Source organism: Phaseolus vulgaris, chromosome 9 (genome assembly GCF_051622355.1).
Source record: "Phaseolus vulgaris cultivar YP4 chromosome 9, ASM5162235v1, whole genome shotgun sequence".
Taxonomy (NCBI): Eukaryota; Viridiplantae; Streptophyta; class Magnoliopsida; order Fabales; family Fabaceae; genus Phaseolus; species Phaseolus vulgaris.
This window is the reverse complement of record NC_143506.1, coordinates 28915757-28987845: the sequence shown is the minus strand read 5'-3', so window position 1 is coordinate 28987845 and position 72089 is coordinate 28915757. Positions and strand designations below refer to the sequence as shown.

General features: G+C 29.1%; 3 protein-coding genes and 1 pseudogene across 5 annotated transcripts; 3 read left to right on the top strand and 1 right to left on the bottom strand.

Annotated features, from left to right (window-relative positions):
* Positions 1 to 14258: 14258 nt before the first annotated feature.
* Positions 14259 to 16773, bottom strand: LOC137821628 (polygalacturonase 1 beta-like protein 2). The gene is made up of 2 exons (XM_068626309.2): positions 16485 to 16773; positions 14259 to 16327 (listed from the first exon to the last, which is right to left on the bottom strand). Exons 1-2 carry the CDS (start codon positions 16533 to 16535, stop codon positions 14495 to 14497), a joined length of 1884 nt encoding a protein of 627 aa, XP_068482410.2. The 5' UTR covers positions 16536 to 16773; the 3' UTR covers positions 14259 to 14494.
* LOC137821629 (E3 ubiquitin-protein ligase SIS3-like) lies at positions 16642 to 27750 on the top strand (annotated as a pseudogene). The gene is made up of 11 exons (XR_016515736.1): positions 16642 to 16704; positions 22374 to 22421; positions 22510 to 22548; positions 22725 to 22791; positions 22897 to 22970; positions 24041 to 24179; positions 24268 to 24360; positions 24548 to 24613; positions 25892 to 26008; positions 26314 to 26427; positions 27412 to 27750. The product of XR_016515736.1 is annotated as an E3 ubiquitin-protein ligase SIS3-like (transcript).
* A 7076-nt stretch (positions 27751 to 34826) lies between these two features.
* On the top strand, positions 34827 to 43498 carry EX2 (UvrB/UvrC domain protein (DUF3506)). Its single transcript, XM_068627674.2, has 11 exons — positions 34827 to 35305; positions 35973 to 36089; positions 36196 to 36261; positions 37045 to 37151; positions 37229 to 37310; positions 37672 to 38379; positions 40728 to 40854; positions 40948 to 41117; positions 41212 to 41286; positions 42763 to 42855; positions 42966 to 43498. The coding sequence occupies exons 1-11, from the start codon at positions 35015 to 35017 to the stop codon at positions 43065 to 43067; spliced, it is 1938 nt and encodes a 645-aa protein (XP_068483775.2). The 5' UTR covers positions 34827 to 35014; the 3' UTR covers positions 43068 to 43498.
* A 1927-nt stretch (positions 43499 to 45425) lies between these two features.
* On the top strand, positions 45426 to 47471 carry LOC137822723 (CASP-like protein 4A3). 2 transcript variants are annotated; one of them, XM_068627676.1, is made up of 3 exons: positions 45426 to 46190; positions 46406 to 46541; positions 47001 to 47471. In XM_068627676.1, the coding sequence occupies exons 1-3, from the start codon at positions 45697 to 45699 to the stop codon at positions 47106 to 47108; spliced, it is 738 nt and encodes a 245-aa protein (XP_068483777.1). In that variant the 5' UTR covers positions 45426 to 45696; the 3' UTR covers positions 47109 to 47471. The 2 variants fall into 2 exon arrangements, with proteins under 2 accessions (XP_068483777.1, XP_068483776.1); XM_068627675.1 differs by having other exon boundaries at positions 46961 to 47471.
* Positions 47472 to 72089: the final 24618 nt, after the last annotated feature.

Here is a 72089-nt window from a genome sequence, read left to right as displayed (position 1 = left end):
CATATTTTGTGATTATAAGATGAATAAGAAGGATTTATTCCAAAATTTGTGTTAATTTCAAGATTTTAGGGTATAATGGAGATGAAAGGGCCAAAGGAGAATGGACAAGATGAAAAGGGAAAGTTGGAACATTGAAAACTCGTCCAAACCCGCCCAAGCAAGATCACTCTAGGGGAACTCACCCAAACAAGTTCATTCCAGTGAAGTTGGACTTTTTCTCGTCAAACTCGCTCAAGCGAGTAATAACTCGGTTAGGCAAGATGTCACTTATCCCAAGCCTAACTAGGTTAAATAGGAAGTGTGAGGCATAACTAGACATCTTTGGGAGAATACAAAGAGATAGATAGTCGTAGAGGAGGCAGCTGTCAAGGAGAAACATCTTGGATCTTCTTTTCTTGCTTTTCATGTTTGTCATGCTTGTAATGGCCAACATGAATGGCTAATTCTTTCCTTCGGGATTGAGAGTAATATGTTCAAACTCTTATGTATTGAGATGATATTTATCTATAATATTCAGTTCTTGATTGATGATTGGTATATTATCATTTTATTCCCAAAGTTTGAATTATTCATGATTTTGATCCTTAGATTTGACTTGACTGAAAAGTACTTCTAACGATTTAACCTAAATGATAATGCTTAACATATTTGAATGCTAGGAATATATTTGAAATGTTAATTGCTACATGCGAGGAATCGATATTTAGGAGACTCTCTTAATAATTTTGTATGCGAGGAATCGATATGAATGATTTTTATATGTGCATCTAGAACAATTGCAATAAAATAGTTATCAAGTTTTTGACGCCGTTGTCGGGGAACCGTGTTAATTTTAGAGTATGAATTCTTAAATATTGTGAATATTTTAATTGTTTATTATTATTTTATTTTTTATTGTATTTTCATATTTGTTTTAAATTTTATAATTTTATTTTTATTGCTTGTTACTCCTTGTGTTAATCCTTGAGTGAGTTGTCTTATATGATATTAAGAGGACAAGTTTACAAAGACCAATTACAGTTTGAATCAGAGATTGAAAAGGCAGCTTGAAAGAACAAGATTAAGAAGAGAAAAGGAAAAAAAGGAGAAATGAAAGAAGAATCTTTAACTACTTCTCCCGTTCCCATTGAAATTTTTCAGGAAGAAAGCATTATAGCTTAAGAGCAACCACCACCGCCTAGAATAACACTTGGAGATTATGCTATGCAGTAAGGACCAAGGCATTTTTCTAGTATTGCAATACTTGCTATCACTAAGACCTTGGAGATGAAACCTGCATTCTTCAGGTTGATCAGTACCCATCAATTTACAACAATGGACCATAAGGATCCATATACACATTTGTCTACATTCTATGAATTGGTTGGGAACAATAGGTTTTCAATTAGGTGATATTGAAATTGTTATTTGCATTTGTTTCCTTTCTCAGTGACAGTTTGGAATAAAAAATATTATGCTACCAAAAACATTGGTGTCTCTTCTTGTTCTTGAATTCTCTCTATAGTAATCTTCTGGTTACACTCTTCTAGACTTCTTCGTAAGTATTGACCTAACCCACTAAGAATTCAAACACCAAATTTCATCTATCAACCACTACCAATACTTCATTTCTCCATATTTTTCATTGTATCTCCTACTCCATTCAAGATAAACCAATTCAAAACAACTTGAAGAAACTAGAGCCATGCAATGAAGCTAGAATTGCATCAAGTCAAACCTTTAATTGATTCGAATAAACAATTAGACTAGCTCACAACACATTTTGTCATCATCTTCCGTCAAACTTTACATGTCTTCTTCATCAAATACACCATTGCACATATACTTGCATTTACAATTTTTCGTGCACAAACACAACTAATACAATAGATGATAACCAAAAACCATTAATATCGGCAATTTACTGTATATGGACATAACAAACGTGTGTTTACCGGCTTTTTGTAAGTGCACTCTATTAGTTTCTTTTTACACCTTCCATTTGGTTTCCCTCCAAACCCAACTGATACACTTACCCAAATCCTGAAATTTGAAATTTCAATGTTGTGTTCTAGATAAATCTAACATTATTAATGTTTATCGTGTAATTCAGAATTTATTTATAAATTATAGAATGTAATATATATATTTGCATAGTTCAAACCATTATATATTGTGGATTTATAATTATATAATGCATTTTGTCATCCGTAAGTTTAAATTATTTTAGATTTTACATTTGTAGCTTTAAATTATCTTATACATTTTATCATTCCTTTACAATGTGTTGTTTCTTACAGATTATGCATTCCCAAATTTAACTAATATGGTTACAAATTGTACATACCAGTACTAACCTTTTGAATTGTACAAATGTAACTACATTTAATATATTTTTTTATTTAATAATGTGTTTCCACTTTGCCCAAATAATAATGTATTTTCATAAGTATGTTGTGAATTTATAATTATGTTACGTTTTTTACTTTCCATAAGTTTAATTATAATTTCATATTTAAACTCATAAGCTTAAACTATCTTACGGATAATATCATTTTTCTAGTCAGATATTTCTTTCGGATTATGAAATTTTTTATTTGACTAGTATAGGTATAGATTAAACAACCCAGATTTTAACTATCAACCTTATGAATTATATAATCCAAAACTATTATTAATATATTTTTTATTCTAAAAAATATTTTCAAAATCATAGTTATTATAAATTGAAAGGGACAAAGTAATAATTTTAAATAAATAGGAGTGCAGATAATAAATCATGGCAATCCAAGAAAAATAATACCTTTTATATTTTTGTAACAACAACTTCAATAAAAAAAAACACTTTGTGATGTAAATTAACAATATTCTTCATACACCATCAAATTTTATTGTAACATGTATTTTCTTCAAGCACAACACACGTATTTCATTAAAAAATTCCAATTTTTATGAAAAAAATTGTTATGCAAATAAATTTCCTATTAAAATAGAATAATAAATTAAAATAATTTTTCAAATAAAATTTAACGAACAAAAAAAGAGGCTGGTGCTTACCAACGGTCTTATACTAGTTTCTAATAAATATCATGACGTTGTTAGTTATGGTAGATGAACATTCCTCCAACTCGTCCCGCATCTAATGAATTTGAAATTTTAGAATTGTTGTTTATTTTTAAATTAGAAATATGAAATTAAAAAATACATTTAAAAGAAGGAAATTTAAAATAAATTTTGTACGTTTTATAAATGAAATTTTGGAATAAAATTAAAATTTTATTCCAAAAAATAAATCTCAAATCCAAATAATATATTATGAGAAAAAATATTCTAAAAAATAACATTCCAAAAAACTGTTCTAAAAAACTAATTCAAAGCTATTTCAGAATCTACATCCAAAGGGTATTTCAGAATATTAAATCTAACATACATTTTGACCTACAATCTTACATTTATTTAAAAAATTTTAAAAAATTACCATTTCCTATGAGTTTCTAATTTAGGTTGATTCTCACTGTACCTCAAATTTGTAACTAACGCATTATTGTGAAATGTCTTTTCTTAATGATTTAAAAAAAATTATTTTCTGAATATTCATATTCGTAAATCAAATTACAAAGTTTTAGATATACAAATTCAAAACGAATATGTCACTTATGGATTTGATCATCTGAAAATTTATCTGGGCAACATAAATAACTTTTTAGATTTTGAGATTTGTAAACAAACATAAACAAGTTTTTGGATCCCAATCTTCAACATCATTTACGGTAAACTATTCCGACATAGAAATTCATAACTCATAACTCATTTTTGGATATTGTCATCTAGAAACTTAAATGAGAAAATGACCTTTCAAATGTCTAAATTCAGAATATATAGCAATCACTTCTTAATTTCTACTTCTGTAAACAAACATGAAATGAAGGATAATATTGAATTTTAAGTTTTATGTTGGGTAGTGTATGGTGTAGGAAGAAATTACCTGGAATTTATTGTGTGCTCCCACAACTCATATTTTATGCAATGCAGCTTCCAGGCCCACTGGATGGACACACAATAAATGGCTATTTCCCCTGTAATATCAAAAAGTACGCTGATACGACGATACGTTGACACTTCTAAATATTTTCACTTCCATTCTATAATTCATTTTTTTATTTTCATATTTAATAACTTCTTTTATAATTTATTTAAATAAATTAATTTAATATATTATTATTATTATTATTTACAGTTGTTAAAAGAATGTCAAATCAAAAGAGTAGTTTCAAACATCTTTTTTCTATAAAAAATAACCTTGGTACTTTTCTTATAAAATAACTACTCCTCTTATTACACTTTATAATCAATTCAAATTTATATTCTGAAATTCATATTTAAGAATATCTATTTTTTTCAATATATTTTAAATTAAATAATTCAGAATAATTATATTTTAAATTATAAATTTAGAACTATATTCTAAATTGTGTGAAAATTGTGTAATTTATAATATTATTTCAAATTAAATAATCTAAAATCATATTTTAATTGTATAATTATATTTTATACTGTATAATTATATTTCAAATTATACAATATTAATTTAAACTACATAATTCAAAAACATATTTAACATTATATAATTATGTTTAAAATTATATAATTTAAATTATTTTAAATTATGTAATCTAAAATATAATTTACATATATTATGATAACAACACATTGATATTTTTATATAAGTTAAAAGAAGAAAATTGTTAGGTTGAAGGAGAAATAGTTCATAATCATCCAATGAAGTGGGTCCAAAGAAAAAAGAAACAGGAGGGACCAGAAGAAAACGTATTGAAGTTTGTATTTCAAATGCATCTTCTAATGTTGTTTTATTGTATGTTAGATCTCAATCTCACTCCTTGCTTATCATCTCTAAACATAAAACTATAAGATTCTCAAGTTAATTAAGGAAACTCAAAACTAAAATTATTTTAAAATGTACTTTTCTGTAAAATAAAATTCGATTTTATATAAAAAAAATCGTCTCAAATATAACTAAAATCAATTTCAATTTATTAATGTGGATATTTCAATTTATTAATGTGGATATTTCAATTTATTAATGTGGATATCAGAGGGATTTAAGTTACTTATTATTATTTTTAATCTAATGAATAACTCATTTTTAATACAGTTATTTTATGTTCTATGTTTATATTTTATTCTTTTTAATCTAACAATAAAAAACTAATTACTTATTAATATAAATAGATTAAAAATAAAGAATAAGGATGGATTAAAAAAATGTAGAACAAAATAATCTTTAATTGTGGGTTTTAAGACCATATTCATAATAAAAAAAGGATACTCTCCCTTCCCTTCGTAAATTAATATATCATATTATTAATGCAGACCTTATATATATATATATATATATATATATATTATTTATCAATTAGTTTAACGAAATAATTTCATAAGAAAATTCTAGTTTAATAATTAGGTCAGTAAGTTTTAGTTAAAACCTATTTTTGGATTTTTAGTTTTTTTTCAACCTTTTAACAAAACACGTAAGCTAATTTTACTGAGCATATCTTCATATCAGTTCTTGAGATAAAATAATAGAAGAAAAAAAAAACAGTCAAAACATGAAAAAGACAAACACAAAACAAAACAGCAAAAGCTAAGGAGAAAAAGAACCCGCATTGAACTAAAGTGAAGAGAAACAAAAACTGATGATAGTTAAAATTGATATTGATTTAAAGTAATCTATATTTTTATTATTATTAAAAAATAGTATTAAAAAAGTACATTTTTAACGTAATTTACTTTTAAATATAAAAAATTTAAATTTTATTTTCGCTAAATTTTCACTAACTAATATAATTTGTAAGTATTTGAGAGAAGTGAAGAGACATTTTTATCTTATTGTAAATATTTTGTCGGTTTATGCGATAAATTACGGTGAGTAATGTTTTGAAAGTTTTTATTTTTTTTATAAAACTTCATGTTAAGTTTCATTATAAAATTTATATTAGGTATCATTTAAATTTTGAACAAAGAAATATTAGATTTTATACTAGCTTAATCGAACAACTATATTTCAAGAATAATAAAAAATAATACACAAGAAAATATTGAATTAGCTATTAACAAATTGTGCAGTAGGGTTAATAGCAAGGATCAATAAGTCTTGGATAAATGAAAGAGAGAGAAAAGCTAAAATAGCATAGTTTAATTAAGATAAAGTTTACATTAAGTTTTTTAAAAAAACAAACAAATAAAAATAAAAAAATTAGTGTAAGTTTAATAAATATAAAGTACATCCTAGATATTTTGAAAAAATAATGTATTGCATTCATTATTCATTAAACAAGTAAGCATAAAAAATAAAAATAATAAAATATTAAGACTGTCAAAATTTACTTCATGCTAACATTTAAAAAGAAAATACTAAAAAAAGTGTAGGTGTAATAAACGGAAAGTCCACACTAAATTTTAAAAAATAAAATTAATAAATGTCTATATTAAATATAAAAAATAATAATAATAATAATAATAATAATAAAATATTAAAATTATGAAAGTTTAGCTCATGTTAAATATATTTTTATATTAAATTTAAATTCATAATAAGTATATAAAGATTTTGTTGACTAAATTATTTAGTTTGTCGCGTTTAACCTTCACGTGTTTATTATTGGAAAAATATATAAAATTGGGTGGAGGATAAAAAATATAAAAAAATTAAATTTTGTATTAGTGGGATATTTTATGAGATTAGTGTGTTTTTGAAAAAATAATAGCTTCTAAATTTTAATTAAATTTTATTCCAACTTTGAAGAGGCAGATGACTACGTCCCACGGTCACCTACTCCTCATATTCAATCAAGTGACACTCCTTCTAACACTCCCTCAAACACTCATTTTATGCCTTCTACAGGCACATCCTCATATCGAGGATATAAAAGAAAAGGGTCCACCATGGACAGAATTGATAAACATTTTGCTTTGTTGAATACAAATCTTTAGCAATGTGTTCCGTCAATGAAGGATTGAAATCAGAATGCCTTTGAGTTGGTTGACATTGCTCGTGCACAAGCAACCGCAACACAAGATATAGCCGCGGAAATTAGACAAAGAAATGACTTATATGTTGAGCATGTACACCATCATCATCACCATGCATCATACCACTACTCTGAGTCTGATATTTGGGCAATATTGGAGGAGCTTAACATTTAGGAAGAGCAGGTCATGGATCAATGCTACGAGTTTTTATGTGAACATCTAGGAAGAGTTAAGCAACTATTTGGGATGTCATACGAGCATTGCATGACAAAGTTGTTTGCATTTATGACTAGGCGTTGATTTCATATCTCTGCTTCCGCATTACCTTCATGTCTTTCAATTACATGTTGTCCTTTTATTTCATTTGACTTCTTGTATAATTTGTCTGTGTATGTTTCTTATTGGACAATTATGATAAGAACTTTTAGTATTCTAGTTGAGGACTGTTAGTATTGTGTTTTCATTGGACATGTAATATTTTCTTTATGAAGTTGTACTATTGTGTTTGATAACACCTTCTATTCTGTTTATGATATTATGTTAACTTTCATTTACTTATAATTCAGTTTGATATTTGATGTCGTGAACATTTTTTTTATATATTGTAGTCATTGCATTATACATGGCATCACCATCCCAGAAACACCACAAAACCCATAAGGGTAAAACTCGAGCAAAAGATCTTGTCGTTCCTCCTCCCCTAGCAACGGGGATTGAAGAAGTTCTTGATTACTCAAGATACTTTAGTACAAAAAATCAAATGTTGGTGTTTAAAAAAATGTTTCACGGAAGACCAATCTTATCACCAAAAAGCTATGCATTCTCCATTTTTTGCTGCTCCAGCATTTGAATTCCAAAACCTTCTGAATTTCCAAGGTTTATAACCTTTCCTTAGAATGAAACTTCCGTATTATGAGGAGTTGGTAAGAGTATTTTATATAAATGTAAAGATCACACCTATTGGTCACCTCGCCATTGAGATTTGCGGAAGGCGGATACACATTAATCAATCGGATTGGATGAACATTGCCAATCTCAGGGATGACGATGTTAAGTTAACCCCTGGGACGATCCCTGAGGAAGTGAATTTTGATCGAGCATTAGCATTATCGTCCATGATTCGTGAAGATGTTCAAGGTTAAAATGTAAGAAATGTTAGTAGTCTGGAAATGAATGACCAACTATTACATTACACATGGGTGCATATCTTGTGCCCTCGTAGAAGCAACTTCGCACAACTATTGAATGAAGATATTTTCATGTTGTGGTTAATAAAAAATAATGTAATGATTAATTGACCTCATTACATCATGCAACACATGATCAAATATCGGGATAACAATATGCTTCTGCCATATGAAATTTCGATAACACGGATCTTACAGGTGTATGGCTTCGACTTGTCAAATGAGCAAGCAATAATGTTAGGATGGAATCATTACTTTGGAAAAAAAAAGTATGACGAAATTAAATATATTCCAGGTTAATGGTGTATGGCAACTTGGTAGGCCTCACCAGGCAGGCAAAGAAGATGATGAAGAGGATCAATTGGCACAAGAAGATGTTCAAGATGGTCAACCCGAGCCCACAATCCCTAATCAAACCGAATTGTTAACCCAAATTTTGACCAAGATAGAAAACATGAATATTTGGTTTGACAGGATGGACCAAATTGAGGATACTCTGAGACATTCGATGTCATCAAGGATATTGATTGTCTTATCATTATGTTATTGTCATTATTATTTTTATTTCTATTTTTCATGTTGAACATTAATAAATTTTTATTGTTACTGTTATTTTTGTCGTTGAACATTGACAAATTGTTATTTAATAGTAAGGTTTTATGGTATTTTTCATGGTACTTATTTAGATAATGATATTGTTTTCAATGCAACTTTTATAACATTTTATTTCTATTATGCATAAATCAAATTTGGGCTCCATAACCTAATACGGAAGTTCAAGAGCATTGGTTAAGTGACCTTCAATGTCTGCGTATCACAACACATCGTCGTCTAGTTGTACCGGGTGTGGTGTGCAAAAACGTGGTACTTTTACCCATGCTACTGGGAGCACAAGTGCCCTTGTTGCTCCTATTTGTGATTGTGGAGAGTTTGTTGTTTTGAGAACAACAACAACAGAAGAACGATTTTAGGATTGCCCCAAGTACAAGGTAAAATTTATTGAATTAACAGATTACAGTGACATGGTCCTATCCTGTAATTTTTTCAAATGGTGCATTGAAGACGTTATCGATGAAAAATATGCAATTATTGTCAGACAACTGAGGATTAAAATGTTATTAATGGGGATGTGTCTTCCTTTTCTAATTAACATTATTATGTTCTTCATTTTTACATAATTTCAAAATTACAAACAAATTCAGATATCTTTATCTCGTTCCGGATCAAATGTAATGTGATTATCATGTGATTATTATTGACTCTTAAAAGTATTGTTAAAAATCTAGCACATATTTATATATTTTAACAAATAATTAATATTCATGCTATGTTTTAAATATCCATTTACTTTTTAAAATATATTAATTTTGTTAATCTATACCGGGGATTCCCCTCTTAACTGCTCTTAATTTTTTTCCTATTTTATCCTTATATTAATATTTAATTTTATTATTGTATTATGGTCATTGTGTCATTTCTTATTCCCCTCTTAACTGCTCTTAATTTTTTTCTCATTTTATCTTTATATTAATATTTAATTTTATTATTGTATTATGATGGCATTTCTTATTTTTTTCTACAATATTTGGTATACGTAGTGGGGCGATTTTGAATTGAAAGAGATTTGGAAAAGCGGTTTTGAATTGAAAGAGACATGGAGGAACAATTATGAATTGAAAGAGAAGTGGAGAAGCGGTTATGAATCGGAAGAGAGGTGGAGGAGTGGTTATGAATTGAAAGAGATAATTTATTTTGAAAATTAATTGCATAATGAGAGGAAGTGTCCGTTTTTATGAGAGAAATAAATATTAGGAAATGTGAGTAGTGGTCAAACGTGAACAATTTTATTATTACTGAGCGGTTACCACTTTCTTTAGTAGTTTTCACCCTCACCATTTACATCTACTTTCTTACGAAAAAGTAGTTTTCACCAGTTATATTCACTTCCTTATAAGGAGTAGTTTTCACCAGTTTCATCCAAAGAAAAAAAAATGGTCATAAATTTTGACACATTTTGAACCCTCTTCCTTCACGCTTCATGTTCTTCTCCTACTCTCACCCGTCTTAGTCCCTCTTCAATCACCACTGTACAACAACAACAACCACTATTGCTTCCTCCTTCTCACACTTCCCAAAGCGTTCGAAGTAGAGACGCGTCTCATTGTTATAGGATTTGAATATTTTTGTTTCTATTGCTTTCTTAATTTTTTTTTATATTTTTGTATGAATTCTAAGCCCAGCTTTGCAGGCAAAGTTTTTATGTCTACTGATGCTTGGATCTATTAGATATTACATAAGTTGAAAGTTTGGTAATTTGTATTTAGTTTATTATTTTATTTTTTTCAACTTCTTTGTCATGGAAGACGTGGATTCAATTGATATGGTGATAGATTCTATAACTTTCAACATACAACCATTTGCATTATGTTTTGACATTTTTTGCTGATCCATTTCTTTTAAACCTTAATTTTAATCTTGATAACCTTACAAAGTTTGACATTACACCCAAGTTAAATAAAAAATTAATATAAAATTTATACCTATATATAAAGGGGATTCCCCTCTTAACTTCTCTTAATTTTTTTTCCTATTTTATCCTTATATTAATATTTAATTTTATTATTGTATTATGGTCATTGTGTCATTTCTTATTCCCCTCTTAACTGCTCTTAATTTTTTTTCCCATTTTATCCTTATATTAATATTTAATTTTATTATTGTATTATGGTCATTGTGACAATATTTGGTATACGTAGTGGGGCAGTTTTGAATTGAAAGAGAGGTGGAAAAGCGGTTTTGAATTGAAAGAGATGTGGATGAACAATTATGAATTGTAAGAGAGGTGGAGGAGTGGTTATGTATTGAAAGAGATAATTTATTTTGAAAATTAACTGCATCAGAGAGTGTCTGTTGTATGAGAGATAAATAAATTTAATAAAATATTTAAATGGAGCAAATAAATAAATTTAATAAAATATTTAAATGGAGCAACCGTTGGAATTGAAAGAGATCATTTATTTTGAAAATTAATTGCATAATGAGAGGAGTCTCTGTTTTATGGGAGAGAAATAAATATTAAGAAATGTGAGTAGTGGCCAAACGTGAACAATTTACTCTCAAAAGTAGTAATCAAATTGTTCACGTTTGGCCCCATTACTCACATTTCTTAATATTTATTTCTCTTTCATCAAACAGACACTCCTCTCATTATGCAATTAATTTTCAAAATAAATGATCTCTTTCAATTCCAACGATTGGTTCATTTATTTCAAATATTTTATTAAATTTATTTCTCTCTCATACAACAGACACTCTCTCATTTCAAAATAAATTATCTCTTTCAATTCATAACCACTCCTCCATCTCTCTTTCCATTCATAATTGTTCCTCCACATCTCTTTCAATTCAAAATCGCTTTTCCACCTCTCTTTCAATTCAAAACCGTCCCACTACGTATACCAAATATTGTAGAAAAAATAAGAAAAGGCACAATGACCATAATACAATAATAAAATTAAATATTAATATAAGGATAAAATGAGGAAAAAATTAAGAGCAGTTAAGAGGGGAATAAGAAATGACACAATGACCATAATACAATAATAAAATTAAATATTAATATAAGGATAAAATAGGAAAAAAAATTAAGAGCAGTTAAGAGGGGAATCCCCTTTATATATAGGTATAGATTTTATATTAATTTTTTATTTAACTTGGTGTAATGTCGAACTTTGTAAGGTTATCAAGATTAAAATTAAGGTTTGAAAAAAATGAACCAGCAAACAATGTCAAAACATAATGCAAATGGTTGTATGTTGGAAGTTGTAGAATCTATCACCATATCAATTAAATCCACGTCTTCCATGACAAAGAAGTTGAAAAAAATAAAATAATAAACTAAATACAAATTACCAAACTTCCAACTTATGTAATATCTAATAGATCAAAGCATCAGTAGACATAAAAACTTTGCCTGCAAAGCTGGGCTTAGGATTCATACAAAAATATAAAAAAAATTAAGAAAGCAATAGAAACAAAAATGTTCAAATCCTATAACAATGAGACGCGTCTCTACTTCGAACGCTTTGGGAAGTGTGAGAAGGAGGAAGCAATGGTGGTTGTTGTTGTACAGTGGTGATTGAAGAGGGACTAAGACGGGCGAGGGTAGGAGAAGAACATGAAGCGTGAAGGAAGAAGGTTCAAAATGTATCAAAATTTATGAACATTTTTTTCTTTGGATGAAACTGGTGAAAACTACTCCTTATAAGGAAGTGAATATAACGGATGAAAACTACATTTTCGTAAGAAAGTGGATGTAAATGGTGACGGTGAGAACTACTAAAGAAAGTGGTAATCGCTCAATAATAATAAAATTGTTCACGTTTGGTCACTACTCACATTTCCTAATATTTATTTATCTCTCATAAAACGGACACTTCCTCTCATTATGCAATTAATTTTAATTATTTCTTTCAATTCAAAACGGTTGCTCCATTTATTTCAAATATTTTATTAAATTTATTTCTCTCACATACAACAGACCCTCTCTAATTAATTTTCAAAATAAATTATTTCTTTCAATTCATAACCACTCCTCCACCTCTCTTCAATTCATAACCACTCCTCCACCTCTCTTCAATTCATAACCGCTCCTCCACCTTTCTTTCAATTCATAATTGTTCCTCCACGTCTCTTTCAATTTAAAACCGATTTTCCACCTCTCTTTCAATTCAAAATCGCCTCACTACGTATACCAAATATTGTAGAAAAAAATAAGAAATGACATCATAATACAATAATAAAATTAAATATTAATATAAAGATAAAATGAGAAAAAAAATTAAGAACAGTTAAGAGAGGAATAAGAAATGACACAATGACCATAATACAATAATAAAATTAAATATTAATATAAGGATAAAATAGGAAAAAAAATTAAAAGCAGTTAAGAGGGGAATCCCCTTTATAGATAGGTATAGATATAACATAACATAATTTAAAATAATTTAAAGAATCATAAATAATATTAAAATTATCTAAATAAATTAACTTAAGTAACAAAATTAATTTAAAGTAATAAAAGAAAAAATAATAAATTATACTTAAATTTAAAATTATATATAATTATTTCTTTGAATTTTACATTTTTTTTATTTATAAATGAAACTTTAAATTATTTTAATTAACTAAAATATGCAAAAAAAAAAAAACATTACTTATTCTTTTTTATATATAATGTTAAATTTGTAATCTCACAATTTACACTATTTAAAATAATTTAAAATATTCTTATAATCATCACATCATATTTCAATAAACTTTTTTCACAAATCTACTCTAACATACTATAATCCAAACAACCTTAACTTTTTTATATTTTTTCTTAAATTTTCACACTTCCGCTACCCCAAATCTTTCACTTTCTACTCCCCCATTCAAATAGTGATGAAGCCATGGCATAGTTTCCCACTTTCTCTAGATATAGACCATTCTCTAAAAGGGTTATAGGGCTATGCAAGAGGTTATGGTGGGTCCTCATTGTCTGATATTGTCCCCTGCCTAAGTCATGCCACAAAGTGTCTACACCCACTCACCTATCATAAGCTATGGATCATGCCTTTGAGACTTTGATGGTCCATTTCTTTGCTTCCACTTAAAGCTGGAATATGTGCATGCTATTTTTTACTCTCACTTTAGACCGCACAATCACTCCACCCCCAACATGCGCACTTCACCATCTCTCATTCCCCTACAGTGATTTCACTGACACACCAAGTGAGTCATGGAATTAGGAACAAACGTAATTGGCATGGCTCATTAGCCAAGGAAGCATAGTCTCCATAACTATCAAAAACCATGCCTCCATCCCATCACACACCAGAACACCCAAGAATATGCTTCTCAGTGGCTCATTGCCCAAACATTTCTTAACATTCGTGTTACACATATTCCCTTGTCCTTCACTGTCACCTGAATGCATCAGCTTCAGCCTTCACGTCTTTTAACATTTCAATAATTCAAAACTAAAACATCCACAAAACGAACACAAACCATGATGATAACATTAATAGCATTAACCATCACACAAGCATTTAAAATTTCCAACTAGGCACAAAAAATGATAATAAAAAGCACGAGTACTACTGATGAATTATAAATAGAGAAAAAAAGGACACGCAATGTGGCTTCACAATATTTAAATATTCATCTTTTGAATAATGATATAGGGTAAGGGTACTAGTAGTAACCGAAAAAACCAAAGTAGAGATTCTTCCTCTTCATGTGGTCCAGGTCATGTCGTTCTCGAAAATCCAGTGGCACACCTCAATTTTGCCAGGGCCTGACCCCAATGCCAAGAATGCCCCATGTTCTGGGCCCCATGATGACGTGTCAAGGTGACAGATGGCAACACCATGATTCATGTTCTCCTTCGTCTCCACGTTGAGAATATCAGCTTCATACACTCTCACTTGGGGTACACTGTGGCAATAATACAGCAAGTAAGGGTACAAACTCTGATGACACGAAACTGATTTGGTTACTTTTCCACCGTCCACTGGGTAGACCTTACCAATCATCACACTCGATCCTGAACCGTTCACGTTCTCCGTGCTCCTCACCACAACACTGGGACCCAGCACCGATGCCGCAAACTCTATCATTTCTTCTGCAGACGCAACGCACCGTTTCGTCTCGCCCCGACTCGGCGCCCTCTCGCATTCCCTCAACGCGTTCACTATCACGCGCTCTGTCCCAGACCTCTCCCGCGCCTCGAACAATTCCCTCATTTCGTCAATCCTTGAAGACGAGAACGGTAATTTCGAGGCAATTGCCAGGGGTAAAAACGACCTTGCGGGCATTTTATCCCTAATGTCAGGCATCACAATCACGTTCCCTTCCTTCATTATCGACTCTCTAAAGAATTTACCTGGCTCCACCCGCTTATTTACAACTCTGCCACTAGTTGCGCTGAAATTCCGATACTCCGAAAACGACGCGTCGTTTTTGTTGTACACTTTAAACGCGCGGCCCAACCCATAAGATTTAAACCCGAACGAGCTCTTCCCCGTCGCGCCCTTTCCGTACTCCACGAAACTGTCGTTTCCGACGTTAAACGACATGCCGTAGTTCGTGAACTTGGCGGTGCCGGACTTCGACCTCGCTGCGTAGCTTTGGAACGTGTCGTCGCCGACATTGGCGCGGTTCCGGTAACTGATAAAATTATCGGCGGCGGATCCTCTCGATCCAGCGCTGTATGTTTTGAAAACGTTCCGCGGATTGTTACCGTTGAAGCTGTAGGACTTGAAGGAGTCATTGGTTGCTCCGGTGCTGAAGTCGCCGTAATTGTTGAACTCCGATTGCAGAATGTTGGCGTCGCTGGCGTAATTCGTGAACTCGCTAGTTCCGCCGCGAACGCGTTTTCCGTAGCTCATGAAGGATTGCGCACCGGAGTTTGTTTCGTTGCCGTAGCTGGCGAACGAGAGTTTATGATTGGAGGAGCCGGAGTCGTAGGTGGTGAAACCGAGGTTGGGAACGTTCACCGTTTTGTCGTAGTTGTTGAAGTCGCTGGAGGATTGAGCCGCGGCAGAACCGTAGCTGGTGAAGTTCGTATTCGCAACATTACCGTTATCGGCATAGTTCTTGAACTGTTCGCCGCGGCGCGTCGAGGAGTCGCTGTATCTCCGAAACGCGTCGTTGTTCGCGTTTAGGCCGTTGGAGTAGTTTTTGAAAGAATCGACTCCGTCGACTCGAGAGGTGCCGTAGTTGGCGAAGTGTTTGTTGTTGTAAACGGCGAAGTTGGCGTCGTCATTTTTGCGCTGGAGTGTGGGCGTGTTTGGTGTGTCGTCGAAGGAACAGTATAAGTTCGGTGAGGAGCAGAGAGAGTGGTGAAGCTTCGGATTGTAGGGTTTGGGTTTTTCGTTTAAAAGTTTGTTGAGAATACCATAGTGTTGTGGGGTAAGAGGTGAAGCTTTGGCTAGAAGGAAGTGAGGGATTGGAACCTTACTAGTGACTCGAGTGTTCCAATAGCGAATGAGTGAGGCTTTGGGACTGAATGGGTTTATGCGTTCGCGTGTTTGGGGCAGAGGTGTGTCCTTACTTGCTAGAGAAACCTGCATTTGTGGAACAAAACTTACACACCATTAAATTATGACACCAATGGAACTCACCGAAACAAAACAATGCAATGCAATGTGGTATAATATTGTTATTGTTGTTATGCAATTTATAAAGGTAAACTCGTGTGTGTTTTGTTGTGTTGGATCTTACATGGAAAGATGAGAGCGACAAGAAGAAGCAGAAGAAGAAGTGGATGTTCATTTTGAAGGTGTGAGACCGTGTTGCGTGGGCAATGGAGAGGAACTAGACAGTGATATAGAAGAAGAAAAATAGAGGGGCCATTGATCGGCTGGAGCCGGGGGACAATAAATTTGTGGTCTCCTCAGACATAGTTTGCTTTTCTGTGCGCCAACATGGTATCAATGACTAGGTACGATGCTTTTTCTTCTTTTCGTTTCCTTTTTTCTTTTCTTTATTTTATGCAGCCTTGAAGATAAGTATGGGTAAGTTTATATTTTGTTATATTTATACTAAACAGGTACTTTTATTTGCTTGTCTTTTCTGGTATTACTCCTTAGATAGTTAAATAGCGTGGCATGGTTTGAGTTGCAGGTGAAGGTGTTATGTTGCACTAGATAGGTTGGAGATAGTTAGTGGACCACAAATGGTTCTTCTAGCACAGTGAACCATGATGAGTTTATAGTATAGTAATGGTCAAGTGGACGTATTGAATGGATTAGGTAAAGTTACATAATAGATAAACCAGACAATTAGTCTAACTGTTGAATCTGAGCTCGGGTTCTGTAGATGCTTCCCTTTTGACTTTAGTTGTTCATCAACCCAGTAGTGGGCCTTCCTTTCCTTTACTCAATTCACAACTACTTTTTATCATTATTAATTTCATGGATTCATTATTTTATTAAAAGCTCTGAATCTACACAAGTACCATTTATCCTAAAATTGTGCTGGCCACAGAGAATTAATTTTGGCATCTATGTTTAGTTAGGAGTGAATTTATGTTTAAAAAGTTAAGGATTAATTTTGAGAGTCTTGTGTGAAAGTTAATAAAAATAAATATTTATTCCTACAGAATAAAATTTGATGAGTTAGTCTTGTGTTTCCTTGAGGTTGAAGCTATATGATGAGCTTTACAAAGATGAAGATGGTGTTGATTGGATATAATGATTGGGAAAAAAATTCTTTGACAACACACACTTAAAACATATATTTAACACTACATTATAATAATATAATAATATTTAAAATTAAAAAGTAAATTAAATGTAATTAAATATTATGTTATTAGTTTATAAAGTGAATGTTTTTTTTTTTACTTTTTGTGGGATTAACATATCATCACTTTAGTGATTGTGAAGTTGTGGTGAATGAAATTGAAGTAAGAAGAGGGACATGGCATGCAAGGAATGTGATGTTTAAGTGAGTGAAGGTAAAAGATAAACTATATTAATACGAGATTCCTTTTATGGACTCTTCTATTGTTGCAACTAAGTAGATTAGATTATTATAAAGGTATTTAGGATTAGTTTTAGTATCTCAATATTTTGTCCATTGGGTCTGGCAGATTGTGTTTGTGTCTTAGAGTGAGTGAGTCAAGCTAGGTAGGTTCGTCAACTTTAGAATAAAGTGTTGATCCGGGTTCATATTTCAGTAAAATTATTATTATTTTTAATTATAATCTGATGGAAGATTCTCAAGCTCTCATTACTACCGAATTTGTGAACATATTTTTCCTCAAATTCTTGTAAAAAATAAATAAAATCAATACTTATTTCTACAAAATAGATTATAGTAAATATAATGTTTAATGACCTCTCTATTATATAAGTGTTTCGGTTTTAGTCATATTTTTATTTTTGTTTTCTTTATTTATTTTAAGCGTTAACTTTCTTAATCTTAACTGTGTCATGATTTTTATGTTTTTAAAAGTGTCACTTCAACACGTGCATTAGCATGACTAAAAAAATAATATTTATAAGAATTAAAATAAAAATATTTTTTTAAATTAAAACAGAAGTGATATATTTTTGGGTACTAGAATAAAATATGAAATATTAATAGCGATTGAAAACAAAAAAAATATTTATTTCTAAAGATTAAAAACAAAAAAATGACGTATTTAAAAGAATAAAATAAAAAATAATACCTATTTCCAAACATATATTTAAGTATTATGCTAAAATTGATTAATTAATTTAATTAAATAAATAAAAATAATAAATTTGATTAATACTAATATTTTTATACTAAAACTTAGTTACTCCTTTTTAAGCATGATATCGTGATTTAATAAGAAAACAACATTATTTTCTGCAATTTGCACTATTTTTAAGAATAAAATTTAATTTAATATGAAATTAATAATAATAAAACGTACTTACCCCAAAGTGAAATATAAAAATAGCCCTAGTACTATGTGCCTGACATATAGGATCGCACATGCTGAAATGAATGCACATATTTCGGTCAATGTGAGGTATTGGACTCTAGTTCGTTACATTTTCGCAAACTTTAACTTAAACGGTAAATAAAATATATTACTGTATTAGAAAAATAATATTGTAAGAAAATATCAAATTATTATCTTAATGTATTATTATTGCATAAAAAAACTACATTACCCACCACTTAGAAACCATTATTTGTTGTTTTTAATATAGTTATTATTAAAGTTAATAATTAGGAAGTTTATTAGATCAATTGTTGAAAAGCTTTGCTATTTTAACCCATCTTTCATGGTCTTACTATTTTTTTTCTTAAATTATTTAGTATTTAATTATAAAACGTATAAAATTATTTAATGAAAAGTATATATTTTACAATCACCAGAATATGAATTTAAAATTTTATTTATAATTATTAGATGATATGAATATTTTAGTTTGTCAGATATAATTACATCGGTTAACTTGTATCAAGTTTTTCTTTTTGTTTTTTTTTATATATATTCTATAAATATTGTACTCAATTATCTGAATAGGTGTGTAACAATTATCTTATTAATAAAACATAGTTTTTTTTTATTAACATATGGGTTTTGGTCTAATTTCCTTATATTTTTGTATTTTTTGTATTTTTTTTTAATAATATTTTTTTTATGTAATGGCAGATGATTGTTGTTACTTGAGGTGTCAGCTTAGTTGATATATCAAGTTGCATAGTGATGCCTAACACGAAAACTTTATAAAAAAAATATAGTTTTTTTTTTGTTTTTTTTATATATTATTTCTTTCTCTAAATGAAATATATAAAATTGATATGATATGAGAGCTTTTACAAGTTTTGGACCAATTTTGTTGCTACTCCTTATTCTTTCACCACGATAAGACCATCCAAATGGAGAAACAATTCTCATTTTTGTGCAATAAAGTTGCCTCTTAGAATAGCATCCTATTAGGTGTAAATATATTTTTTAAGCTAAGCATAAATTAGACGACACTATTGATAGGTACAAAGCTCATTTTGTTGTCTAGAGATATACTCAAACTAAAGATATTGATTATTTTGAGACTTTCTCTCCAATAGTTAAAATTATTACGTACCATTGAGTTTATTCTATCTTTAGCAAGAGCTAAGAGATGAATGTTTCATCAACTAAATGTGAGTAATGTCTTTCTTTGTGATGACCTTGATGAAAAAATTTGCATGACTCATCCCACTGACCTTAGTCCTTCTCATTAAGGACAAATGTGTAAACTAAGAAAAATCTTTATATAAATTAAAGCAGACAAGTAAGAAATGGTACTCAAAACTAACTGAGAGTGTAATACAACTTGATTATGTTCAAAGTGCAGTTGATCATTATTTTTTTTTATTTTTTTTATGTGTTCCATAAATAGAGTACTCAATTATTTTAATAAATATATAATAATTATCTGATTAATAAAACATAACTCTTTTTTAAATACTTTTCTTTTTTTATTGTTATTTATATAAATGAGATATATAAAAGTGATATCTTAATCCACCACTAAACGGTTGTTGATAAAGAAAACCACTAAACGAAACTTGATGAGTTTTAATAAAAGGTAGAGAATATACTCTAATAAATAAATATATATATATATATATATATATATATATATATTTATTGGAGAAGTCGTAAATAAACATTGTTTTGCACTGCGAAGTACTAAAATAATTGAGTTTAACTATACTTTCATTCTAAAAAATGATAGTTTTGACTCGTGAGATGCACAAAACATATAATGTAGATATTTTTATTTAAAATATTTATAAAATTGTATGGAAAAAGATAAGTTTATAGTCTTTTTAATTATGTTATATTAAATACGGTACATATACACAAAATTATGGTTGCAGATTATGGTTGCAGATCAATATAATAGTCATTGAATAAATTGTAATTTTACATATAAGAAAACTATTAAATAAAAACTAATTTTATAGAATAAAATAATTAGTAACTATTTAAGTATATTAAAGACTATTTTATAAACTAAAAAAATTATTAGTATCTAAATTAATTTTTATTATTAATTAAAATTTATAAAATAATTTTTAAATTGATATCTAACTCTTATCTATTAAGATTTTAGTTACTTATTATTTTATATTCTAAATTATTCTTTATTAATCTTTCGAAAACCAATTTAGAATCTAAAATATTAGTAACTAAATCTAAAAATTATTTTTTATTTTTTTATTAATAATAGAAATCACTTTAGATATCAATAATTTTTTAGTTTCTAAATCAATATCTAATTTAGTTAATTTAGTAATAGTTTTTTTTTTCTAAATTTGATTGTATTTATTGATTTTCTTGTTTGTAATGTTGATTTTGATTTTCAAATTTCAAATCTACGATTTGTTTTCTTCATTTTTTTTTGTATTGTTAGAAAACCCATAATTTTAGTTTAATTGTGAGTTCTACATAGGTTTTATTATATATATATATATATATTTATTGAGTGATAAAATTATTTCTTGATGGTACCCTAAATGAATATATTAAGCTTAGTTAATTAATCCAACATAAAAGAAATAAGTGTAAGAAAACTTGTAAACTTTTTAAAATATAAGGATCAAAATTGGAATAAAGAAATTAGGGTGATAAAAATTGCGAATCAAGAGTATTTGGAAACCTTTAGCAAACTTTATTAACTTTTTTTAATCAAATCAATTATGAGAGTGAAGTTCCTTCACTGAAATTAATGCTCACATTCTTTTACACTTATAGTAGAAAAAACAGAAGCAATTCCACTTTTTAAGAAAGAAAAAAAGAGTATGTAAGGAGAAATATCAAATTTCTTAATAATTTTATTTTGGTTGGATATTTAATACTCAATTCAGATTTTCACTATAATTTCAATGTTGCAAAAAGCACCATGCACACACAAAGAACTTAAAACATTTTATATCAAGTAATGTTTTCAATAATAGCTTAGCTTCAAACATTTACTATTTATTTTTTAAAAAACATAATTGTTGTAATTAATTAAAGTAGTAATTAATTGTTTAAAATGTTTTCTGTCATTTCTAGATTTATCACTCCTAAGCTCTTAATAATGTTAATTTTAATATGAAGTTTTGTTGGTGGAACTCCAACCATTACAAAAAAGAAAACTTTCACACAAATGACCAATTTTCGTAAATATATAAACACCCGTTTTTAAATGATTGAAAAACAATGTTAAATTATACTTTTAACACTAATTTTATCTTTATTCATTATATATATATATATATATTTATATCATAATTTTTATTTGTTTATCTTTCATATTATTGATATAATATCCAATTACAATTTTTTTTGTCTGTTTCCTTTGACTTCGTCATTTCTGAAATTTATTTTTCTTTTTTTTTATTTTTATTATAAAAAATTGTAGAAATCAAATCCAATTTCTTGTGGATAATTAACCAATAAAACAATGAGTACAGTTCAGTTAAGATCTACATTACACACTTTCTCTCCATTGTTGCTTCTTCTTCTTCTTTGATGTTTAATTTCATGAAGAATCTCAATCCAATTTTACCCTATCGTAATTTCAATACTCATGCATCGCTCACATTCACGTAACCACGATTGTTGGATGCAACACTGTTTCATTTTTATAGGGTTTTTCCTTCACCAACCATGGCAATTACAGGAGTTAGTTTCAAATGGTTTGTCTCAATCCTTCTTTCTTCATCATCTTCTTTTTATCATCCAATTGTGTCTCAATTTTAACAAAAGCAAATCGATTGCACGCAGGTTTGATGGGTTTTTCCTGTCTGTGCTCTTCACCAACATGTATCCTTTAAACTCCCCCTTTTATTCATTCCTCCTTGTTTTCGAATGATTGATTGTTTTCGAATGATTGATTAATTCTTCTATGTTCTTAATTATTGTCAGAAACAATTAACACAAATAATGTTTTTGCAACTTTTTTTGGTCACTATGTTTTCTTTAACAATTTTGATTCATAGAGCTATTGTGGTAATTAATTGGAAGTTATACCAATCTTGTACATGCCCTTTGCATATATGGACTGTGGTGAGGTTCTTTATTATCAATGCTAATTTTATTTTTTAATTTCTTGATAAGCTGTATTTTTTAACTTACAAGTTATGGTTTTATTTATTTGATGTGATGATTCAGGTTGATTACACTGTTGTTTTCACTTTCCGACTTTTGATGTTCATTGATAATGGACTTGCTTCAGGAATGGGTTTGTAAGACCTTATACTCTTTCAACTTTTAATGTTTTTATTTTCTTGGACTACTTTCAAATTGAATAAAGAAGTTAGTGTAATAAATTGATCATATATACAAGAAGTTGTTTGGTATTTTCATGTTGTAAGTGACATCATTGTACATGTCTTAATCACAACATTACCTTATAAATTGTTGGTGATATAGTTTGTATAATACTAATGTTATGTTTTTTAGTTCAATATGTATATTAAATATTACTTATTGCACCATTATAAAGTTGTTGAAGTAGTGTAGCCATTTGCTAAAATTACATTTTACAACACCAATAACATGTTAGGATAGAAGTATATTGTGATATTGGATAAAAAGTTAGTGTAATAAATTGATCATATATACAAGAAGTTGTTTGGTATTTTCATGTTGTAAGTGACTTCCTTGTACAAGTCTTAATCACAACATTACCTTATAAATTGTTGGTGATATAGTCTATGTAATACTAATGTTATGTTGTTGAGTTCAATATGGATATTAAATATTACTTATTGCACCATTATAAAGTTGTTGAAGTAGTGTAGCCATTTGATAAAATTACATTTCACAACACCAATAACATATTAGGATAGAAGTATATTGTGATATTGGATAAGTTTTTTTTTTTTTTAAATAGAGTCCTCTCAACTTGATTTTATGAAAATTTATTATATATATAAAAATTTATGTATTCCATTTTTTTTGAGTTTTACATGAGTAGGTTCAAATTTAAAATCAACACTCCAAAGTTTAGGAAGTACAATTTCATGATTTGGTATAGATGGATTGAGTCAATTGTAGACTCAGATGGATTTTGTACAAAATTTCTGATACATCTTTTTTAGTACCTCAAATAATCCTATTTAATATATTATTTATTATCGATTAAAAAAAATTGACTATAAAATATGAACACTCAAATTCAACCTCATTCATGTCACAACTAACTTAATTTTGTTCAACAAAATTTCATGAAATAGTTATAGTATTTTAGTAATTTAAAAATCCTATTACTAGTTCAATTGCTTATATTTTTCTTATTTGGTTGTGTTTTTAGAGATTTTGGATGGCCACAGAGATGTGCTTATTTTTATGGAAGAGTGATTGTACTTTCAATCCTTGCATTCCTTTTCTATCCATTTCTTTGGGCTTGGACAATAATTGGTACCTTATGGTTTAGCAACACTAAAACTTGTGTATGTTTTTCCTCTATTTTTAATCCTTAATGCTACATTTTGATTTTGCAAACATGTTTAAGATGCTTACTCCAAAGGTTATGTACAGTTGTCTAGAGGGGGTCAAAAATGGAGCTTCCTTATTTGGTTAGTTTTTAGCTATTGTGGACTTCTTTGTATTGCTTGTGTGGCACTAGGGAAGGTTAGTGTTTCTCTGTTATTATTCATTACATGTTTTCATGACTTGTTTTCATTTTTCATGGTACATATTTTATTTTTCTTTTTTGCATGCAATGTTTTTCTCCTTTATGATAACCTATCAACTATTTTGTTTTTTTTTCTCTACTTTTGTTTTTTTTTTCACTTTTGTTTCTTTGAATTATGTGTAGTGGTTGAAACGAAGACAAATACATGTGTTAAATGCTACAGAGAGTATCCATATATCTGCATTTGGGGTAAATTTTATCTTTATTGTGTTTTTATATTAGAGTATGGTTAATAAAACATGAAAACTCCATCCCTTAAGGGAACTATTCTCCTAATTGACATATTGAATCACATCAGAATAATTTCCTTTCCTCTTTTTTCCTTTGAAAGGAGTGAACAATAAATGATTCTACTATTTTTGTTTTTCTTGAATTTTCATTTATGTTAAATTTGTTTTTGTTAATGTTCAAAACAATTAGAAATATAGTATTTTAGTGGAAATATGATGAGTCTACGAAGCATTCGTCTCATTTAGTCTTTTCTTTATTTTGAAATCATAATGACATTTTATTCTTATGAACTTAATTATGTTTAAAATGATGAACCCACAATTGATGAATTTGTTTGTTAAATAGTTTTTTTCTCTCAAATTTATTATTGGTTATCTTGCTAGTTATCTTTATTAACATTTTATTAAGCATAACATCATATTGTGTTGTAACAATGTTATAAAATTTGAGGTATATAAACTTTTATTACAAATCTCATTATTTCATACAACTCAATATTATCTTTTACAATTTTTGTGGGATTACCTTCAAACTATGAAGTAAATATGGTGTTGTACTATATTCTTTCTAAAGGCTTGAAAGAATACTTTTATTTTAATGGGTATTGTCATTTCAACAAAGTTGTATTTACAGTGTCCATATAAATCCTTAGCAATGTAAGAGTTGTTTGATTCATTTTCATGATTTTATTTTCAATTGATAACTTGATTTATCATCTTTACAATTACTACATTGTTATTTTTTTTCATTTTGTTAAGAATTTATGAAGAGAATAGAAAAAGGAAACAATGTGAAAATGAAAATTGTGGTATCATAAGTTGGGTCCGAATAGTTTTTAGACTCTTGTGAATGAGAATATAAAGTCAATGGGGAAACAATCTTAAATAATAGTAAACATTCAATATAACAATCCCATTATTTTCTCCTCATATTATTATAATAGTTGAAATAATAGAAATTGACCTTAAATAAAAAATTCATTTAATATTAAAAAAGTCAGAAAACAAAACCAGATACAAAAGGGTAAAGAGAACATATAAAGTATAAAAATGACACTTATGATTGAAAAAAGACAAAACAACTCGACCAACAACTATTGTTTATGACTAAACTAAATACTCTAGTTGAGAGACATCATTCTTGACTATTAAAAATACAAACTAACTAAACACCCCTTAAATGTTCTCCTAAACTTACACTATAGGATTGATAACAATTATTGTTATTTATTGCTAGATTCTAATTGAAATGATCCAAGTACCTGATTGGGTATTTGAAGCTGCAAGTCAAGAATCAAGGAGCATGACCCAAAATGTTACATTTCATCGTGGACGTTACCTAAATCAAACCCAGGTTATTTTAGCTTATACTTCTAAATGTCTTGAACACAAGTTAAGAATATTGTGAAACATAAATATGTAATTAAATGTCAAGCTAAAAAATGCTTTATCATGACAAGCACACTAGTTAACAAAATTTGTAACTTGATTTTTTTATGAATTATTCATGTCACTAGTTGCCTTGTTTTTTTTTTAATAATGCACTAGGATTATTTGTGCATCATGTTTATGTCTTATTTGAATATCCTTTTAAAATATATACTTTTTGTATATTTATTTTTAGTTTGATTACTGATAGATATTTTTTTTTCTATACAGAAAGACGCAATTGAATCTTCAATTCAAGAACTTGCAACATTTACGATAAATGTGGTTCCTACTAATTGCAATGAATGCCTCATCTGCTTAGAAGAGTTTTGTGTAGGAAATCAGGTATACGTTTTGTTCCATATGAATACCTATGTGGCCTTATTCTATAATAGAAAAAAAATATTCTTAATATGTTTCATATTTAAATATGAGTTATTTTTATTAAGTACCTAACAAAAAATTCTTTCTAACAAATTAAACATTTTGGTTTAAGTCCTTGTTGCTAGCTGTACAAGTTTTATTATTTATTTTAAGTTGTTGCATGTGTCATATATATATTAACTCTATTGCATTACCTATATTAACATTATATGTCATCATTTGATGCAAAACATATCAATTGCTACCAAAATATTTAGGGAACAAAAGAGAAATCTAAAACTATTCAAGGGACCTAAATAAATACAAATAAGGTTATTTAGGTACTTAAATCAAATGTTTAATTTATTAAATATCCAATATAAAGGAAAATATATCTAGCTCTAAACAAGTTGATTAAATATTGAAGATTTCAAATATATTTAAGTATTGATTTAAGGGTTATATCTGTTTTTTTCATGTACTTTCACATGAAATTAATTTTCGTTTTTAGTCCAAATTTTTAGGTCTCCTTAGTACTTGTAAGGAAATTATTAGAAAGAGTCATTGTCAATTTGTTTTTATGTGACAAACGGATTTTTAGTGTGGATTATGATGTTAAAATATTTCATGCTGACTTATGTCATAAATGTTATAATGTTATAATATTATAATAATCGTTTGTTACATAAAAAAAACACTAGTAAAAAATATTTTAATAATTTACTTACTATAAGTATTCAAGAATTCTAAAATTTAAACTATGGACAAAAACCAATTTCGTATTGTAGTATAAAAACAAAACATGTATTTAACCTTGATTTAATCATTTATGAAGAATCACATCTTTAATTTATGACTAACTCTAGTGAAGTGTGCATGTCATATTTTTAATATATAACAAAATTGAGATGCAATATATAATATTATACGATAAATTTAAAATAATTTTTGACTTATGTGGTGTAGGTTCGTGGCTTGCCCTGTTCTCACAATTTCCATGTTGAATGTATAGATGTGTGGCTTCGGCTTAATGTGAGTTGTCCTCGATGTCGTTGCTCAGTATTTCCTAATCTTGATCTTAATGCTCTATCAGATATCCCTTACGAGTTTCAACAGTCTTTTGAGACTATCATGGCAAATATACACGAGACAGATCAAACTTCTACTTAAAGTTACGTCTTCTGATTATAGGACCTTATTTGCCTTGTATGATTTTTAAACTAAAGGCCTTTTCGTGAGACAAAATAATGCTTTGGAAAATTATAAAAATGGTGTTGGAGTTAGAGTTTATGTCAATCGGAATTCATGTCACTTCTATAGGACATGTGCTTATTACTCTTTCATTTACACATGATTCAAGAGATGCTTGCATATTTCTTCTCAGCTTTTATTGTATAACATGTTTGTGAGAAGTTCTAATGTATATATCATTAACTAGACATTGCATGAAAGTTTTAATTGTGATTTACTTTATAACACACAAAAATTATCCATTCACAACTTTTTTTTTGGCATATTTAATATATATACCATTTTACTTATCTAAAAATTGTATGCTTTTTCCTATATTTGTTTTTACTCTTTGGTTATAAATTCCTTCAGATTTTCATGAAAATAAGAAATATGTATTTGTTTTTCTCTAGTTGACATTTCATGTGTAGTATTTATACATATTAAAGACTTATAATTATGAGTGTTTAACTTCGTACAATTTTTAACAAAACGAATCAAATAACTCCTTTTTCCATCCATCCTAAAAGCTTTAATGTTGGGAACTATGACATTAAAATGATAACAACTTATATTTGTATGAAAACATCATATGTCTATAGTGAAAATAAAGGTCTAAACAAATAGTTTTTCAACCATCATTGATAAAGGTGTTGAGATTTCAATGATGGTTTGGAATTGTCCTTATATCTTCACATACCATGATTATCGTAGTTCCAAACTATTATTGTGTGTGATATACAATGAAGGTTCTCAAACCAACCATTGTCGTATACATTAACAACTTATATTTTTATTAAACTTTATAGTCATGTTTAAATAGTGGATGTTATAAAGATCCACTTTAGAGTTTACAACTCTATTATAGTTTTTTTTAACGATGTCTCAGAGGGTTAAGAGAGAGATATATATTTAAATTTCTCCCAGCCTCAACTTCTAAGCGATGTGAGGTTATTGTGTGTACTGGAACAAGTTTTCCATTTCCTAAGTTGAGGGTTAAGGGAATGAAGGTTCGCTTTTGAACCATTTTTCCATTTCCACATATGACATAAATGTTCCAACCTTAAGTTCGTTGAGATAACGTTGTTAGGACCAATCACTACATTTGAGTATTGTCCACTTTGATACTCAAAGCTCTGTCACGAGTTTGTCCTTAAAAGGCATCTCGAAGGGTTAATGGAGGAATGTGTATTTAAATTTCACATGGTCTTGACTCCTAAGTGATGTGGAACTATTGGGTAAAGCTAGAATGAGGGCTATAAAATATTCTTGTCGGAAAGGAGCACAACTTTCACAAGGTGGAAAAAATGGTATTCCTATGAAGTCAAGTTTATACCTCCAAGAATTAATCGTTGAGTTATTAATGAAGTTCGAGGAGAGGTCACCTGTAGAAGATTTCTCGATGCTCAAATCAGTAAGAGCTACACAAATTATAAAATATACGAGTATAAAAGTGAATAAGAGAATTGAATGAGTACTTCTCATAGGATTGATCTGTATTTGTAGGCTCATGTACCTAGGCTGAAATATTCCAAAAGATATTTAAAATAAATAAAGATATAATTGATTACTGAATATTTGTCATTCAATCAAATATAACAACATATATACATACATATATATAACAATATATATATATATATATATATATATATCCACACACATATATGATTTATATAGTGCATTCGATTTGATTGAATTTTATATTATTATGCTCCAATACATATCTGTATATCTCATATATAGGTAAGTATATAAGTCTCCAAGCTCAAAATCCATAAATGAGGTTCAAGTAGATCGATTTGAGGAATGAACAAGTTTAATGTTCTACTCGAGTATTTAATTTTGAAGTTGTATTTTCACAACAATCTTTTAGAGTTGTTGTTTTGTGACCTTTCATGGAGCTGAATTTGTTCATTTCTTATTTAGCTAAGGATGTCGTCAATGGATAATTAGTTGATGACTAAAACTTGCAATGTTATATTATGAATGTAACATACATTTATTAGCCATTACCTTTGATTCAATTTTGAACGTCTTTAAGGACCTAATTGACTTGGTTGAGTTTTATAAACAAAATGATTTTGACTCAAATCAATGTGTTTCGCAAGTGTTCATTGAATTATTTGATATGATGATATTTTATTTATTATGGGTTAGATTACTTTGAAATGGTCGCTTATTTTCAAATGATTTGTCGGATTGTATTAATTTGATGTGATGATAATTTATTTTCAAACAACTTCGAGTTACCGTGATCGTCGTTTATTTTCAAACGAATTTGTACTATTTTGATTCAATGTAATGGTTGTTTATTTTCAAACAACTTTAGATTACTGTGATGGTCATTTATTTTCAAACAACTTCAAATTACTGTGATAGTAATTTATTTTCAAATGACTTTGGATTACTGTGATGGTCATTAATTTTCAAATGACTTCATACTACTTTGATCTTATGTGATTATCATATATTTTCAAATATCTTCGAATTAGTGTGATAGTCGTTTATTTTTAATTGAGTTCCTACTACTTTGATTTAATGTGATGGTCATTTATTTTCAAATAAATTTGTATTATTGTGATGGTCGTTTATTTTCAAACGAATTCACATTACTTTGGTCCGATGTTGGTCCCACAAGAGCTTCAAATTCTTATCAAATTTGTTTTACATGTCAGATATTGAATTTTGGAGATTCTCCTCATATGTTTGAAGGAGAGTCTTTATATGTGATTTAACAGTTCTAATGGTTTATGGGTCCATCTCAAGATGTGATGATGACGATGTGATAGTTTTGTTTCTGGTAAGTACCATAAGACTTATGGTACTCTAGGAATAACTTTACCCAAACTAATATTCTACATAGATATTTGAGTTGTAAAGGCGCATCCAGTTTGGTTGGATTTTATATTATTATGTTGTGACAATCTCTGTATATCTTAGATACGAGTAGGTATAGTAGGGAAAGACAAATATTCTTTATATATTTATGGTATGCTATTCATGGAAACTGCATGAGAAACATTCCTAGTTTATTAGTAAAAGTAGCAAAGTAATAGACAAGCAAAAAAAATTCGTTGTTAGGTAAAGGAAGGCTTATAGGTATCTTGCATGAAATAAAAATTTCAAAAAGTTACTGTAGTTGTATTTTAATTTTTGTAAATCTTCATAGGTATATGTAGATATGTGCATATATAGGTAAATAGATTAATAAACACACAAAAAATTTAGGTGTGAGGGAAATGTTTAATTTTTTCTATAAAATATGTAATTGATTAGTTTTGACTGGTTGTAAGGTTCCATATTGTATTATCGTTTTTGGCTCAAATATGGTCCTAGTTATTTTATTTTTAGGTTTATATTCTAAATATAACATAATTAGGATTTTTATGTAAGTTTGTTGTTAAGGGTTTTGGCATCCCTTATGTTAAGGGTTTTTATATAATGCATGTCAATCCAAGCGTAAGAAAAAGGAGTCAGAAGCTTCTGAAAGACCTTCCACTCATCAGGATCATCTCTGAGTTGTGGACTATTAGACAGTCCCATTAAGCAACCACAAGAGAAAGCAATTACTATACCCTCTGCTGATGTGATTGTCTTTCTTGAGGTGATTATCCTTCAAATAAAAGACATACCAATTCTCCTAAATATTAAAAGGCGAAAACTCCCTTTAATGAAAGCACAAACACTACAAAAAAAACGTTGTATACGATGGCAGTGATTTTCGTATGAACTAGCGTTTATGAATTGGTCATAGAATTGGTCGTCACAAAGTTTAATATGACGGTCTTACGCTACTCATCGCAACACCTGCCACTTTAATACTTTGTTTAAAGTGATGATTTTTATATGTAATTAGTGTTAGTTATTCCTGTTGCAATTTAATTCATTGAAAAGGATTTCACCACCTCTTTTCAACTAACCTAATTTTAATTGTAAATAAATAGAATTTAACAATTACTTTTTTATAATCTGGTTTGCATAATTCAACTAAATATAATATATTTTTGTAATAAATAAAATTAAATACTGTATAAAGTTATAAGTATCCATTCATTGCATTGAAAATTAAAACACATAATTGTTCAAAAGTTTATACATAATTGAAAATTAAAACACAAATAATTATTGATACATAATTTAAAATTAAAACACACATATTTGTTCATCTCTAAACAATTTTGCTTCCAACACTTGATCATATTACTTGATTAGGTGGTGAAACACCACTTCCAATATCTTATGCCTAAAATAAATAATTTTAAGTTAATATTTTTCAATGTTTATAATTATAAAATAAAAGACACCAATAAATATTTTAATATATTAATGCCTGATTAAATATATTAAGAAGAAGAATATAATAAAAAAATAAATCCTACAATCTAATACTTTAGTGTAATATCTATAATGAATTTACAATGAAAATATATTGGATAATGATACCTCAATTTTTTCGCTAGCCATGTATTTTAACTCGGGACCACAATCAAACATCATTCCATACTTGATCATATATAATAACCTTCAGACAATTAAAACAAAATTCAAAACAATGAATAATAAAAGTAATAATATCCCCATTTTCAAATTGCTAGCAACAGACATGATACAAATAATTTACGTACAACAAAAAACTGTAAGAGAGAAAGTAAATATTGTTTAAAGATGTAAAAAGAATATAAGTTAAAATTATTAATGGTAGCCATTTCAATGTTTCTACGTTGGAAACCGTGGTCTTAAGGCTAACAACTAAATTTGATTTTAGGATAGCCATTTACAAAATGAGCAGCACCTAGTTCATGGCCACTAACCTTGATGCAACATTTGTACTTCGTCACTCATAGACTTCCACTTCTCACCAACTTCCTAGCATATAATTTCCCAACAACGAATACAAAACCAATGAATACTAACCCCAATTCAATTGGTTAAAGCAAAGACGAACTTAAACAAACTTAGCATTCCCTTTTAACATCCTTTGAATAAGGATTAGCTTCCTTGAACATTTTTCTAAAATCATCCCTGCAACAGATGGTTGCCTCAATCAGACACTCAAGCAAACAAACCACGGAATAGTTAATAGCACAACCACTTAAAAACAAAACAATCCTTACAAGAAGACAAAGAAGGTCGTGACCTTCTTAGGCATGTTAGGATCCAGACCTTTTAACACAAATCATGAAAAAAAAGGAGGAATCAGATAACTCACTTCTCTAACTTCTTAGCTTCGGCAGCCTGTTCCACAACCTGCAATTGTGAATAACCAAAAAAAAAACAAACTCACAATAAATTCACCGAAGAACAAAAACAATTGAGACAAAATAAATACCAAGGTTTATTTTAATTTTCGCCTCAAGGCTGCAATTGTGAATGTCGACGAGTACAACGGGCACATTCTTCCTGCAATGGTCACTGCAAAGAAACTGAAAATAAAACACACATCAACAAACAAAAATAACAAAACCGAAAGTAGAAGATAGTCCACAATTAAGAACCACAATAGATTTCACTAATGAAGAACCAACACAAGTCAAAGGTAATCCAACAATAGATTTTGAAGACAAGGTTATAGAGAAATAAACACTATAAGAAAATCATAAAATAAAAAACTAATTTTAGAAAAAAAAATAAATTTATTTTTAAATTAATTTCTATTATTGTTAAATAGTTTTTAAATTAGTATGTAATTAGTTACCAAAATTTTAACTACCAATTATTTAGATTCTAAATGTTGATGAGAACTCTAGCAACCATGAGAAGTTTTCCTATCTCCATGTTCAAATTCTTCGAGGTCAAGCCACAAATAGCCACAACTTGGTAAAAAAAGGTAAAGTCTTGATTAATCACTAATTAATTTGTTTAATTTTGATCACTTTAGTGGATTTTATAATTTTACCAAATTTTAACTTTTTTCAATTAGAAAAATAATAACATTTTTAAAAAAATCAACTACTTTACAAATTATCATAATAATATAATAATATATATTAAAAATTTGGAGAATGGATGGAGGGAAGAAAAGGTGTATCTGTGTTGGACACACGTATCGGACACCAACACTTATATGACATTCGTAGGACACGTATCGGTGAAGTGTCCAATTCAAAAAATATTTGTTAGATTTATGACAATTTTAGCATGAGTCTAACACAATTTTTAAAAAGAGAAATACATTAATTTTCTAAAAACTCAAACTTAATAGTATAAAATTTGATTATAATTATAAAAATAAGAAACAAATCTTTTTGAACCAGCCATGAAAAACATTTTTCTCTTTATGTTAAAAAAACTAAAACATACTTAGTACACATAAATCTTTATTGTCAATTTATATAATTCATAATTATATAATATATAAATTTGTGTCTCCGTGTCCTACATTTTAGAGATTATATATATCTTTGTATTAGTTTTCGTATCCGTATCAGTATCTGTGCTACATAGGAAATACGTACAAAAATTTACAACTATCATAAACACATGAATGTATTTTTATTATATTAAAATAATATAATTTTCAAAAATTAAAATTAAAAGATCGAATCATTATTTTATATGTTTATTTTAAGTTGACGGAAATACATAAACTTTCTTATCTATTTTAGATAATCTAATTTTAAAAGTTATAAAATGAAATATATTATTATTTATGTGATTATTTTTAAATTGAAGAATTACATCATTACTTTTAGATAAAAAAGTGTATAGTTCTATATTATTTAATATAATTATTTATTTTAATAAAAAATAAAATTGTTTGATTAACAATATAAAAAAATTATTTTTAAAATTATATCATTTTTATATTAATATAATAGAATTTCGATATACATAGCTTTGCAAGAATAATATTAAAATAATATATAGTTTTAAGAAAAATAATTATTCAATTATTTATTTTATTAAATGAGAAAATATTTTTTTATTAAAAAGTAAAATTATCTAACTAAAAATATAATAATATAAATAAATAAATCAGCTTAATACAAAAAATTTGAGAGGTAGTTATTTAGGTAACTAATATTAAAATAAAAAAGGCTTCTTCACCTTGACTCAAATTTTGATTTTTGAGATTTCACCGTGATAAAATAAAAAATGTACTGATAGATGCAGAATGGTATAAAATTGCCCAATTTGGTTCTCATTCTTTGCTAAATCAGCACAAACACAATGATAATCATTTAAAAAATTGAGTGAGTGTGGCGAATGAATAAAAACAAAACCATGCTGTATAAAAACAAAACCAAAAACTTATCTCCACCCACTCGCTACCCGCCGCAGCAACTGGTATCCACTTTCTTCCAACTCCACCTTTCTTCCTCCTCAAAAACCAAACATGGTGGTGGCTGGCGTGTCTCAGGCCATCTCCATCTCCATCTCCACCGCCACCAGAACCCCCTCTTTCTTCGAATCTCGCGCCAAAAAACCATCCTCTTCTTTTTTGGGCCTGTTCCACTCTCCCCAGCCCAATCTCTCCCTCTCCGCCAGAAGGAACCGCTACAACACCACCCACTGTTGCCGCTGCACCCTCAATTCCGACGACACCTACCTCAATTGGGATTGGAACCGATGGTGCCGCTATTTCTCTGAAATCGAACAGGCCGAGAATTTTGCCTCTGTCCTTAAGGTACATCGTAAAATAATATATTTATTCTTTTGCCGAATTATCGTGTTCAGTCTCAATAACCTCTCATGTAGGAAAATAATTAAATTTAACTTCTCGCATAAGTTAAAATTTCCGTATGCATAATCAGTTAATTGTTTAATTAATCATTTGGATTCTATGCCTGTTGAATTTATAAGCAGCTGGAAACTGCTCGTTTTTAATCTGTACATGGAAACCGGTTAAAAATTGTGTGTATGAGGAATACAACAGTTAAAAAGTTGCGTAGGTGCTAAAGCCCGTAGTCCTATATAGAGACTAAAACATAAGGGTTATGTTGGCATTGAGTTAATTTATCGGCTTTCTCATTTAGTTTAAGAGTCTGTTTGGATGGATTGTTTTTCATAAGCACTTTTAGAAGAAAAAAAGTAAAAAGGAAAAATGAAATAAAGTTCTCTATAAACTAAAATTAGTTTACACATAAGCTGATTTATAATAGTTCTCTCATATTAAGTTCTCCAAAATTAGACTTTTACCATATACATATGCTAGCTTTATTTTAGGAAGAAACCCATTTCACTTTTTTCTTCTCTTAAAAAGTGTTCACGGATAAATTTACCCAAATTAACCCTTAATCTAAGCTGATTTTAATGAATTGGTGATGATGCTTACGGTACCTGTGTTTGTGTAGTTTCAACTTGATGATGCTGTTGAGAAGGAGGACTTTGAAGAGGCCATTAAGTTGAAGAGGGCTCTATTGGAAGCAACGTCCAAGGACACTGTTGCTGAAATTATGGATCAGTTGAAGGCAAGAGCAGCATAATTGTCTTAATTAGTTGAGTTTTTATTTTTTATTTTTTTACATATGGTGTGGTTGTTACTCGAAGTTAATCAGTGGTTGTGTTATGCTGCAGAGTGCTATAGATGATGAACGATATCATGATGCTTCAAGATTATGTAAATGCACTGGAAGTGGACTGGTATCTTTCTTGATTGCTCAACTTTGTGCTAGCCATTGTTTGATAGTGTTACTTTTTACAGTGTTTTAGTATTCATTTTACATATTTGGAGCTTGATTTTAAGAACTAAAGCCCGGAAAATAGAGCTCTTGGATGAGGAACTTACTTTTATGTTGATGAGAAGTGAAAATTAGTTTGGTCTAAAACTATCTTAGTAGTTCCTAGAAGATGTAGCTTCACTCTCTTAACAAAATTTCAACATGGCTCTGCCAACTAGCCTTCATCCATTGTAGAAGACAAATAAAATATCCACTGCTTGGAGCAACAATGTACAATATTTATTTCTCACATTGAGTTTATTAGATACTCATGCCACATTTAAGTTACCATCACAAATAACTCATGGTCTGGAATGGGTGAATATAAGAATGTAGAAGAATGTTTTGGAAAAGAAATTGGGAGTTATGAGGATTTAAAGTTTGCCCTCTTCAAGGTGTAAACAGAAAAAGTGGTATGTTTGGAAGATATTGGGTATACTTGTAACTACGACAAGGTTTTATAAAGGTTATATACATTGTAATAGGAAAGAAAGTCAACATTATGAAAATTTAAAACAGATGGTGTACCAGATTAGAAAGAAGTTAGTTTTAATAAACTTGTGCAGTTGTCTGGGAAGATAAAGACAACCCATCTAGGAAAAAAAGCAGTTGTCATTTGTGATTTTTGTTACTGATTGATGATCTCGGCAAGCTTTTCTGAATCACAACTCCCTTGTTTGATAACCATTTTTACCTTTATGTGCAGGTGGGCTGGTGGGTAGGCTACTCAAAAACCTCAGATGACCCCTTTGGTAGAATTATACATATAAGTCCTGGTATGGGTAAATTCATTGGCAAGAGTTTCAGTCCAAGGTATGAATGCTCTATATATTATATTTTACCCTGTAGTTTTTTTATTGGGGAGCAGTGCTTATTTCTCTTTAATACAGACAGTTAATGACAGCATCTACTGGAACTCCAATTTTTGAAATTTATGTGGTAAAAAATGCTGATGACACGTATCATATGCAGGTAATATTCAAATTTTCCATCTAAATGATCCTTGTTTATTAGGCTTACTAATGTGCTTGAGGGAAACGAAGTCTTAGTTCAAATGTTGATTCATGGATAGCTTTTATTGTTTCATTATTAATGTCCACATATTTATCAGTAAAAGGCTTAATTTTGGGGTACTAATGCAAATATTTAGTAAGCAAACTGAATATAAAATGAATTATAGAATGGGAACATCATTTGTGGTTTTGCTCAAGTGTATGATTTTCAGTTGGTTTGTCTTCACTGAGTCTTTGTCCATATTATCTACCTGATTGAGTAGTTTGGTTATTTAGAGTGTTTGTATTGCTTATGATGGCATATTGGCAAAACCCAACAGGTAGTGTATTTGCGACAAGCCAAAGGAAAGTCAAAGAGAAACCCTCAATCTATATCTGCTAAAGGCCCGTCCAAACCTGAGGTGGATAATGTATCTTCAGTTGAGGTGAAGGAAGATGAAGAGAAGGTTGAGAGAAATGATGAGAAGGTTGAGAGAAATGATGAGAAAAACAGTAATATCGAGGCAGTAACTGAAGAGGGCATTAAAAGTGTCATAAATTTTCTTAAAGAAAAAATTCCAGGATTAAAAATCAAAGTTATGAATGTTAATGTTGAAGAGGAATCAGCAGAGAACAATGATTCTATTCAGCAATTGATGGAGGAAGATAGTAATAAAACTGGCTCTGGTGAGAATCACCAAGAGGAAGTTGATAACCTCGATGAACCTGATGGGGTCACTCTAGACAGAGATGGAGATGCCACAGAAGAAGAAAAGGATTTGGAAATGAAGCTTTTTATTGGTGGGGTTGTACACAACAATGAGGATACTCCTGTCAAGGATGAATTTATACGTCTTCCAGCTGTAATAAAAAATATGGAAAAGGATTCTTTTGTCTTCAATTTTGCTAGCAAAAATCTAGACTATGGCATCAAAGAAGATAAAGCTTCCAATATCAAGGTGGCTGCTTTAGCAGCGCAAGGAGTCTCGGAGCTTATGCCTCCTGATGTTGCTAATGCATTTTGGAGTTCCGACAAAGTCTCTTCCAAGGTGAGACTGTGATATTTAATCATTTTAAACAAAAGTCATGCATTTCTTTGGAGTTCTGTTAACTCATTCAGTAGGAATTAAGGAACACCTGTTATGATTATTACTGTAATGCTAAGGTTTTCATTGGTGATAAAATCCTGTATGGAAAATATGAGACTATATTATTGATGAAAGATGACTCAGAAGTACAAAATAAGAAAGAGATAATGCTCCCAGAAATGGAGGAAACTCCAATCCCCAAGCCTAAGCTTGAAGATGGAAAACTTATACATAATTTCCCCTGACATAACCCCATCCTTTACATTGGTTCTGTCATCCTTGTTCTCTTGTTTTTAACTTGCAACACTTCTTACCGAACTAATTCACACTTTGCAGCCTTTTTGTCTATGATAGTACTGTTAGAAATATAAGAAATATGTAAAGATTCGTGGTTATTGTTCACTGTCACCTATTTTTTGTGTTGTGTAGTCTATACACAACTTTCAACATCTCTTCAACTTTTCTCTTTTTCAACATGGTATTGAGTAGTACCATTCTTTATAAATTGATTTGTCACTATTCCGTTGCTAAGTTCCTTAAAAAGAAAGTGAAACTCCAATTAGTCACCTCTTACTCTTTGTCTCTTATTTCTAGCATGACTGTCAGTATTCTATTGTGTCCTAGTTTTGTTTGCTACTTTGATTTGTGGTTATTGTTCCTGTCACTGACCTTTTTGTTTTGTAGTCCATACACAACTATCAACATCTCTTCCATCCATCTTTCTTTCTTTGAACATGACATCAGAGCAATACCATTTTTCATGACCTATTTTGTCACTATTCTGTTCCTAAATTCCTTAAAAAGAATGTGAAACTCCAATTAGTCATCTCTTTCACTTTGTCTCTTATTCCAGCATGACTGTCAATTTTTCATAGTGTCCTAATTTGGTTTGGTACTCTAAATTTTGGTTGTTGTTCACCATCACCGACCTTTTTCTTTAGTAGTTTGTACATAGCTTTCAGCTTCTCCTTCATCTATTTTTTTCTTTTAACATGGGATCAAAGCAATACTATCTTCTGTGACTCATTTTGTCACTATTTTGCTTCTAAGTTCCATTAAACAAAAAAAGTGCAACTCCAATTAGTAACCTCTTCTGCTTTTTCTCATATTTCCAGCATGACAGTCAATCTTCCATTGAGTCCACATTTGCCTTGCTACTCTGATTTGTGGTGGACATTCATCATAACCAACTTTTCCGTTGACTCATCCCAAATTTGTTCCTGATGCACTTGTTCTAGCTTTGTCCCAATCGTAGATGCAGTGGCCACAACTTTTCACCCGATACATTTGCCCTGGCTTTTCCCCAAATGCATTAGCCCTGGCTTTCTCCTAAATGCATTTACCCCAATCTTGTTCCAGATGCACTGACCCTGTGTCCCAGAGCACTAACTGTCTCATATGCACTGATCCTGTGTCCCAGAGCACTAGCCTAGTCTGTATCCTAAAGTAAACTTTCAACTTTAAATTTTTTGATTAGTTTGAAGGTTCCAACTGGTTTTGAGAACGACCAACATGATTTGCTTGGCTCGAATTTTTTTTTTCAGGCCAATGATCATTCAAGCTCTGTCTAAGCTATTTCCTCCCCAGCACCCCTGAGTTGGTTTTCCAACTATTGTTTTTTGTGGAATTCATTTTATATGTTTTGCAGAGAAGTGAATTATTTTCCATTAACAAGCTAAAGCTTAGTAAGCTGGAGATTGTGGGGGAGTGTTAGAAATATAAGAAATATCTAAAGATGTTATCTTAGAATATTTTAGAGTATCTTAGATAATCTCGATTTATTCGTTTCTTATAATTTTGTTTTTTTTTTTCTAATTAAGTTGAATCATTGTAGTTATAAGAATGTTATTAGAATCAGATGTATTAAAAACTGTGCATGCAGACAATGCTTTTTCTTTTCCAAGGCGTAGAGAAATTGTGTTAGGCTGGCTGCACACCTGTTCTTTTATTTATTGATTGATTTTCAATAAAATAGCGTAAACTCATCTGACAAAATTACCACTCACCTAATAACAGTAATTGATTTCGGTTATTTACAATTGCAACAACTACATATTAATTGGCTAAGCATATGGTCACAATCTACATCAATATCACTGTTGATTATTGTAATCTAGCCAACCTTAGTATAGGTGAGAGTTCAATGAATATTCTGACATAAATGATAACAGTATAACAGTCAAATAATGGTAATATCAGTTCCCATGAAAATTGATCTTTAACTACTTGTGTGACCCATTGAATTTTTTTTAACTATCACCTGATTTACTGTGGTTTACCTTCAAAGAACTGACTGATGCTTCATCTAGATCTCCAAAAGCATGCGTGATATTGTCAGAGTTGCTATGAGTCAAGCACATAAAAGAACTAGATTATCTGGGGATACATATTTTAACCGGATTATCTGTTCAAGAGGGGATTCTGATCCTTTTGATGGTGAGGTTGCTTATCCTTTTGTGCAAATGATATTTTTTGTATGGAATTTAGGTAAAGCAGAACTAAAAATTGATTGTGCCGGTCAAAATGCAGGGCTCTATGTTGGTGCATTTGGCCCTTATGGCATGGAAATAGTTCATTTGAGGCGAAAATTTGGACATTGGAATGAAGTGAACAGTGAAAATAACACTTCAGACGTTGGATTCTTTGAATATGTGGAGGCTGTGAAGTTAACTGGGGATCTTAATGTTCCTGCTGGCCAGGTTTATACATTTTTAATTTCTTGATCCTATTATCATAGTGAACTTCTATCAAGTTTATGTGTGAGCATGACAAGAAATGATTTTTTTGGTGCAGGTGACATTCCGTGCTAAAATTGGCAGAGGCAATCGCAACACCAATCGTGGGATGTATCCTGATGATTTAGGAGTGGTAAGGCTCTATTTTAATGGATGTATTGGGTGTTGGGCGCTCATTATACTTAATTTCGAAATTAACTTTAGCCCATCATGCTTTAGACCTTTTCTCCAACAATCTTTTACACTATAACCTCAAACCTGTTGTGAGAAATCTGGTATCTTATTAGAAAGATTATGGGATATATCCCGGCAATGCAGAGTTTAATTCGCAGAACTTTGAGGGTTACACCTCCCAATACCCAAAGGCTTAAATTCTCTCACAATTGACAAGATGACATCCCTCATCCCTCTTCATATTTATATACAGCTACTAGTCTACTAGACATAAACCCGCCTTCAATGGACCTAATCAGTTGCAGGCCTTCGACATACCCCCTTGTATTTCTTAGACTAACATTAATTACTAATGGGGAATATGTAGCAATTCTCCCCCTAAGCAGTATTCACCTTGTCCTCAATAGCTATTGGTTGCTGCAAACAAGGTTTCATTTTGTTCTTAACTAGTTGAAGCATGATTATCAAGCCAATTCCATCCTGCTGCTGAAAATAACCGTCACTCCAATCAGGTCAAACAAACATGTCTATGCCCACATGCTCTAGTGCTCTGTTTTATGCAGTACTTTTATTGTATTGGATAGAAATGAAAAGAGTACTTGTTAGGGATCCGAAAATAGAAAGAAGAGAATAACAAGATGGATGAGATAATTCTAATATTATTACTAATACAGTAGGGTGGGTTAACGATGCTACTGCCACAGAACAAGCTCCTTCAAGTAAAAAACTATTCCTTCTTCTTAACAGATTTCTCTCCTCTCTACGTCTTATTTATCTCCCTTGTATTGTCCCTACCCCTCTCACTCCTTAACTGACTCTGTTACATCTTCTGCCACTGCAGCACTTCTCTTCACACCCTTTTATCTCCTTTCATACCCTCCAAACGTTGGGCTTACTGCCATTGTCTAACTCCACATTCCTTGTCCTATCAGTACTCAAACAAATGCGACACTCACCCTCACTTTTTATTGAATGTCTTTTGAATTTTGTTTGTTTCCTTGACTTGCATTGTTATCTAGTAATATAGTTTGATCGATCAATGATCTTTTATTGTTAATTATGAATATGTCATGAATTTTGACTATTTTTTTAAAAATTTGAGCATTTATATGTATATTGTATGAATTAGTTAATCTATATATAAAAATTCTGAATAGTAGCCTTTGCTGGGAGAGGCAAAGGCTACTCATAGCTATCTCTACACCAAGAAAAGGTGACATCTAGTGTACTCCCAAAAGAATTAAATATTTTGCTTTAATTTCTTGGAGGTTGCTTGCTTTCTATATGTACTTGATGTTTTTGAGGCTCTTATAGTTTTTATTGGTTTCATCTTTCTTTGCTTGGGTTTTCTTTTTCAGTTTGTGTTATTTTGTTCAGTTTGTGATGTTCATGAAACATGCAACTAATCTTAAATACTGCACTTATTTCCAAATAGGTTGCTAGTTATAAAGGGCAGGGGAGAATAGCTGACTATGGTTTTCGAAATCCAAAATGGGTCGATGGGGAACTGCTCCAACTTAATGGCAAGGTAAATTAGTCAGAGGCGTTGGATTTTTCTCATGATCAATAATCTTCGTTAGTAAAACTCTGGTAGAATTTCTGTTGACATTTTTCCTGTTCTGCTGTTGTCATATTTAGGGCATGGGACCATACATGAAAGGTGCAGACCTTGGTTTCCTTTATGTAGTACCTGAGCAAAGTTTTTTAGTGTTGTTCCACCGGTTGAAACTACCCGAGTGAGCTATGGTTGATGCTACCCTACTCCTTTATAATTTATTATTTGATGCGGGGTGGAACATGAAGAATTCTGACACTAGCACGAGATTACATGTTACACTTTTTTCAGTGGTAGTTTACCCGACAGGCAGGCACTTGTTTATTTTCTAGCCCTTCTTTGAGTTCATTTTTTATTGTTCCTTTTACCAATCTCTTTGCTATATGTCATCTTGTGTATATAAATTTTGCTGACTAATATAATGGTATGCTAGGAACTCTGGAAATACCGCAAGGGGTCTTTTATGTGCAAAATGTGGATTATGTCTGTGTGTGCCTACTTTCTGGTTTGGTCTTTTCGTTTGTGGAAGTCCAACATAGTCTGCTTGTATGAAAGGGAGCAAATAATAATTAAATTAGAACTTCTTCCCTGTGGTAATTATCCACAGATTTTGTTACACCATTTCCTCTTGAAAGAAAGGAAATAATAATTATAAACTTTATGCTACCCTTATCAAGAAGAATTATGGTCAAGGTGTTGGCAGCACAACAGATGCCTCAAGCTAGATTCCTGAATAAACCTATAGTGCTTTTCAAGACGTGTGAAGAGATAAAAAGGTGTCTTGTGAGAAAGCAAGTGCTCCATCATGTAGCAGGTTGCTTTCAGTGGATGTATTTTTAGTTATTTTTTTGGACCTTAGAAGTTTTGCATAGGAATAAGTTGCATTAAAATGCGCAGTGGGAACCTTTCCAGTGGAAGCTGAGTTAAAGTAAGACGATATTGTTTTTGTTTCTTATAATTAATACACTAAAGTGAGTTCACTCGAACGAAATCAGATTACTTTTCTCCATCTTAAAAGGTTTGTTTAGATTTTAATCGGGCCCGCTTCGATTTTCTTCGTTCATTCACTATAACCCGGACGACTTAAATAGAGCACCAAGAAAATAACTCATAAAATCGTTCTTGTCATATTTAATATTCGTAAGCAGGGACTCCTGTGCATGTTTTAATTTATTTTGGTGAGGTTTATGAAGTATTTTAGGTTGAATAATCGGTGAAAGAAATATTCTTACCTGTAAATATTGATGCTGCCTCATGGTTAAATTCATGTTTAATTTTCTTGAACAAGATTGAAACGAAGAGAATGATTCAAGTTGTTCCTCTTTTCTATCTTTTCGGTTAGTCAGTCTGCATTTCTATTTCTTTTTAAGCAAACTCCTTATTCTCCTTTCCTCCACAAAGTTCAGATTCAGATGTTATCTGCAGAAGACACTCTGACGCTCATGTCAGATTTAGTATTTGACACTCGATATTTTGAATACTGTATAATGACGAATCTAGTTCTTGGATTGTGTCTATTTATATTACTGTGATGGGTATTTCTTATTCGGCAAGGTTAGAGAGCTGAGTCAGGTTTAGAAATGTATTACCTAGTTCTTGATTGTTGATTAGTCTTACTAATTTTGCTTAAGCGTAATTGACTTTGTAGTGTTAGTCGACATAATGATTGAGTACTTAGTCATAATTTTGATCGTACAGGTCCTATCAATACAGTTAAATTTTGATTTTAAGTTTGTTAGACTCGGGTCTCGAGTCTAAAGTTTAGTGGTCAAGGTTAAGTTCCTGTTTTAAGTTTTAGGTTCAGTGAACTGTATAACATCATGGTTAAGTTTTGATTTTAAACTTTTAAGACTCGGCCTGAGGTTTTGGGAGGCTATGTAACGTTAGGGATCGGTTTTAATGTATATAACAATATTTTGGATTGAATAATTTGATCTCGAAAATACCATTGTTATGCTGCCATTAGTGTCTTGTCTTCTAAACATTTAAGGTAATTTAAAGTAAAGCGTTCTAAAGGTGGTTTAGACGTTTAATAATGAATAAAAATTTAAAGTAGGACTAGATAGAAGAGCTGGGTTGGGAAAAGACAGAAAAAAAAAACTAGACTGAAACCCTTTTCTTATTGGCAATCTTTCTTGAGTGGAACAATTACAAAGAAGTTGATTTTAGGACAAATCTTACAGTAATTAGAATACCTAAAATATTATCAAGGGTCCACCAAAATATAAACATTGAGCATCACTCACAGTCACATAAATAATGGATAACTAACCCAATCTTTTCATCTGTAACATCATACTTTTTTCAATTCATCAGTAATTAATCTTCGTATTTTCTAAAAATATATGATAAAAATGAAGACAATATGGTAATAAATGAAAAGTTTGCAAGAGTTATAAAGTACTATTTGTTATTATTAACCAGTAACTTAAGACACAACTTAATAAAATTTAATTAAAAAAATAAAAGGTGTGATATAATAATTACAAATACAATAAAAATTTTGCTTGGTTAAAAAGGCAACAATTATAGCTTTTCCTTTTGGACTAACACAGTCAGTTAAGCACTAGAGAGAGGGAAGTAATCGAGGTGGCACGTCTTGCACTAAGAAACAACGACGAAAAACTAAAACATGCTTCTTTTTCTTTTCCTCACTTTCTTTCATTTTCCCACCACCCAAACCAACCTTTTTCCTTTTTCATTGCACTACACTTTATTTTCTCACTCGTCGTCTTTCTTTTATAATCTTCGCTTCACCAAACCAATGCGAACGGAAAACGCAGAATCGCAACTCACGAGGATCGCACCGCCGCCATGAAAAAATCGCTCTCCAAGGGCTCCGAGTCGTCCAATCAGCTCGACTCGCCGGTCCAATTCCACTCTCCGATGCGGTGGGATGGGACCGGTCCGCCGGTGTTTTCGGAATACCCTTCGCCGGAAAACTCGACGGTAAAGCAGGCCGACCACTCTATGGCCATCGTCACCGTCGGAAAGCTCAAGCAGCTCGTTCCGGACAAGCGCACGGAGCACCGGAAGCCGCCCGAAAATCCGCCGCCACCGGCGAGGGTGTTCAATGGCACGATGACGGAGGAGACGCAGCATCCGGCGGCTAAGGCGGCTCCTGTGAGTGTTGGAGGCGAGAGGAGATCGAGTTCGTCGAGGTGGACTACGGAGGAGACGGTATGCAAGGCGGCCCTAGGGTTCCGGCTGAGCGAGATGGTAGTGTGTCTGATTTCGTTTTCTGTTATGGCAGCGGATAAGACGCAAGGTTGGAGCGGGGACTCCTTTGATCGCTATAGAGAATATAGGTACTGAAATCATTATTATCATTTTTATGATTATCAATTTTAGGTATTATTATTTTGTTAATTAATTTCTGAAGTTTGTTTTGTTAAAATTAGGTTAAGGTTTATTATACTTTGTGGATAAAATGATAAATGAATGTTTGCATGAATGGTTGGTGATTGTTAAAATATGGAAGTTATATTATAGGAATGTGGTGATGAAAATTGATTTGTGGCAGGTACTGTTTATCTGTGAATGTCATTGGATTTGCATACTCAGCGTTGCAAGCATGTGATCTGGCATGTCAACTTGCCACGGGGAAACACTTAATCAATCACCACCTTCGCAACCACTTTGATTTCTTCATGGATCAGGCATGTCCTACCACTCTGTTTCTGTTCCTATCTTTTACTTTCCTTATTTTCTGTCAGAGAATTGAGCATGTTCTGTCTTCCCAATATTTGCTATTAAATAGTCAGATTAGTACATTACTGCTTGAATCAAGGCAAGTTATGTTGTGTCGTAGTAATTTTGATTTCAAGTTGGAATATTCAGTGATCTGGAGTTTAAGTTTGGATATACTGTTGAATTAAATACTTAAGAATTTTTTTTATCATTAATAGAGATTCTACTGATTCAAATAAGGTTCTCTCTTGTAAAGATTACATATTGTCCTAAAAAGAAGATTGTTTCAGCTTTCTGTTTGTTAATGTGGAGATTTTGCACTAGAGCAAGAGCCAAAGCCTTTTTGTGGCTGAAAATCATAACATTTTTGTGATGAATTGATGAGTAGGTTCTGGCTTATCTTCTGATATCAGCATCATCATCTGCAGCCACACGGGTTGACGATTGGATATCGAATTGGGGGAAAGATGAGTTCACCGAAATGGCCACTGCTTCAATTGGAATGTCCTTCCTCGCTTTTGTTGCCTTTGCTGTGAGTTCACTCATCTCTGGTTACACCCTATGCAACCGCAGCTCCATGTGAACCTCACACTTCCTACTTCTCACAACTTCTCTTCTGCCCTGATGGAATAGATTAATACGTGTTTGAAACTGATTTGATACATGATTTATCATCACATCCAAGAACCCAAAAACTTGGAGGCAAGAACCAATTGAAAACCACATGTACTTTGCTTCCAAACATGTTGTAAAGAAATTGTTGATGCCCTAGAGTTTTCACTGTACGACGGACTTATGTATATACACAGTTTCAGTATATTGTTAGCGTTGCAAATGGGAGGCTGGAGAACAGATTTTCCTTGTATGATTTCCATTGAAATACACCTTTTTAAATCTCACCAGCCAGTAGTCACTAGTTATGTTAACCATAGAAAAAGAATAAATATGAACGGGATCTGGGGAAATTTTTATGAACAAATGGTTTAACATAGTGACAATAATACATTCTACTTTCCTCTGTTTTATTTCTCTGGAGATTGTTCATTTACCCCTTTGGCCATTATTACCACAACATGAGAGGAAGAAAATAAACAAGAAAGAAAAACTTGGATGTAAAGGTCCTGATTGTCCTGGAAAACGCCAGCACCAAGTGATAATTGATAAGGAGATTTGGAAATATTAGTTATTTAGTTCATGAAAAATATGGGGAGGTTAAGTTACTGCTTAAAAAATGAAAATTGTGACGTAAGTCTTCAAAAGTTTAGTTCATAGGTCAAATTGATCTCTACATTAACAGGCATGATTTAACTTAATATGATGTTGACGTGGCGTATTAGTATAATATAAGTATCTTGTAACAGTATTTTTTTTTATCAAAATAATCCTTTAAATAGTGGCTTGGGATTTTCTGGCATGGTGGAGCAATACCTTTGATGATTTAGGGACAACGGCACTGGTCAGAAAGGCAAGAAGCATAGAAGAATTTTACGGTGAAGGTATCATAAAGGAAAAAATGTTACTGGAGGAAAACATCGTTTTGTTTTATATTAAAGAGATTATATTTAGTGCATGGTTAAGCAATTGAATTAGTTTATTTTCATGATTTCTTTTTTGTTTCTAAAATCTTGAAAAAACTTAATCATTTTCCATAATTATGTTTTTCACATGCTTTACCAGGATTCAACTAGGCTTAGTACTCGATCTAATTATGTTTTTTAGGGATTTTCTAAATAACAACATTTAAAGGAAGTGCAGATTGATCCTTGTAGGGGTGGAGGAAGTAACAGCTTGATTCCAGATGCAATGAGAGCTATGGTTATTTATTTTCTTTTGGGCCTTTGAATTGAACAATATTAGAAAAAAGCTTTGGGTTTGTAACGGGTTATTACTTTTGACTTTTTCTTCCTACACCTCCATATGTTCTTCTGCCACCTCATACAAAACATGAAAATATCTTTTTATCTTTCTTGTGTCATTCTTATATTTCGAATTATATAATTCAGAAGTTAATCTCGAATTTGGAAATAGCTTACGGATTATGTAATCCAGAATATATTTTTAAAAAATGGTATTCCATATTATATAATCTCCGGATTATGTAATATGGACACGCATTTGAAAAAAGGTTTTTGAATTACATAATACAGAAGCTAATTTAAACTTTCAGATTATGTAATCCAGAAATTAATCATACATCTGAAAAAAGGCTTCTGAATTATATAATCTTGAAGCTAATTACAAATTTGGAAAAAGGACATATGGATTATGTAATCTAGAATATTGGAACATTTTTGAAATATCAACAAATTTATGGAGGTGGGAGAAGAAGAAACAATCATTACTTTCTACATTCTATTTTTTTTCCGTTAAAATACCTATTTATCCCTTTATGATTTATAACTCTTTCAAGCTCCAAACACTCCATTGTTGTGCTACCCTCCACTGTTACACTTTAGCTCCTGCTTTGTACACTGTATCTGATAAAATATTGTTAGAGATCAAAGTTTTGTAGTGCTTGAAGTTAGTTAGTTTTGTAGGTAACTATTTTGAGTTTTTCTTCTCGAGCACCAATGAGATTTTCACTGGGTTTTAGTTATTGCCTTCAAGTTTGTAGATTAAACAATGTGAAATAGAAAACTACTTTATTTAGTGTAGTTACGAATGGTATAATCACAAAGTTCAATGATTGCAATCCAAATTATGTATTCCGTAAACTAGTTTATGAAATCAATTACATACTTCTAGTCAATCATAAAGTTGAAATTTGTATTTAAATATTGGCTAATTTTAATTTATTTTTAAATTTTTATTACATAAATTGAACACTAATTAGGAAAAAATAATCATGTGCTAATTATGTGTTTGAAACGTGTAATGGTGATTGTGTTTGAACTATAATATGTAATCAACTTTGAAAACATAAAACATCATATAAAGTTTATATATTGATTAATATAGGCTAAATTTTTTATATCATGTCAACAATGGATTGTTCTAAAACTTTTACAACAAATTATATAAGTAAACTATGTTATTTAACAAATATGCCAAGTGACTTATTAATATATTTGTGTAGATGTTTGGTAAGCGCAATGGCCTACTTGAATGAGTTTGTGCGGTAGCATTTAAGATTGAATTTGACATTATCATATTGAGGCATGGTACAACAAATGAGCAACTAGGAAGAAAAACATATATATGTTTTGATTGTAAAAAATAGGAGTTACAAAATTGATTTAAAACTCATTATAACAACCAAGGAAGTGTCATTGTCCATTTAAATTGCTTGATAAACTAGTGTGTAATGATGGAAAATATACGTTTTGTTTGGTTGTGAAAGAGGTGAGGAATATAGGAGTTACAAAAATTATTTACAACTCATTATAACAAATAAGGAAATGTGATTTTTTTTTTAAAAAACATGGTAAACTAGTGTGTAATGATGGAAGGTGGATTGTGAAATTTCTATGTGAATATCATAATTATGAACTGGTCAATAGACTACTAGGTCATCCATATGTTGATACATTAAAACCTAATGAGTAGTCCATGCTTCTTGACATGACTAAAGTTTAGTGAATCCCAAAAATATTTCACTAACTTTGAAGGATAACAACCAAGATAATATCACAATTATATATCAAGCTTATAATGTAAGGTAAATATATATTGTAGGTCACAAAGATGACCAAGAACTTTAGTGATGTTGTTAAAGTGTGATATGTATATTCACTAGAATAGGTTACCTCATGAGTTGTTACAAATATTTTTTGGATACACACCGATTTAGAGAAATTACTTAATTCATTTAGCATTATTTTGTTGATGGACAATATCATACAAAACCAATAGGTATATGATGTCTTTACTTAAGATTGTTGGTGTGACATCCATAAAGTTGTTTTCTATATGAATTTTGTCATGTTAGCAAGTGAATTAGAAAAAGTCTTTACTTGAACTTTCAAAGGACTTAGAGTGTTGCTTTTTAGAGAAGATGTACTCCTCCAAGTCTTTGTCACCAATAAATATTTTTCTTTAGTAAATAAAATTAATAATATTTTTTTTTGTAAAATTTCTAACCTTTTGTGTTAGAATTAAATGGTTGAGTTCAAGATGGGAAAAACGAACTTTTACAAATTTTTGAAAGAAGAGAATGAATTGTTTATCAATCTTTGACCAAGGATAGAAATTTTGTAGTAATGATATACAAAGTTAAATAAAATATAAAAAAATTCAAGATAAGAATCAAGATATCAATTAGGGAGGCTCATCTTAACCCCTCGAAATTAGAGAGTGTACATGAGTAGTTCCTTAATATAGGAGATGTAGGTGGATGAGTCAAACTACCTCATGTGCTTTTTGAAAGTGACATGTGGTAGTTAGAAGCTTCAAAAGACACTTATACTTTCTAGAACTCGTCCAATGTCTCTCATGTTTAACATATGAAATTCCTACTTCTCTCAAGTTCATCTAAAGACTAAGAAACTACTCAAGTACAAGTCCTATAATCTCATCCTCCAAAGTTTTGAGTCTTCCTCTAGTTAGTCTCCCTTGGAATTTCCCTTTGATTTATTCTTTTTTATCTTTCTTTGTCATATTTTTTTGTCTTTATTCCTTTAAGTTTCTTTCTTTTTTCTTCAACAAGCTCTTCTTCATCATTATTTCTTCAACAAGCTCTTTTTTCTTTACTTACATGTCTACATCAGAATCACCCGCATCAAAGGCTCCAAAAGGAATCTCTCTTTCAAATGAAGGTCATAGGTATTTGATGCTCTCAAAAATTTCTCTTTGAATTACAGCACAACCATTTCTAAATACAACAATAATAAGAAAATGCAATGGAATGTATAGAAAGGATGGAAGATAATTAGAGGGATGGTGAATAGGAGAAAGAAAGACAGAACACTATGCACCATATATTTATTTCATGTACTTTGTTTGGCTTGCGTTTTTTAGAATATTTATATTTATACCTATATAAAGGAGATTCCTCTATATAACTTGTTTTTGGTGTACACAACTTTTTTTTATTCTACCCTTATTTAATATATCGTATTTTATTAATGGACAATTTGTATATGCAAACTAACTCTCTCACTCTTTCTTTAATTCCTTATTTTAAGGCAACAACAGAAAGAAAGAAAGAAAGAAAGAAAGAGCATATCAAATAAAATAACATTCGTTTCCAATTACTCTCTTCAGTCTATTTCAAGCAACTCTATTCTTTGGTAAAACCATTATTCTTTTGTATCTACCATCAAGTCAATTCTAACCTTAACGTGAACATCATCACACTCTCTGATTCCAAAACTACCAATGGAACAAGAGAAAAAAAACTTGAAAAAGAAGAGAGACTCAAACCAGAGAAGAAGAAAAAAGAGGCTGATTAATCAATTCATTATTTTTCTTTTACATGGTATTTTTGTTTTCAATTTCGATTTATCAAAAATTATTTATGTATGTATGTTAAATTTTTATTATCATGAAAATTGAGTAGAAGAGAAAAATGTGGATACACAGACGCAACCGTGCCAATTGTTTCCACTAATATTTTATAAAATGGGTGGGAAAATGGGTGGGAAAATGGGTGGGGTGTTTAATGAGGTGAAAAAAAAAATATGACTAAAAATATCCAATTTCACCTTTAACTTGGATAAAGTCATTTTAGAATAACTTTTTCGAAAGGTTGAAATTACTTATGAAATTAAGCATTTTCCTTTCCCTGACCACTCTTACATTAAGAAGTTCGAACATATCACGTTTTTAAATAAATTTGAAAAAAAAGGTATTATGATAATACAATTGTTTTAGGAATTTCTGTTAAATTTTATAGAAAATACTATAATTGCATTCAAAATATTTTTTAAATAAATATATAGTTATCATAAAACAAAAATTTTAACATATTCTCACATTGAGAAAGTAATGATTTTTTTTATTATGAAACACAAACAATAACATTAATTTAGAAAAATGAAGAGGAAGATAAAAGGTGTGAGAGCATTTGGAGTTGATCAATAAAGGGTTAATTACTATAAATAATAAATTGTGTTTAGACAAATTATTATGTCCCAAAATTCATGTTTTTGATGAAACCAAAAAGTATTAAAGTTTGAACAAGTTGCGTCTCTTGGTTTTTATGGTCCGTACCACTCATCTTTTACTTAATCAAATCAAAAGCCATGTCCATGAAACAAAATAATTGAATGATTTCTTCCTGTAGGAAAACAAAATTTTAATGCTAAGAAAAATTATTTAAAAAAAATTAATCTAATAACAAAAATAATTATTTATATATTATTTTTTAAATTAAAAAAATTATTAATATCTAAAATAATTTTTAAATTGGTATTAAATATAAATTTTAACTATTTACTATTTTATATTTTAAATTAATTTTTATTAATCTCTTAAATACTAATCTATAATCTAAAATATTAGTAACTAAAATCACTTTAATAATTAATTTAAATACTAATTTAAAAATTATTGTATAAATTTTTATATTAATAATAGAAATTATTTAAAATATTAATAATTTTTTAATCTTTTAAACTAATATTTAATTTAATTAATATAATAATTAATTTTTAAAAAAAAATTTAATTATTATTTAATTATTGTCTTATAGTGTAAGGTAAGATTGCTGGTTAGTTAACCATGCCATAAATGATTCTCATGACAGAATTGATAATAATAAAAATTATTTTTGAGAGTGTGTTGAATAATGGTAAAAATGTTAAAGAAATTATAGTTTATGATATCTTGGACTAAGTATTTATGATTAATAAACATTTTTTTCTTTTTGTCTAGTTCTTGTATAATAAGTGTATTTTTTCCCACTTAAGTCTATTTAAGAAATATCCTCTTATAAACCTATCAATAACTTTATAAAAACATAAAATTAAATACATTATATATTTTTGAAGTATAAACACGCCAAATGCTTATTATATAAAGAAAGCGAGAGAAATACGCTAAATGCTTATTATATAGAGAAAGGCTTATTATAATAAGATACTTTCTAATATCTTTTTCTGAACATACACTATTCAAAATTGCAGATTTGTGTTTTGATTAATGATAATCAATCATACTATTGCAATTCTAAATAAATTTAATCAATAATAAATGTTTATATGAAAGGCTATCCTTTTCTATTTTTTTATTGAACAAAATGTCTCTAAGAATAAAATGTGGATGGTTTAGAGGTGTTGTTAGACTTTATCAGTCTTTAAGTAGATTTTGTATTTCAATTATGAGTCTTTCTTTCAATTTTTCTCATACTAACCTCATCTAACACAGGAAAATTTATGTAAAGAACTATATAAAATAATTATAAAAGATATTAGAATAATTTTATTATTCTTTTCATTAGTGCAAAAAGGGATTTGAAGACGTCTATAAACGCCAGTTCAAAACGGAAGTCTCGTCTAACAAAATACAATGACAATTATGTGAATAAAAGTAACATATAGGCGACAATTATAATTACTACCGTCACCTATTTGAAAACAAAAGATATAGACAACAGCTTTTGGGGGGACCCTTGCCTATACTTGAATATTCTATATAGATGATTGTTATTAGGTCATAATGTCGTTTATATGGTTACTTATTTCTCCTCCCAACTCTCTACCCTTCGCGATGCTCTTTTCTCTTCCCTACACCTTCTTTTTGCTTCCCATTGTTGTCATTGCTTGTAATATCTTGTTTTTATTGTGTTGATGTAGTTTTTTTGTGTGTGTTTTATGTGGTTTTTTCATTCTTTTTTCTTCATTTTCAGTGTAGAACGAGTTTGGGTATGGAGTTTAAAACTGCTTGCTCGTCTTCTTCTTGTCATCGCAGTTGTACACCATCTTAGAAGCTCATCAACTCCTCCACAACCTCTATTCCTTACCAAGTTAGTTTTTTAGGATTTTAATTTTAATTTTTGTCATTATTATTTATAATTATTATTTGTAATGAATTGTTAGTTTGATTGGTGTTGTAAGTGATATAATTATTAATTAGTTAGATTATTATTTATATGTCTAAGTAGATTATTAATTAGATCATTAATTTAATTTTAAAATTAGAATTGATAAATTAGTTAAATTATTAATTAGATTGTTGGTTTAATTGTAAAATTAGAATTGATTAATTATATAGATTATTATTTAAATTATTAGTTATAATTGTAAAATTAGAATTGATTAATTAGTTAGATTATTATTTAAATTATTACTTAGATTGTTAGTTAAGTTATTATTTAAACTATTAGTTTAATTATAAAATTAGAATCGATTAGTTAGTTACATTATTATTTAAATTATAATTTATTATTTAAATTATTAGTTAAATTATTATTTACAATTATTAGTTATATTTTTAATTATATTATTATTTAGAGCATTAATTAGATTATTATTTAAATTATTAGTTATATTATTATTTAAATTAGTTATATTATTATTTAAATTATTAGTTAGATTAATTTTAGTTGTAAACTTGGAATTGATTAATTAGTTAGATTATTATTTAAATTATTAGTTAGATTATTATTTGTAGTTGTAAATTTAAAATTGATTAATTTTTGAATTGCATGTATGATTATAATTGTTTAATATGTGTTGTATTGGGTTTGACCTTCGACAAATTATTAAATGATTTTGGAAACTTTCATTGAGATCGTTAGTTTTCCATTTGAGATTTAATACATTTATTTGTTTACTACTCCTTCAATTGTGAATGTGTGTTTTTCTTAAATATTTAAAAAAAAAAGAATAATCCAACCATTTGGGAAGAGTGATAACTTTTTATTAGTTTATTAATACATAACTTGTAATCTACATTTCATATATTTTACATAATTTTGGTTAATTGCATTTTGTGTTGTTCTTCAGGGTGCATATTTGATTATGGAGATGTCATGTCACCACTTTTATTTCGTGTCACCAAAAGGCCAATGCGAAATGTTGTCGAAATTTCGTGAAATATAAAGGATGATGATTAAAGTGTATTGAATTATAATAAAATTGAATCTTCTCGAATGGGATAGGTCACACCTTTAACAAAAAATGTGAGATTTTACATGCATTAGTCAACACCTTAATAACCATTACAGAACATACATATGGATCGAGATTTGATTAATTTAGCGTACATAAGTTATGAGTACGAAAGAGGAGTAGAAAAGTTTATACAATTTGTGCAACATAATGCCAATAGTAGTGGTGATGGAGTAAAGTTTAGGTGTCCTTTTGTTAATTATTTGAACGGGAGAAAACTGAATGTTAACAAAGTCAAGGAACATCTTCTATGTGATGAGTTATGTTTAATGTACCATGGATGATGCAGTAGATGATGATGGTTGGAGGACATGATTAGCGATGTTGGAGCTTAGTCTTTCACAGAAGTGCATGGATACAAAAGTATGTCAAGTGATGTGAAGACTCCCTTGTATCCTGGATCAACTAACTTCACACTGTTGTCAGTGGTGTTTAACACTGACTTTGAAGGCAATGGATGGAGTGATAAAAGTTTAACAAAATTTCTTTTGTTGTTGAAGGAAAAGCTTCAAAAGGGAAATACTTTACCTAATCGTAATTATGAAACAAAAAATATTCTTTGTCCGATGGGTATGGAGTATAAAAAGATACATGTATGTCCTAATGATTGCATATTATACAAGAAGGAGTTTGAATTCTTGAAAAATTGTATAAGGGTGGGTTACCACGCTGCAAGTTGAAAGACAAAGATGAAAATAATACTCAACAGATGACAAAGGATAAACCCCTTATAAAGGTTGTATGGTATCTTTTGATCATTCCAAGGATTAACCATTTGTTTGCAAACTCCAATGATGCTAAAAATCTTAGATGACATGCAAATGAGAGGAAATGTGATGGTTGTTGAAGATGGGAGCTTTGATGTATCAAATCCACATGAAGCCTGAAGTTGTGTTGCTTTCTGGGTTTGGGTTTAGATTAAGCTATTTGGAATCTTTGTTAAGATCAGTCCTTGATTCCTACACAAAGCTTGATCAATCAGTTTAAAAGAAACAAAGTGTTTTTTCATGCAAAGGGAAAACAACCGGTTGAATTGTCGAGACAATCGATTGTTTGTCACTTAGCTGACAATGAGGTTTTGAAACTGTTTTCTTTTAATTGGTTATGTAACTACCTGATCCATTCAGCCAGTTAAATCGTGCTTTCAACCGATTAAATGAGTTTGTGCTAGATTTCAAATGCTATAAATATAGCCTTCTTTCAAATGTTTTATATATGAGTTTAACACAGTATTGTGGAATCAAGAGAGAGTTTAAAGATTCGTTTTTTGAAAGAAGTTTTTCAAAGTTTAGCAAGATTGATGTTAAAGCTCTGCTCTGGTGCAAGAACTGATCATAGGGCTTATGGTTATGTAATTCCAGGTGTTTTCTATTTTTGCTTAGTTTTTTGTAATTGTACTTTGATAAACCTGTGTAAGTGTTGGTAAAATCCTGTAAAGTCAGTGGAATTCTGGCTTGAGGTGTGAAGTGTTGCAAAGGGGGTGAGTAAGCTTTGTGGGATTCAAAGTCACCTCTTTGTGGTGTGTTGTTGTAATCTGTGATTGATTACATAGTGGAATACTTAGAGGTTGTTCTGAGGAATGGATGTAGCTCAGGGTTGAGTGAACCAGTATAATCTGATTGTGTGAATCTCTCTCTCTCTCTCTCTCTCTCTCTCTCTCTCTATATATATATATATATATATATAATATGTTTGATATTTGCTTTGCTGTCATAATCAACCGATTATTTCATTTTTCAACCGGTTGATATTCATGCTTTACTAACTGCTTATACTTGCTTTTGTCTCTGTAATATAAACAACTGGTTATATCGTAATTTTAATTGATTGTTTTACTGATAAAAGTTTTATTAGCTTATTTCTTTTGGCTTCTCTGATTCTTCTTTCTATAATTCATTAAAGAAATTCATTCTTAGTCATTATTTGTGAAAACTCTTCATAAACAATTCATCCTCCCCTCTTGTTTAGCCCTTATAATTCTAACAATGACATGCATCATCCAGATGATTCTATTCTAAGGAGGAAATTTGATGATATGTTTCCTGAGTTCGGTAAAGTGTTAAGAAATATACGTCTTGATTTAACTAGAATGAATTCATTCGGTAATTTAAGTACAAACCACACTTCATAGTCTGTTTTACTAGTTATTTACGACTTACCTCTTGGATTGTACATGACGCAAAAATACATGATGTTGTCTATGATGATATGCGGTCCAAGACAACCAGAAAATGATAGATTTTTATCTAAGTCCCTTAATTGAAGATTTAAAGTTGTTGTGGGATTGGGGTGTAGAAGGGTTTAACAGGTTTGCTAATGAAAATTTAAAGATTCATGTCATGTTATTTTGCACCATCAATGACTTTTCAGCATATGAAAACTTATCAAAGTATAATGTTAAGGCTCATAAAACATGTCCAATATGCGATAAAGACATCACTTCTCAACAATTGAAACATGGAAGGAAGAAAATATATATTCGACATCGGAGATTTCTTAGAAGTCAGTATCCTTACTAAAGGTTGAAAAAAAGCCTTTAATGAAAATCAAGAAAATGACGGTCCAATCCATTGATTGGTATTGCGATTTATGAAAATGTAAATAACATACACTACACCTTCGAAAAGTCGAAAAAGAAGTCATTTGTGACAAAAAGTCACTTGCATACTTCAAACAAATAATGGACTAGTAATTACATTATCAATTTACCTATATATATATATATATATAGGTAATATATATATTAGTAATATAATATATATATTACTAGTCCATATATAAACCCTAAACCCTAAACCTATATATATATAGGTAATATATATATTAGTAATATAATATATATATATATATATACACACTGGATATAACATATTAATTACCTCATTTTGCATTGGCTAGGACTCGAACCCAAGCCCCAAATAATGTTACAAGCAAACTGCAGGAGCCAGGATTCGAACCCAGGGAAGCATTGACCACTAGACCAGACAAGTTCTTTGGTCATATTATCATTTTTATTATACTTATACATATTAATATAATTTATACATATTAATATAATTATTATTAATAATAATAATAAAATAAATTATATTTATATTATTAATATTATTAATATTATTCATATTATTAATATTTATTAATATTATTCATATTATTAATATTTATTAATGTTATAATTAATATTATTATTAACATTATATTCATATTACTAATATTTATTAATATTATTATTAACATTATTATTAATATTATTATTAAAATTATTATTAACATTATTATTAATATTATTATTAACATTATTATTAATATTATTAATATTATTATTAATATTATATTCATATTATCAATATTAATTTTGATATAAATATACATTTAGATATTTATTGTGTGTGTATAGTAGTTTTATTTGACTTGAGTAATATTACTTTTATCCGGATATAGATAGATAGAGAGAAAAAGGAAGAAATTATATAATATTAATATAACTTTAATACTATAAATACATATATATTGATTAATATATTTCTTTATTTAATCATTAATTTTTTAAAACTCATGGTTAAATTTAAATTTACTTTCATATTATATATATATATATATATATATATATTAATATAAAATTATTTGATATCTTATTTTCAAATATAGGTTATTATAGGTAGTTGTGAAGTTTTTGTTAGATGGCTATATAGGTGCTTGTATCTTACACTTCTTTTCTGATTTGAGATTCTTGTATAAGGATTGAAATATCCTTAAAATGTTTTGTTTAATTTTTTTTATTCTTTGTCGATAAAAAAAAATCTTATTTTCAAATATTTACTTACATAGATTAAAATTGATATAATGTATAATTTTTAAAATATTTTAAATTATAAATTATTTAATCACTTTGTCATTATGATTTATATATTAGTAGAAAGGGTTATTTAGTAACAACTTTTTACATAGATTTATGGAATAATTAATATAGTTTAAACTATAATGATATGCTAACTAGTAATCTGTATTAGAGATTTAATTAATAGTTAATGTAAAAGTCATCATTTTATGTTAAAAGATAATATTGTTTGTTGACAATATTCTTTACTATAACACACAAGTAAAACCAACTACCTATAATGAACTTAATTAAGTCAATATGATCGTAAAATAATAATTAATATGATAGTTGATTTTAATGTAATAGGTAATATGATGACTATGAGTATGACATATATTAAATTTGATTCATACTAATATATAATATAATAAATTATGTTTAGATTCAAGTAGATTATAGATAAATTAAATGTGATTCATATGTTAATATTGTTAGTATCATTAATATTGTTAGTATTATTATTATTGTTAGTATTATTAATATTGTTAGTATTGTTAGTATTATTAATATTGTTAGTATTGTTAGTATTATTAATATTGTTAGTATTGTTAATATTGTTAGTATTGTTAGTATTATTAATATTGTTAGTATTGTTAGTATTACTAATATTGTTAGTATTACTAATATTACTAATATTGTTAGTATTACTAATATTACTAATATTGTTAGTATTACTAATATTACTAATATTGTTAATATTATTAATAATAATAAGTATAATAAAAATCATAATAAAACTAAAGAATTTGCTTGGTGTAGTGGTTAAATTTTACTTGATTGCTGAAGGAACCTGGCTTTGAATCTCATTCACTGCTAATTTTATTTTATGGTGCTAAAATTTACATATGGATTATAATCCGTTCCGTATGTAATTACATACATAATCATGTTTAACTAATTATTTATATAAAACTTTGTTAGTTTATGGACTAATTTGAACTTATTATGTGATGCAATATTTTATGGATGTTCAACCACTGGATTTGGAATCAATGGACTATGTGAGGAACAATTGAATCACATATTTCATTAGATTCTATAATACTATAGAATAGATGATGATCAAAAGAGTTAAATCATGATGATGATCTATAGGTTCAAAATCATCGTCTATGTGTCTTTTTTATACACAACAATAAATAGGAGACGGTTTAGACAACAATCATCCCCTATACTTTTTTTTGTGTTCTTTTAAGTAGCATACGTTTAACGACGGTTGATTAAGTAACCAACATTTATGAAATATAAATAAGAAATAGTTTAAACAATAATCATCGTTTATATAAAAGAAAATATAAACAATAACTTATATATTTAGATTCTACGGTTTTAAAATCGTCATCTAACAATTTAAAACCATAGTTTAGACATATTTTTTATAGTAGTCTGTTTATAGTTTATTTTAAAATTTACAGCTTTACTTTATCAATAATTAAATCTTCATCCTACTTTTTTCCACTTAGAGGTTTTGGCTTCACCCCTCAATTAAGCATAAGCTTTAATTACTTGTACCAATACTGGATTATGTTGAAGTTTTTCTAGGTTTTTTGTTTTTACTTCAAAAGGCCAAAATTTCCTATTGATTAACTATTTCTTAAAGGATTATATATTGAGAAATTCTTTACAACTCTGGCTATCTATTTTAAAAGTATAATTAAATGTGGATATATGAACTTTTATGAAAGCATTTATTTTTAGAAATACAAAAAATCAAAAGACTATAAATATATGTTATGTTGTTAATTTTTTAGATTTTTTTGAAGTCACTTACTAATGTAATTTTTAAAATAAATTATGGTTGCAAAAACTATTAAACTATCAAATTACCAAATCACCATTTCTGGAAACTTTTATATTGTTTAACATTTGTTGCAAATATCTAAAACAATTGAAAATATGATTTTATTTAAAAACGAATTTTTTATTTGATGTTGTACTTTCTCATATCTCAAGGATTTGGAACTTATATTCAAGTAGTAGATAATTATATCTTATTAATTATCTAGATCTTATTATTAAGAGTTCAAAAACCTATAAATAAAAATTAATCTAACATGAAACAGTTGTTGTTTTTTACTGTTCTTAGTTTCTTGCTACAGAAATTGAGAAGTTATCTGATAAACTCAGACATTAAGAATGAACATGTTTGGAGAACTTTGATGTTGAGTGTTCATATCTCAATCCAACAATAACATAGTGCTCTTTCTTTGCCAGTATATATATAGCTGGAAACTTGTGGGGTTTTGTCCCCTAATTCATTGCCCAATCCACATGCAGAGGACAACAATAGCAACTCAGATCACGACTCAAAGGTGCTCAATATTTTTTTTTAAAAATAAAGTGAATATGGAAAATGATATCAATGTGCATTTAATTTGACAATGTTTTATATATAAAAAGATTTTTTTAAAAAAAAAATTAAAAAATAGTTCTTTACGATTCTTTAAACTCAAAATTCGATAATGAGTGACACGATAGACCCAACAAACACTCGTTAAGATAGGTTTTTAAATGACTCTGATACCATTTTACAAAGTGGACTTTAAATGTAACTCAATCCCATAAAATCGACTCATAAGGTGAGGTGAAGTTTGCACCCACTTATATACAATGAAATATTCTCGTAGTTAATGTGAGATCTCCAACAACTATAGTCATTCAAAAAGAATATCATCTCAAACTTGTTGTTTAGATTTATAATCACTTTCAATATATTTAATAATCCCTTCAAATAATAATTGAAAATTAAAAAATATTTGCCATGGAAAACATATTAAAAATTAATTTTGATTTGATAGATTATCTAACTGTCCCAAAAGTGTCTTAAAATGTAGGGTTAACGAATACAAGTTATGTCTAAATTATATATTTTAAAATTATAACGTACATAATGCAAATATTTAGGAACTTTAAAGAAGATTAAGAAATTGTCGCAGTTAAGTTAATTTCATTATTAACATGGTATAAATACTTTTATCAAGTATTTAAATAAGCAAAAATAACAGTGACAAAAAAATTGAAAATAAATAGAAAATGAAAAACAAGTTTCATATCAACATTATCAAAAAGATATAATGAAATAATCACTAAAATAAAATAAATAAAGTGTAACGAAAATAAGATTTGAAAAAGTTAACATACTATAGAGGAAAAGGAAGTATCAGTCACCCTTAAATCAGTTCTCTGTGTCTCCAAATCTCATTCCTTTTTATTTGATAAATTATAAATTGTTCCTTCCTTTATCTAACAATGAAGTTAATTGAGAAATCAAGAACTCATTCTAACGTGATAAAAGGATTAGAAATATCAAAATCTAACTAAATTCATCTCTTTTATACCATGAATGTACTTTTTTTTAGTTTTATAACAGTTTTAAATTTCTAGTTACAAATTAAGAATGTAATCCTTTTCCACAATTCTCTCATAAATGTAGTATCTTTATATAACTTTACATTTTTAAAATTTATAGATAATAACTCTTTATCAAATAGTGGAATAATAACGGTAAGAAATCTTATCTTCCTTTCATTCTATTGGCCTAGTAAGAACAATGACTCTTACATCACTATTACAATATAAGATTTTGGAAATTTATTTATTTGTTATTTAGATTTAGAAAATTAAGATTGAAATATTGTAAATATTTAATATTTTGTTGCATTTTCTTCAATATAAAATACATGAATAAAATAAATGTACTTTCTTAAATAAGTTTCTTTCTTAAATTAATATTTGCTTCTTCATAAATTTATAAAAGTTATCTAGCATATCTTCCTAATTTTTTACCTTTTTAACTTGTATATATATAATCTAATTTTATCTAAAAGTTTATTTCACTTTTCTTTCTTCCTGTTTTTTTTTTTTTTTTTAGAAGCTTAGTTAGAAAAAGTATTTATCCAAAAGAACATATACTTTCATTTATATAGGATTTAGGCTTAGAAGATAACCATTTGCAACTTTCATTTAGTTAACACTTTATATTTGATAATCTTCAATAAAAATCTTCATTTTTATTAGCTTATATTCTAAGGAAATTATTTGAATCTTCAAAACCTTCTACCTTTGTTTAGTTTATAGAAACAAATTGAACAAGATATACTTATATACATTTTTCAAACATGAATAATATAGATGTTGAGAATAAAGTTCAAACACTTAATTTTTATCTAAAAAATCACTTGATTGTTACAATTTATCTACAACTTAATTTTAAATTAAGAACTCAAAGTTTATTAGATCGTTTGTCACGAGACTTGATATACACAGGGGATGGTTTAATGTATCATTCAGTTGTCATAAACACATGTTAGAATGTTCAAAATAACATATTCACATTCAAGTATATAAGACGTTGAATGTTTGCCATCATCAAAACCTAGATGGTCTACTAGTACTAGACCGTCCAGTGGGACTTATATGGTTAGATTGTATAGGGTCTTAACAACAAATTTCAGGAAAGATCATAGAATATTGCAACCAACACACAAAAGAAGTTGCAATTGAATAAACAAGAATGAATTAAGAAAAAATATGAAAAAAACACACCATCTTAGATGTATACTCAAGGATAAATGCATTAAAGCATCACCACTTGAAGAACTTCTCCAAGATAAAAACCCATGTAAAATATTTTTATATTCTTAAGACACTAAATTTTTTCATAAGTCTAGTTGTATTCAATATTTAGAAGTAAATTTTACAAAGAAGGAACCCATATTTGGATTAGTCATTTAATGAATGTATGTTTGGATTGAATTTTACTTCATGATAATTTATTGGTTCTTAACTTGAATTTAGGTTGTTATAACCAATTTCAATAATATTAGTTATTGCATAAAATATATGTCTTATATGTTTTAACTGCAATTTCTGGACTTATTTGAATGCTTAGAATGGTTGATATAAGTTTGGATAGTTTTGCATAATTTGTTTAGCAAATTGAGACTCTATGAGTGAATCTCAACTCAAGATTCAAATTTTATTACAAGATAAAGTTCATTCATCAAGTGCAAATTCACTTGGCTAATGAAAAGCCGAGAGTCATGTACCTATAATTGATGTTTTGACATTGATTAAATTTGTGAGTATTAATTAAGTAACAAAACTTTTGGTATAACAAAACTTTCTTTGTTTCACTAATTATCTAAATCATATAGATTAAGACATCAGGTGGTGAGAAGCGGAGTGAGAGTTCTTTGCATGTCAGAGACCCAATTGTAGGTGTACGTATTAAGAAGTGGACTTTAAGCCTAACTCAACCCCAAAAAACCGGCTCATAGGGTTGAGGTTTGCACCTACTTATATACAATGAAAGGCTATAATCTCTAGTCGATGTGGGATCTCCAACACACCCCCCTCACGCCGAGACTGCCAACTCGTGCGTGGGACTATATATTATGGGTGGTCTGATAGCGGTCCGATAGCGGGTGGCCTGATAAGCCCAACAAATACTCGCTAGGATAGGCTCGAAATGGCTCTGATACCATATTAAGAAGTGGACTTTAAGCCTAACTCAACCCCATAAAACCGGCTCATAGGGTTGAGGTTTGCACCCACTTATATACAATGAAAGGCTATAATCTCTAGTCGATGTGGGATCTCCAACATATTACGAAGTGGACTTTAAGCCTAACTCAACCCCATAAAACCGGCTCATAGGGTTGAGGTTTGCACCCACTTATATACTATGAAAGGCTCTCATCTCTAGTCGATGTGGGATCTCCAACAGTACGAATATCAATTACAATGAACTAATCCTTGATTCTTATATTTTTCATTGATTAAAGTATTGGATTTGGTCAAATATTAGTATGTGGTAGAACAGGCTTAACACAAATCTTAGGTGTATGTCTATTACTCTTTATCTTGTATTCATTTGTGTTTGGATTCAATATAAATCTATAATGCGTGGAAATAGTCAAAATAAAGTATGTCTTATATGAGATATATTATGTTGAAGAACACTGAAACATGTTTTTTTATATTAAATTTTAGATTGATATAATGTTAAATAGTTCACACGTCTGGTGTGATTGTTTAGTTTCTTATTATTATTGTATTTGGTCCATGAACAAATGTTGATGCAGGTTTTGATGGTAGTCTTGTATGTTAAAGTAAATGGGATGAGTTTAAGAGGGTGTGTGAATTGAATTATCTCATATTTTTTTAAAACTTTAGAATAAATTTTAATGGTCCAATTAATTTTAAGATTTTTTTTTTTTATAAGATACTTTAGAACCAAGAAAAATCAAAGAACAAATATAATGTGCAAACAACAATACAGAGAGAGGAAAGAAGAAATACACAAGAGTTTTTATACCGATTAACTATATCCAAGAGCTACATCCGGTTGCCCAGCCACACAAACCAAACTCACACTATAACAAAGTTTTTAAAAACTCACAACCAATAGAATTAGTGTTGAGAAAAGATAATGACTTGATTTAAAGCAAGAGGGGGAATGCGTGAATTGGTTTTTAAAACTGAAAAACTTGGTTTCTTGAAAATCTTTTCAAACTTTAAAAATAGAATGCACTTATAAGTGGAATCAAGATTGATTTAAGAATTAGGTACACCAAAATTTAAACAAGATAAGAAAGAAAAAAAAAAGCACAAAGAGATTTATATTGGTTAAGATCCTTTGATCCTACATTTAGTCTCAACATGACAACCTTGAATTATTGGTTCCACTAACTTAAAAAAAGTTACACAAGTATTAATTCCTGGACAATTTCAAGAGGACATACAACACCATTGATATCAAGAAGATATTAGCCATTATAAACTCTTATGGCTAAAGAGGACATATAGCTTATCAACTCTTGATCACCATGTCCAACAACACCACTGGAATAATCCATTTACAATATCAAAGAAAAATAAAGAAAGATTTTACCACTTTCACATTAGAAGCACTTTCAAGATCAACATTATCCACACAACCTTGATTTCTTTACATCACAAGAAAGAGTATTTGAAAACCTAGAATGCCCATAAAAGATGGTTTTGAATGAATGATAATTCGTGTGTAAAACATAAAGTCAAGTGTTTTATTCATAGATTTGAAAAGCATTGATTGAAAACAACCTCTGTCGCATTTCATCGATTATTTTATGTAATTCTATTGAAAACAACTCAATTTTAACATATTAAAATGTGTGTTAATTGATTAACTCAGTTCTGCAATTAATACTAAAGTTTGTTTAATCAATTATGAAAATAATGTAATCGATTATTTCAATTAATACAAGAGTTTGTTTAAAACATTTTTTCCTTTTTAAAAACGTTTGTCTTGTTTTAAATTGTTGTGTGTTGATGTGGAGAATAACTTTGTGTGAGAGACTTATAAAATAATTGCATAGAAAGCTAAAACACTCTAGACACATTTAAAAAAGAAAAAAAAAGGATGTGGAAACAAATTTGCAAAGGATACAAATGAAACAAAAAAGATCTAATAACAAAGATATTTTTCCTTCGATTTTATAACATCTTCATCTTCATTCTTCATCATCAAAACATCATCTTTTTTAGGCTTGAACATCTTCAAGTCTTCAAGACTAACAACTAACACAAGAAATCAACTATTCAACCCTACAAGATTGATTTTCTAACCTAGTAACATCCTCTTACTAAACTGGAACTAAAAATCCTATCCATAATTAGCTACAAAATGAGAAATTATATGTAATACAATGGAATGAATTCCCTTGAACCACAACAAGCACAATTGAAAAAGAGAACTCAGGTAAAAGACTGTGTTTCTTTTTCAGCAAGAGAATGGTCTTGAAATCACTCAAAGAAAGCTCTAAGAAATGTTTTTAAGCTCAATAATTACTCTCACTTTCTCTCTCTCAATATTGAAAATGATTTTTGAAATCTAGATTCAAATTTGGTATCAAATGAACTTAAAATAAAAGAGTTACATAGATTCACTTACTTAGATTAAATTGCTATTTCAATATGGTTGAAAATGTTTTGAAAGCTAAAGAAAGTTTAATCTATTAAAAACTAATTTAACATATTAAAACAAACCTCCAAAACTACTCCGGACTCTAAATAATTCTAATCGATTAAAACAATAATATATTCAATTAAAAAAAAAATTCAACCATTTCAGACTTTAGATAAGAACATTTTACTGGATTAAAACATCTTTTAATTAATTAAAGCTATTATGTTACCAAAAAATAAGTTCTACAACACATAGAAAACAACTTTCTTAATAATTATTAAAGATCAAAATACTTAAAAAAAAACTTGCGCACAATCCTAATCAATAATACACTTTAAACACATCTAAGTTTTCTATCTTCAATATTCTTCAAGTTGAATTTATCAAATATAACCTAGTCCACCAACAACTTGAGCATTGTTGGGTGTTTGTTGAGAATTTTTTTATATATATTAAAATTATATGTTTATGTATTATAAGAGTATTAAATTTCACCTCTATCATCTATAATATCCAAAGTATTAAATACCACTTTAATTGTTCTTATTTTAATATAGCTAATAACTTATGAGAAAAGGACAATTAGTAAAACATTCAGAAATAATTTGTCATAACTCTAAAATTAAAGAAAATCTTATTTCCTATTAAATATCAATTAAAAAATAAATATAAACTATTGAGAAAAAAATTATTTGAATTACTACTTTTAAAAATAACTAAATTAAATAATAAAATATAATATAATATTATAACCTTGAATAGAAATAACTAAACAGAATACATAAAAAAAACAATTAAATAAACACTGCTGTTGACATATTTTTAAGTTAAAAGGAATCTTAAACAATGTTATATGTTATTGGCTAGACCACTTACAAATCTATGTATATCTATAATATAAGGGTGAATAATAACATGAATAACATAGACAACTTTCAGAATAATATCCACACCACGCAGGACACGTGGCATGAGGAAATAAAAAATGGTTTTGATTTATCTATATTTTAGAAACCGTTGCAATTTCGTTATATATTTATTTAATCAATGTTGGTTTTAAATAAATATACTGGGTGTACTTTCGACCTTTAAAAGAGATTTTTGAAAGATCACTCAGCATTTCTCAGAATAATCTTGCTACATGACATTTCATTCTTTTAAATGGGTTATAAAGATAACAAATATAAAAGGTAACCAGAGATTTATCGTTTGATGAAAAAAAAAATTGGGAACAACTTTAGAAATAGGAATATTAAGCTTTTGGGAAATATAATTTGAAATGGAAGAAATCAAAATACTTATAGTAAAGTCATATAACCTTAACCTTTTCATTATCCAAATTTTATCCATTATTTATTAAAATTAATTGTATACTATCAAATATTTTTACTTTTAGTTGATAAAGAATTTTTAATATGTTTCTTCTGATCAAGATTATTAATTTGTGTATAAGATTTATGATTTAATAAATTTAATAAATTTTTATCAAAATAGATTTTAAATAATTTAAACTAAAAAGTAAGATTAAATTAAATTATTTTTTTTAAATTAATTATAAAATAAAATTTCTAACCTTTCTTAATAAAAGAGTTTCATGAAATGAATACAATCAATTCAAATCAATGGAACGGAACCAAACTGATATCACAATCAATTCTTTTAGCATAAGCTATTTCAAACGCATAACGTCACTATTTGGGCATAAAAGAAAGCGCGTATGTGGTTATATTTGCGTTTAACAAAATTGATCTAATCTAATTTTTCATATGATTTTGACAGAACTTCCAATATCAGCTTAATTATTTGATGGTGGATATAGTTATGAAATTTTGACAACACTTGAGAAATATCTGCGAAACAAATGTTAGTAGATGGTTTATTTTAATGGATGACATAAGTTATAATAATAATAGTTGAGCCTCGTAACTTGTGAGGTTGATGAGTAATAAGTGACTTCACATGGCACTATTGAGAATCACGTTGATGTTGTACACATATTTGTACTAGCTGACAAAAATTCCCTACCACACTCGTCTTTTTCCCAACCAAACTACCGTCAACTCCTTTTCTTCTTCTCCTTTTTTATTTCCTCTCAAAATCTCCCTTTATTGTACAAGAAATCATCGTCCCCTACCCTTTTACCCTACGCACCAACCCAACCAAACAAATCCCAGCCATTCCATTCTCATCAACAAACCCTAACTTTTCTTTCCATCTCTACCAAGTGTTTTTCTTACTCACCTCCTTACATTACATCAACTAAAAAATAAAAATTCTTGTATCGTTAATATAGTGTCACATCTTTTTAAAAGTAATCAGAATTTATATTTTTTCTTTTTCAATCCAGTAAAATATCTTTTAAAGATAAAATCATAGAGAATATCAATCTTCAAAATGAAAATTATTAAAAATTAGACTTTAAGCCTAACTCAACTCCATAAAACTGGTTCATGGGGTGTGGTTTGCACCCACTTATATACAATGAAATGTCCTCAACATATCTCCTCACACCGAAAGTGATAGTTCGTGCGTGGGATAACATATGATAGATAGTTCGATAACGGATAGTCTGATAAGACCAACAAATATTCGTTAGGATAGAGTCAAAATGACTCTGATACCATATTAAGAAGTGGACTTTAAGCCTAACTCAACCCTATAAAATCGGTTGATAGGAGTGAGGTTTGCACCCACTTATATATAATAAAATGTCCTAATCTCTAGTCGATGTGAAATCTAAACAAAAATATCTCAAATATAACAATTGATCATAATAATATATAAATGATTATAAATTTTATTTTATAAAATTGAATTAAAATTAATATTCAAGGGTGGATTGTTTTTAAATAATTGGATTTGAAACAGTTGTGATTATCTGAACCATGTTTAACTAGAAGCCAAGAGATGCATTATTAAGTACGGGCATGGAAAACAGTTTGTACCACCAAACCACGCTCAATTATTGAGTTTTGGCGAATTGTATTAGTACGCATGCCAATTATTTTATCCCATATTACGTCCCATTACTGCATGTGCTTCCATCATAATTAAAACCTTTCTACCACAGAACCACAATAAAATCATCCATATATCAATTACCAGTTGTCATCACATTTATGATTCCTTTCAACAAATTCAAATGACCCCATAAATATATAATGTGCCAGCTAATTAACACTTTTTTTCAAATTATTATCGACATTGTTTCTCACCATATCAAATCATATTTATGCTTCCAATGCCATTATTATGCTGTCAACCTTCTAATCAAATCACGCGCTCTAGTACTTCCTCTTCTTACTTAACTTTTTTTTCATTAATTAATCAAACCAGCTTTCAACTCTCATAATAATACACTCACCTCAAATTTCTATTTTCCTCTTATAACACTCACGTAGCATTATCAGTATCACATACTTCTTGCGTACCTGAGTCCGATACGGTGTTGAATACACGTATCAATGTTTATACTCGTACGATACTCGTAGAACGTTTATTGGTAAAGTGTTTAATTCAAAAAATATTTATTAGATTTTTGAAAATTCTAACACGGTTTTAACACAATTTTAAAAGATATAAATACAATAATTTTTTAAAACTTCAAATTTATTATATAAATTTTTATTATGATTACAAAAATAAGGAACAAATTTTTTTGAACCAGTCATGAAAAATATCTTCCTGCTCTCAAAAAAATTTGAAACATACTTTTGCACATAAATATTTATTTTCAATTTATATAATTTAAAATTATATAATATATAGATTTGTGTATCCGTATCCTACATTTTAGAGATTGTACGTATCTCTATGTCTGTATCCGTGTCGTATCAATGTCTGTATCCGTATGTACATAGCGTATCATATTGCTTAACAAGCTAGAGAAAGCATTATAGATAATATTTTCTTTATATTAGAAAAAGAAAAAGAAAAATGATTAATCCCATAATCACAGCCACACAAAAAATGCATTAATGTTAGAGATAATATATTATGTATGTAACAAATAAGACATTAATTTTATTACAACAGTGTTAATGCGTCAGTAGTATCAAGCGACGTGGGTCCTGTTATTGATAAAAGTAAACAGCCATTGACTAGACAAAGAGAAACTTTAAAACTTACATAAAGATAAAGCATCTTTAGTTTAATTAGAGTTCAATCTAAGAATTTGTTGTTTTTTTTATTTCAACTTAAAAGATAGTTTAAGTGCAAGTTAAAGACAATAGTTTAATTGAAGAGAACACGATACATACATAGATTGAAGATTAATTAAGTGGATTACTTAGCTTTTGAGCTAAAATAGTCAATTAAGATTAATTTTCTTACTCTTCTAAGCATAATTAATAGGTGGAGATATTCATAACTCGATAAATTCAATCCTTACTTAAATTATGTTGAATTTATTTTTATTTACCCAATTAGTATTTGATTGAGTATTGAATAGCTTTTAAGGTGATTTAACCTTATCAACTAATTATATTAATTATAAATAAGTGTTACTATTGTTTGAGATTTATATATTTTTTAAATATTTTTTACTAGTAAAAAAAATAGTAAATTGATGATCATATAATTATGGTTTTCCTAATACAATTGATGATGATTTTTTATGATTTAGTTTTTGATGATT

Excerpts from the sequence above, each read along its gene's own strand:
- EX2 (XM_068627674.2), top strand. The coding sequence starts at position 35,015 with ATGGTGGTGGCTGGCGTGTCTCAGGCCATCTCCATCTCCATCTCCACC. Across the intron at positions 40,855-40,947 it reads GGATTCTGATCCTTTTGATG|GGCTCTATGTTGGTGCATTT; the intron begins GTGAGGTTGCTT and ends GTCAAAATGCAG. Across the intron at positions 41,118-41,211 it reads TTAATGTTCCTGCTGGCCAG|GTGACATTCCGTGCTAAAAT; the intron begins GTTTATACATTT and ends TTTTTGGTGCAG.
- LOC137822723 (XM_068627675.1), top strand. The coding sequence starts at position 45,697 with ATGAAAAAATCGCTCTCCAAGGGCTCCGAGTCGTCCAATCAGCTCGAC. Across the intron at positions 46,191-46,405 it reads GATCGCTATAGAGAATATAG|GTACTGTTTATCTGTGAATG; the intron begins GTACTGAAATCA and ends GATTTGTGGCAG. Across the intron at positions 46,542-46,960 it reads TTGATTTCTTCATGGATCAG|GTTCTGGCTTATCTTCTGAT; the intron begins GCATGTCCTACC and ends ATTGATGAGTAG.
- LOC137821628 (XM_068626309.2), bottom strand. The coding sequence starts at position 16,535 with ATGAACATCCACTTCTTCTTCTGCTTCTTCTTGTCGCTCTCATCTTTC. Across the intron at positions 16,328-16,484 it reads TGTCGCTCTCATCTTTCCAT|GTTTCTCTAGCAAGTAAGGA; the intron begins GTAAGATCCAAC and ends CCACAAATGCAG.